Below are 68,552 nucleotides of genomic sequence, written 5' to 3' on the forward strand. Positions count from 1 at the left end.
TGGGAGGGAGAGACCTAGGGAGGGAGCAGCTGACCCAGGCATCCTGTTTACCATCCTGCAGCCTCCTGCGAACTGAGACCACACCAGCCGACCCCACCCAGGCCCTGGCTGTTCCCAAGCCCTGGTGAGGCTTAGGAGGAGGGACTGAGAGAGGAGGGGTCAGCATTGGGCACCTAGGTCAGCCACATGCCCGCTCCCCACCCACTGCCCACTTCGGGGTACAGATCTCGAGGTGCTCCCTGCATCTCCCATCCCTGCTGTGCAAGAGGGCTGCTTCTCCACTCCCGGGATCCCCGGGTCCTCCCACTTGGCACCGGGTCCTATCACTGGGTTCCATCGCTCGGTTAGGAGGGGCCGGTTTCCATCCGCCTTTCTCAATGTCTCTCAGTCAGTCTCTCCCTCCACCCGGAACACCCGCACCCCAACTTGAAACAGCAATACTTCTTACCATGCAAACACAGCCCCTGTCTGTCCTCCTCAGCTCCTGCCTTCCTGTTATTCCCTCTTACTCTCTAATGATAGTAATGGTAGAGGAATAATAATCACCGCAGAGCTCATTTATCAAGAGCTTTCTATGTGCCCGGCGCAGGACTTGAAGCCCCAGGCGGCCCTGAGAGATGGGTTTATTATTACCCCACTCAGAGACAGAGAATGTGGCTCAGAGACAGCCCGGTGAGGATGGGCAGAGCCGGCGCCAAGCCTAGGCACGCCTCACTCCTGAGACCTGGCTCCCAGCTCTGAGTCTGAGTGTCTTGCTCCCTTCCCTGCCTTTCAAAGCTTTCATTGTCTCCGCAGAGAATTGACTTGGTTCTGCCCTGGCTAGCGAGGCAGGAGGGGGGTGGGTATCACTAGCCAGTCTGCAGCCCCCAGGGTGGGTGATGGAGACCCTAGCCCCTGGGCCTGCTGTTCATACTTCCCCTGGGCAGGACCACAGGGCTGGAGCCCAGCAGGCTGACTCAAAGACGCCTTCCCACACCTCCTTCTGGGGACACCACCTTTCACATCTGTCCTCTTGTCTACTTCATATATTTTTAAAGGGGGGAGGGGAAAATACTCTTCTTTAAGCCACTTTCCTTTAAGTATTTTTTTAAAAGATTTATTTATGCATATTAGAACTGGGGTACAGGCCAGAGATGTGGGGGGGGGTGAAAGGATTCATTAGAGACAAAGTGGGGAACAGAGCAGGCAGAATGACTGAAATATACTGCTGAGGGGAGCGGTGGGCAAGACAGGAGAGGTCTGCTGTGCCATGTGGGTAGCTCTCTGGCTGGGGATCGAACTCATGCTTCAGTGGCTGCGGATAGCTTCACAGGTTACGTCTTAATCCCTGTGCCAGAGGGAGGCCCTCCTTTAAATCTATTTTAAGAAAAGAAGTATATTTAAAGAGAGTACTTTATATCACTGCTGTTAATGGAAAGCCAGGGCAACTCACCCATACATAGAAAGAACCAGAAAAACATGGTGAGCAGCAGACAATGGTTGTACATGATAGCCGCTACAGCTCCCATGCCCTTTTTGTTTAAAATGGAGGTAGCAAGTGTGCAAGAGAGGGTCAGGGCACACCAGCACGGAAGGTCACTGGGTGACTCAGAGTTATTCCAAGCCATTTTCACGCCTCCTGTAGACCATGTTCTGCCCTCTGTGAAAAACTGCCCCGGACTTCTCCGGACCTGAGGGGTGACCTCAAATCAGTCTTAAGGCATATTCATGAAATACCTGATGTTTTTACATGCATGACCTCACTGAATCCTCACTGTCTCCTTGAGAGGTAAATACCCCCATTTTACTGAGGTGGTAAGTAAAGTCCAGACGCAAGGTCCCACGCAAGGTCCTATGATGGAAAATTGGAGTGTGATCATTTTGATCGGGGCTAGGGACGGGGAGGAGACAGGGTGAGACATGGAGCTAGTATGGTAGGAAATCTGCACACACATATTGCTTATGGCCTGTCTGCTCTGAGTTAATTTTCCAGCCCAAGGACATGTCTGAGGAGTGTCCAGTGCTATCTGCAGACCGGCCTCAGCACACTGGGATGAGCCTGAGGCCAGGTGTCCAAGAGGGCAACAAGGAGCCCCAGGGGCTGGACATCGCAATCTCCTGGCAGCGGTGAAAGCCCACTAACTGCTGAACTCTCTTTGTTCAACTCACTAAAAAGTCAGCTGGAGGGCCTCCCCTGGTGGCGCAGCGGTTGAAAGCTGGGCTGCGAAGCTGCCTGCAGCCTCTGCAGTGCCGGTTCGATCCCTGGACGCCGGGCGAGGGTCCCACATGGGGCGCAAACCTCTCCTGCTGCCCGCTGCTCCCCTCAGCAGTGTATTTCCTCAGTCTGCCTGTTCTGTTCCCCGCTCTGCCTCTCGTGAATTCTCTAACCCTCCCACGCTTCTGACTGTACCCCCGTTCTTGTATAAATAAATAAATAAATCTTAAAAAAAAAAAAGCCAGCTGAAATGAAAGGTGAAGGCGGCTTCTTTACGGTGTTAAGCCCCCTCTTCCAGATTGCTGGCTGTCTGATTAAAGCGCACTTTAAATATTTAATTCCTGTCTTTACTTTATTGGCATTCAGTGGTGACATGTGGCCCGAATGCCTGTCTTCCGGTTACAGTTTCACCCTGACCTTTCTGATGCCAAACAGCTTCTTCTCCTACATCACCTTGCTGCCTTCACTCTAGCACATGGCAACATCCACAAATCTGTCATGTCCACTGGCCATGATCGATAAGAAATAGCTACTTGCTCACTCAGCTGACCAAAAGATATTTCTCACATATATTTGGTCTTCATCTACAGTTCCTGCCTCCTATCTTCCTGAGGTCCTTGGAATTTCTTAACTACCCAGAGAGACAGGTCTTTTGTGATGTGAACAAGGTGAATTTTGGAAGCGAGTAAGGATGGGGGCTGTTTGCCAAGAGAACCAAACCAGCAATGAGAGGCTAGGATTCCCAGATATTTCCAGACCACCAAATTCCCAGATATTTCCAGACCATCTTGGATTCCCAGATATTTCCAGACCACCCAGATATTTCCAGATATTTCCAGTAGGGAGGGGCTGGAGGTGTAGTTTAATTGTCAATGGGCAATGATTTAATCAATGGGGCCTAAGTAATGAAGCCTCCAAAGCAACCCAAGAGGATGGGGGTCAGAGAGCTTCCAGATTAGGACAGAAGGACACAAGGATAGACCGTCGGTTGGCCTGGGTATCTCTTCATTTGACTGTTGATTCTTGTCCTTTGGTATTCTTTGTCATAAATTAGGGATCTATTGTGTAAACAGGTTTCCTGGCTTTTGTAAGATGCTCTCACAAATTAATGCAACCTGAGGATGGGCACCTCCAATCTGTAGCTGGTTGGTGACAAGCACAGGAAATAACTGAGGCTCGAGTCTGGCTTTGAAATACAGGGTCTTCTTGTGAGACTGAGCCCTCTCCCTGTGGCTTCTTCCCAGTAGATGGTGGCAGAATTAAATTGAATCCTCAAACGCCCTGCTGGTGTCCCTACTCACCAGTGTAGGGAAGCCCCCTCTTACTCACATTGGATTCAGGTCCGGGAATCCTTTTCACTCACATCTTAGCCAAGACCCTCTGGTTTGGACCTTTCTCTCTAATTCACCACTTCATTCATTCACCAAATATTTAAGGACTTTCTACTCTGCTCTGCTGGTTCTAGGCATTGGGGTGCAACATGGAACCAGACCACCAAAAACCTCCTTTGGTGGAATTGGAACAATATCAGGCAGCGAAGAACATGAAGAAATATAAGTGGGGTGGAGAAATAAAAACAGAGAGGGTGTTTTCAGTAGGGCAGTCAGGAAAGTGCTCTATGAGAGGTGACCCATGAACTGAGGCCCAAAGGAATAGGGAGAGTGAGCCACGAGGCTGTCTGGGCTCAGGATTCCAAGCAGAGAAATCAGACATGCAAAGGCACTGAGACAGGAGCCTGCCTACTGTATTTGAAGACCATCGGGACAGGAGCCAGCAGGAAAATGAGAAGCATTAGAGTAAGGGAAGGTAACCAGGCCAGATCGTGGGGCATTGGGGACCAAAGTGAGGACTTTGTGAAGGAAGTGGAACTAGTAAGAGGCTTTGAGTGGAGGAAGGGTTTCTAGGGGTCCAGGGGGGTAAGACAGAGACCAGGGAGGAGGCTTGATTCAGTGTAGAGGGGAGATGGGTTTGGGTGGTCTCTGCTCCCTCCCACAGGGTCCCGGGCCTCACTCTGGCATTTACTGGTACACCTTGTCCACAGCTCCTGTCCTGTGGCCTAGGTTCTCAACCCAGCTGTGTGACAGTTTCCCTGACTGTGAGGGGGGTTGCGGGGTTACATCAGGTAAGCATGCAAAGAAATTAGAACAGTGCCTGGCACACAGGAGCTCTCTGTGGATGTCCTAGGTGGTGCTGGGCACCCAGGTGGTGCTGGGTTGGAATAGTTTCTGGGCTGCTATTTAATTTTGGAGACATAGACACACACTCACTCTCTCTCTCTCTCTCTCTCACACACACACACACACACACACACACACACACACACACACCCCGCAAGGGCCAAATGCAGAAGCTTATTTTGTTTTATTTAAAAACATATTATGTTGATTAAGATATGAATCACACACCACAAAATTCACCATTGTAAAGGGTACATCCCCACTCTCTAATTTCAGAACATCTTTTAATCTCAGAAAGAAACCCTTACCCATTCACAGTCACTTCCCATTTCTCTCTCCCCCTAACCCCTGGCAACTAATCTCCTTCCTGTTTCTGTAGATTTTCTACTTCTGTACATTTCATAGAAATGCAATCATACAAACGTGGCCCTTTGCGTCTGACTTCTTTCCCTGTTACTATGTGTTTGCATGATGCATTCCTGTTGCAACCTGCATTGGTATTTCATCTGTTCATATTTATGCCTAAATACTATTCCTGTTCCCTGGATAAACAGATCGCACTTAGCTGTCAACTGATAGATATTTGAGTTGTGTTCCACTCTTGGCTCTTGTGGATAATGAGGCTATGAACATTCATGTATAAGTTTTATGCAGACACATGTTTTAAATGACACAGGATACCTAGGTAGAAATAGAATTTCGGGATCACATAATTCTGTATTTGTTTTGAATGTATGAGGATTAAAGGCTTTTGTGAATGACCACTGGAGTTCAGCAAGGTTTGTGAATCAGGCTGATAAAAGTCAGGAACATGTTTAAGAGGACTTTTTTTTTTAAATTTTTTAAAAAGATTTATTTATTTATGCATACAAAAACTGGGGTACAGGCCAGAGGTGGGGGGGTGAGAGGATTCACCAGAGGCAGAATGGGGAACAGAACAGGCGGATCTACTGAAATACACTGCTGAGGGGAGCAGCGGGCGAGACAGGAGAGGTCTGCTGCACCATGTGGGTAGCTCCCTGGCTGGGGGTCAAACTCGTGCTGCAGTGGCTGCAGATAGCTTCATAGGTTGCGCCTTAACCCCTTGAGTCACCAGGGAGGCCCAAGGACTTATTTTGAAGTAGCCCCCTTCCACACCTCCTCTTCCTGGAGGGGTCCCCCAAAAGCAGGCCACCTTACAGCAAAGCTCAATGGCAGGGACACACTCCTGACTAGGGTCCCCTGAGCCAGCTGGGAGGCCTCAGTCAACTTTTTCCCTTCTGACCCTCGACTTCATCACCTGTGAGGGGCAGTCTCTGTGCCTGCTCCCTGGGGTGATTGTGAAGTGCATGAATCACGTCTGCAAGTGCTTAGCACACACATTGTGAGTTCCCAATAAAAGATGGCTGAGAGGGTGCGGCCCAGACTCCTCTCCCTGTTCTTCCACTTTGGCAGAAACCGGCACCTCCTCTCTGGGTTCCTCCCTCCCCCGGCTCCCCCTAAGGCCCTGGTGCCTCGTTCTTGCTCACACTCAATCCACAGGCCTTCCCAAGTCTCCTCACAGCCTGTCCCCTCCCTAGTTGCCCGACGTTTGTGCCTGGCCTTGACCTCCCTTCTGGAATCTCTTAGTCTAGAAAGAAAATGAAGATGAAACACACAGCAGGACAAATTGTCACAAACACGATGAAGGAAAAGATCCATGTCCCTTGAGGGAAACAGGTGTCCCTTGGCTCAGCTTGGCTGGTCGAGGTAGTGAAGACAAAGATGAAGGGCGAGGAGCCCGCATTGGGGTGAGAGGCAAGGAGATTAGTCCCATGCAGAGATCAGCACAACAGCCTTCAGGCTGGTGCCTCTTCAGCCCTCAACACCAGCAAGCTCTCCTTGCCAGAAGCTTCCCGGGTTGAGAGCTGCCAACTAGTGTACACTCATCACCTCACATCTCTCTGGCCCTTCTGGGACCTTCATCAAGCAAACCCAGTCAGGAAGGGCGCATTCAAATAAAACCATAATTTATTGCGGTTATTGCATAACGGAACACAGAATAACTCCCGGGAGCATTTCTTTTCAGAAAGGACAACTCCAGGCCCCAGGAAACTGCATCCAACACTGAATGGTAGTTGTCTGAATGAACGGTTCTGTCAGTTAAGACGCGGGGAACGCATGTCCACCTCTGACTTCGAAAGACATCAAAGATGTGCTGGGTGGATGGACATGTGATAAAGGCAGCAGAGGAGACCCTTATGGCAGAACCTATGGGCTGCAGGTATTGCCGTGAAATGCCCAAGATAAAATCTTTTTTTTTTTTAAGTCTCTTTTTTTTTTTAAGAGAGATTTATTTATTTATACAAGCACTGGGGTACAGGCCAGAGGCCCGGAAGGGTGAGAGAATTCACCAGAGACAGAGCAGGGAGCAGAACAGGCAGAAGGACCAAGGTGCACTGCTGAGGGGAGCAGCGGGCAAGACAGGAGAGGTCTGCTGCGCCATGTGGGTAGCTCCCTGGCCGGCCGGAATGGAATCCGCGCTGCCGAGGCTGCAAACATCTTCACAGTGCGGTGCTCAACCTGCTGCACCACCAGGGAGGCCCCAAGATAAAATCTTGCAGGGGGAGGGAAGGAACTCAGGGGAGGGAACTGAACTGATACTGTCCCACAAGAGCGGACCCCGTCTGCTCAGAGTGCTTCCCTGTCCTTCTCTTTATCTGTCAAGAAATCTCTTGCTTTTCTGCATAAAACAAAAAAATACCAATGAGGAAAAAACGCAGTGAATATAAAGTGTCAGGACTCAAGCAGGCTCCTCCCTCCCTGGCCTGTTTTCTAGGTTTTATTGATACCTTGCTTTGCATTTGTTTTCATACTCTGTTTTTATGTCTCCTCTCCCAGGAAGCCTGTTATTTCCCCAAGGGCAGGAACTTTCTACCATTTTTGGCCTCACCATTGATGGATTTTTGGAGCTGAAAGCCATGTTTGTAGCCCTGCAGATACCCCGCCTCCCTTTCTATAGAAGGAATATGTGGCCCCCAGAGGGGAAGTCAGCTTGCTCCAGGTACCTGGTCCTGACCCAGTACCCAGCCCCGGCTTGGCAGGTATTCTAGAGACTCCATAGGCCACTGTGGAAGGGCCTGGTCCTGACAATAGAGAGGCCTGCTGGGTTTCCATGGGTTACCCTGGCCAGGGCCTCCCCACCCCAGCTTCCCTTTTCTCATCGATCCCCACAGTGGGGATAAGGAGAGGACCTCTGCCTTTGTGGTGTGGAAGGCATGAATGGTTCAGGGTATGTCTGGTCTTCAGTAGAATCTGGAAGCTCGCAGATGCTCAGAATGCAGTCTGCCTCACTCCTGTGACCCTGTGCCTAACCCTGAGCCTTGGGTCCTCCTCCCAAGAGACCACCACCCCATGGGTCTCTCTCCTCTCCTCCTAATTCACTGATTCCCCTCACGACTTACATGAGACAGGAAAGCCCCTGTGTTCACAGAACATTCTCTGCAGCTCTGGCAGCTGTTTCTGCCCCCACTCACTGGCTCTGACCTAGCATGAGCCTCCCAGGGCTTCTCTGGAAAGTGGATCAATACCAGCACTTCTTACTTAACTGGGTGGTTGGGCCATTCGGTGAGGTCATGCATGCAAAGCGCCCTGCAGGGAGCCTGGCTGGTAGTAATTGCACAATAAACACAGTTACCATTGTTATGCCTTGGGTGCCTTGGATGCCACACCCCTTGATTGAGGATGCCTTCCTCCATGGGCTCCACCTAGGCTCAGCCATTCTCTTCCCTGGTGCTTCCATCCCATTCCTGACCTAGAATGGCTCTTTCCCGGCATACATGTCCCTCCCAGTGCCGGGATCACCTCACACCAGTGAAGCCTGGCTTGTCTCTGTCAACTGCCCTCTCACACCTGAGCAGCCTGAAATCTCCAGCTCAGCCTGTTCTGTGCCTCAGAGCCCCCAGCATCTTCTGCAAAGTGGCACGATGAGAAAAGACAAGCCACCCCCCATCCCTCCGCCCCACGGAGCCCTTCTTAGGGAGCACAGCGCACCATGGTGAGAGGGTACAGTGGTCGTTTTTATTCACAAATCTCAGTACAGCCCCTTTAGGGGACCAGATAACTATGGCTCCCGTCCCCTCCCCCACCCCCAGCTCCTCCAGTCATTTCAGCTGATAGAACCACAGGAAGGTCAGTCTGCTCAGCAAGGCCGGTGCATCAATTTAGGGAATGATGTTGGCGACGCTCTGGAAGAGAACAGGAGACGAAGTGAATGCAGGGCGCAGGGGTCCTGGAAGACCGAGACCTCTGCCCTCACTCCCTGGAGACACAGAGAGCCTGGCTGCTCGGGCCTGGGAACCTCTGTGTTCTGAGGAACATCTGGAGGAAGATGCGGGGTGGGGGCCCAGAGGTGCCGGGGATGGGGAGTGAGGGGGACCTGTAGGAACCGAGAAACCTGGTCCATTTGCCTCCAGGGCCCAGGAATAAACAAGGTTGTGCCCGTGGGCTCCGGACTGTTTCTAGGGTTGCCGCACGCCCCCACTCTTTGTCCCCCTCTCAGGCAGCTGGTGTGCTCAGTGCAAACAGGAGCTAGGACTTTGCACACCAGCAGTCCACTTGAGTAGGGGGCAGCTGAGGGGGCAGCTGAGGGGCAGACTGTCAGCCAGGGAAGGGACAGGCTCTAAGGGTTCCCACCACTGCACAGGGCTGCGGCAGGCGAGACAGCGCCACAGCGGGCAGGAGGGATGCCTGGGAGGTGATGAGGAGAGGAGGTGGGTGCAGGGAAGGGTGATTTCAGCAGCTCCCGTTTCCCAGATGCCCCAGGGCCCTTGGAGGTCCCTCCTGCCAGCTCGTGTTTGCCTTGGTGGGAACGGAAGGCATGCAAAAGATGAACACCGGATATGTCAGTAAAGACAAGGTGAAGAAAAGAGCAGGCCTAGAAGACGGGTTAGAGGGTGTCTGCCTAGGCTGAGAGTCTGTCTGGGTGCCATGGTCTGCGAACAGACAGTGAGAAGGGGGTGTGAGACTCTCCCAAGACTGAGCAGAGCATAGAATCCACGTGGGCACTTACCCGCCACAGAGCTGGAAAGTTGATGAAGGGCTTGTTGGCCGAAGCCTGGAATTCAAGGACAGGAGAGTCAGTCAGCACGACCCATCCCACCACCCCCTTAGGAGGACCCCAGCAGGGCTCCACTCCCCCTGGGACTTACTCCAGATGTTAATGTTGTGGTTGCGCCCCCTCCGTGCTGGCCGGTGTATCCGCCTTGATGACCGCCCTGTGGGTGAAGTGCAGGCCGTCATTACAACCCCTCAGTCTTTGGGGGCTCTCCCAAGTCTCCTTTTCCCCGGCTACCTGCTCCCCTCTAGGGTGAATGGGGCTGAGGTGGGAGGCAGAGGCTAACCTCTGCCCTCAACTCTGCTTGAGATGGGAAGAACCATGGGGAAAGATGTCTGCCCTCACCCCCCCACTGACCTGTCTTCCTCTATTTCCCTTTATTTCAGTTAGTGAGATCCTCCCAGTCACTGAGAAGGGGGCCTGACTGCAAAGAACCTAAAAGTAGCCACGCAGATACCAGGACCTTAGCCTTGACCTCAAATGCACCCCTCTATACATGCCACTCTCTCACTCAGGTGGATCCCTGGCCATAATCCTGTCTCCAGATACTCAGCAGGGCCTCCCCACTACTACCATAGATTTCAAATCCCATAACAAGCCACCCACTCCTGGCCTCTCACAGTCTGTCCCAGGGGCCTCTCTCCTCCCCTGCACGCTTTCTGCATGGCCGGTTCCCCACCCTAATGCCCCCCAGCCTGGCTCCCCACCCTGCAGCCTATGCAGCTTTGGGCTTTGAGGCCTGCGCCAGTCCTCAAGATGGCGTCCCAAAGACTCCTCAGGGAGATTAGAGCAGGGGCTGAGGCGGGCCAGGGTCACCCTTCTCCTGTCCCCATAATCCCCGACTTGGCGCCTGTTCTACTATGAATGTCACCGCTGGCTTCTCCCGGCTTCCCGGGTCTGTTCCTGGCACAGAAATGGGGATCCCAGATCCTCCAGGAGGTCTCCTCTGAGGAAGCAGTGAGCGAGAAGAAAAAGAACGCTGACTTGCTTTTCACCAAAGCTGTGCGCCAGCCACCTGACCTTGGCAAACCCCCTCAGACCTCACCGAGCTTCTGTTTCCTTATCTAAGAATCAAGGAGTCAGCATCCTCACCCAGACTACCTCACAGGCTTGTTATGAAGATGAAACAGACCCGGACTTATCTCCAAAAGCTAGTCCTCAACCTCATGCTGTGCTCTGGGCTTGTTCAACACCCCTCTGCGCTAGAATAGTCTTGGCCTCTGCAACCATCTCCCGTTCACCAAGAGAAGCTTCCTGTGCCTCTCTTTATTTTTTATTTTTTTTTAAAGATTTATTTATTTATTTATGCAAGCACTGGGTACAGTCAGAAGTGCAGGAGGGTGAGAGAATTCACCAGAGCCAGAGGGGAGAGCAGAGCAGGCAGAAGGACCGAAGTACACTGCTGAGGGGAGCAGCGGGTGCAGCAGGAGAGGTCTGCGCACCAAGCGGGACCCTCGCCTGGTGGCCGGGGATTGAACCGGTGCTGCAGAGGCTGCAGGCAGCTTCGCAACCCAGCACTCAACCACTGCACCACCAGGGAGACCCGTGTGCCTCTCTTTATACCTTCTCCACTAAGCGGGCAGCTGCTCAAGAATGGGACTGGGTGCCTTTCGCATTGTATGATACGGGGCTTTGCGATTAAGACAACGTAAACCTCCCCACCAGCTCCTTTGTAAGGGACATGAGGAAGAAGAAGGAGGACACAGTTACGAAGCCCTCCAAGCTTCTTTTACCGCATGAGCTCCACAAATGGCCCCCAGTGTAACCTCTCCCTCCCCCAGCCCCTTTACCCCAGTTCCCCACCCCTGTTCACCTACATTCAGCAGCTGGTTGGCCTCCTTGCCGGCTTGGTGGACCCCATTATGAAAATTCTGCTGCAACCTGTCCGCCTCCTTCCCGGCCTGGCCAGCAGCCTGGTGGACACCTTGGCCAAGTTTCTCCGCTTCCTTTCCAGCCTGGCCAGCAGCTTGGTGGACCCCTTGGCCAAGTTTCTCTGCCTCCTTCCCGGCCTGGTTGACCCCATCATGGAACCCTTGGACCATTTTGTCCGCATCCTTTCCGGCCTGTTCAACAGCATGGTGAACCCCCTGGCCAAATCGCTCCACCTCCTTCCCAGCCTGGTTGAACCCAGGATGGACCCCTTGGATCACTCTGTCCCCCTCTCTCCCAGCCTGTCCTGCAGCATAGTGCACCCCCTGACCGAACTTCTCTGCCTCCTTCCCAGCCTGGTTAACTCCTTGATGGACGCCTTGGATCACTCTGTCGCCCTCTTTCCCAGCCTGCCCTGCGGCATGCTGCACCCCCTGACCAAACTTCTCTGCCTCCTTCCCAGCCTGGTTAATCCCATGGTGCATCCCCTGGCCAAACTGCTCCACCTCCTTCCCAGCCTGGTTGAACCCAGGATGGACCCCTTGGACCACTCTGTCCCCCTCTCTCCCAGCCTGCCCTGCAGTGTATTGCACCCCCTGACCAAACTTCTCTGTCTCTTTCCAGGCCTCATTAACACCATGGTGCATCCCCTGGCCAAACTTCTCCACCTCCTTCGCAGCCTGGTTGAACCCAGGATGGACCCCTTGGATCACTCTGTCCCCCTCTTTCCCAGCCTGCCCTGCAGCATAGTGCACCTCTGAGCCAAATTGGTTCCCTACCTGGTTGAATCCAGGATGGACCCCTTGGACTACCCTGTCCCCCTCTCTCCCAGCCTGCCCTGTAGCATGGTGGATCCCATGGCCAACTTTATCTGCCTCCTCCCCAGCCTGCCCAGCGGCATAGTGGATCCCATGGCCCAACCTCCCTCCCCCGTTCCCAGCCTGCCCAGCAGCATGGTGGATCCCCTGGCCCAACTTCCCTGCTGCATCCCCAGCCTCCCCTATAGCATGGTGGACCCCCTGGCCCAACTTTCCTCCCTCATTCCCAGCCTGCCCTACAGCATGGTGGATCCCCTGGCCCAACCTTCCTGCCTCATGCCCAGCCTGCCCTATAGCATGGTGGACCCCCTGGCCCAACTTCCCTCCCTCATTTCCAGCCTGCCCAGCAGCATGGTGGATCCCCTGGCCCAACTTCCCTGCCGCATCCCCAGCCTGCCCTATACCATGGTGGACCCCCTGGCCCAACCTCCCTCCCTCGTTCCCAGCCTGCCCAGCAGCATGGTGGATCCCCTGGCCCAACCTTCCTGCCTCATGCCCAGCCTGCCCTATAGCATGGTGGACCCCCTGGCCCAACTTTCCTCCCTCATTCCCAGCCTGCCCAGCAGCATGGTGGACCCCCTGGCCCAACTTCCCTGCCGCATCCCCAGCCTGTCCTATAGCATGGTGGACCCCCTGGCCCAGCCTCCCTCCCTCGTTCCCAGCCTGCCCAGCAGCATGGTGGATCCCCTGGCCCAACCTTCCTGCCTCATGCCCAGCCTGCCCTATAGCATGGTGGACCCCCTGGCCCAACCTCCCTGCTTCACTTCCTGCCTGGTTCACCCCATGATGTACCCCCTGAATCACTTTGTCTGCCTCCTTCCCAACCTGTCCAGCGGCGCTGTTGACCCCATGGGCAAACTTCTCTGCTTCCTTTCCGGCTTGTCCAGCACCATTGTTGATCCCATGGGCTACCTTGTCCAAGCCGTGGTTGAGCCCCTGGACACCCTTGTCCAGCTCCTTGCCGCTCTGGCTCCCCACGTTGCCAAGTCCACTAAAAACTTTCTCCACTTCTCTTCCAGCTTGAGTGATTCCATTGTTGAGGCCTTCCAGGGCCCTGCCCACTTCTCTCTCTGCACTGGTCAGCCCTCGGTTGATGCCTTCAATGACCTTCTCCAGGGGGTCATCTTTGGCTGCCCATCCAGGCAGAGCCCCCAGTAGCAATAGGAGGCAGCAGGAGCTGACCACACTGGCAAGACGCATGTTGTTGGAAAGGTTGTGAGGATGCAGAGAGGAGGCAGGGAATCAAAGCTGCTATTTATCCTCCGCCTCTCTGCCTAGCCCCACCCCTCATGACTCAATTGCCCCTGTAAGGCACTGACTTGGTCCCTAGTCAGGGAGGTGTTTCCCAGAGAGATTTGGGTTGAGCAATGAAGAGGAGGAGGAAGAGAGGATGAGTCATGCATGGAGAAGACTCACATGGCACCTGTACTCCTTCTCAGCTCAGGCTCTCCACCCCAGAGCCCAGATGTCTGCCCTTCCAACCACCGCCTCTTTTCATTCCTCACCCACTAGCCGGGCCTCCTCTCTTCCAACCCCGCCTTCAATCAGCCTCCATCCCTGTGGTCCAGCCTGGTTCTTCAACATCTTCACCCTACTCAGAAGATCTCAGAATCCAACTAACCCAGCAATGAGAGCCTAGAAAGATGGGGAGGGTCATCAGGAGAAGGGAGAACTCCAAGGTTGTCATCAGGCCTTGTTCTTACCATTTTCTCTCTCTCTCTCTCTCTCTCTCTCTCTCTCTCTCTCTCACTCCCTCCCCCCTCCAGCCATAGGGATACAGGTCTTCTCCCTGGGCCTCAAACACACCGAGCTAATTCCTGCCTCCTGGCCTTTGCATTTCCTGCTCTCTCTACCTCGGATGCAGAGCTCAGTCTTCACACGATTGGCTCCTTCTATTCTTGGCTCAAATGTCACCTTCTCAAAAAATAAACAAACAAGCAAAACTACTTCCCTAGCCATTCCCTAGTTATACTTTGTGATATCACCCTTTTGTTTTATAGCTCTTCCCCCAAATTGTCTTTTGATTGTCTGTCTCACCTACTAGGTTGTAAAGTTCCAGAGGACAGGGCCCATGTCTGTGTTGGTCACTGCTATATCCCTAGCTTCTAGAACATTGCCTGGGGCTTAGTGAATATTTACAGGTTGAACCAACAGGTGGATTAGAAAAGAGAGCCCAGGCCCCAGTCTCATAGGGTGCTGGAGGGAAGGGTGTTGGGGTCGCCAGAGTAGACTAGGGACTCTCGGGGGAGGGCTGCGGCTTGTTTGGGGAGCCGAGAATCACACTCTCCTCGCACAATCCTTGCCTCCTGCCTCCCAGCCCTTGGGCAAGGGCAGGGGGCTGATTGCCATGAGCTGGGACAGACGCAGAGTCTCCTGAAAAGCCGGTTGAGGCAGCCCTGGGGAGGGGCCGAAGACCCAGGGCAGCAGGAGACTCAGTCAGAACCTGGGCTGGGGGCCAAGAGCTTACCCTCCTGCCCACCTCCCCCTGGGGCCTCTTGAGTCCGGACCTGAAGCCCCAAGCGAGGACGTACTGGCCCAGGCTGGTGGGGGAAACAATTGAGCGTGTGGCCTGGGCATGGAGAGGGCCTTGGAAGGAGGGCCGGGTGGCGGCTGGCAGGCCTGGGGTAGCAGACCTATCTGGCGCTAATTTAGAGGGAGGCTGAGAACAGAACGGGAGTCAGTGGGTGGATACATTTGGGTGCAAGGGTGAAAGATATTTGGGTTTTGGTGCCAAAGGGAGAGACAGAGAGGGGCGTGGAGGTGGGGTTGCTGGTGGGAAGGCCAGTCAGGAAGGAACGCAGTGCAGGGTGTGGGCAAGCGGGGGTGGCTAGGTATGTGTGTAGGTGTCCAGGTGTGGTGAGAATCTGCACGTGTTTTCGGGTTTTGCTCAAACAAAGGCAACAAGGCCCACTCCCCTTGGGGGGCCCAGGGTTCCACCCTCGAGCCTGGACACTTGGCTCCACCCAGGCCCCGAGACCCAGGAGCTTCTGCCTTCTCCAGTCTCTGCTTACCAAGGTGACTAAGTGGTGCCACCTCTCCAAGCTTGAGCTCATCGAATCTGTTTCCCAGTTTCATGGTCCAGGAACACGGCCAAATGCCTGGGCAACTTCAGGTGTGGCTTTTCTACCCCTGTCCAGTGCCTAAACGAGGGAGTTTCCCAGGCCAGGCGATTGCTGGGTGGAAGGGGTGAGTGGTGAGCTTCAGAATCCTAATCCTCCCTGAGATTGAGAGGTGGGGCATCTTTATCTATCTTCTCTTTTCCTCTCCGTGCTTTGCTCCAACTCCCGCCAGCCTCAGCCCCTCTCCTCGGTGCTCCATTTGCCGAGACTGATTTGGAACTTTGGCATCTAAACCCATCTAAACTTTGGCATGAGATTGGCCCAGAACTGCCTTGCTTGGCCATCTTCTGCTGGTTCGGGGAAAGAGACTGTGTTGGTTTCCCTCTGTGAGTCCAGGTAGTTTCACTAGTCCAGGCCTCAAGGCTCCCCCAAAGCACTCCCAAGAAAGAAGTGGGTGCCTTGCCAATCCCAGGACCCCAGAGCACACACCTTAACCAGAAATCGGTATACCGGGCTTCCCATCTCTGCTTGGGATCTGCAAGCTTTCCTAGAGACTGTCGAATATTTGCTCCCTGTGCATCTACAAATGTCACCCAGCAGCCACCCAGATCGGATGGGATTCAGTCCCTGGGAGGCGAGATTTTTTTTTTTTTTAAAGATTCATTTTTATTTTATTTATACAAAAACTGGGGTACAGGCCAGATGCGCAAGAGGGTGAGAGGATTCACCAGAGATAGAGCAGGGACCAGAACAGGCAGACTGACGAAATACACTGCTGAGGGGAGCAGTGGGAGAGACACGAGAGGTCTGCTCGCAACGTGGGTTGCTCCGAAACTGGCACTGCAGAGGCTGCGGACAGCTTCACAGCGCTACGCTCTACTGCCTGCGCCACCAGGGAGGCCCCTAGATTTTAACTCTTTCTGTTTCTCCACTTGTTACTGGTCTACTCAGACCTGCCATTTTTTTTTTTGGTTTTTGGTTTTGTTTGTTTTTTTTTAAAGATTTATTTATTTATACAAGTACTGGGTACAGTCAGAAACGCTGGAGGGTGAGAGAATTCACCAGAGCCAGAGCGGGGAGCAGAGCAGGCAGAAGGACCGAAGTACACTGCTGAGGGGAGCAGCGGGCAGCAGGAGAGGTCTGCGCGCCATGTGGGACCCTCACCTGGGCGGCCGGGGATCGAACCAGCGCTGCAGAGGCTTCCGGCAGCTTCACAACCCAGCGCTCAACCACTGCGCCACCGGGGAGACCCCGGCCATTTGTTTTTATCAGTTAGTTTTGTTTTCATTTCTGTTTTTGTTTTTTAAGATTTATTTATTCATGCATACAAGAACTGGGGTACAGGCCAGAGGTGTGGGAGGGTGAGAAGATTCCCCAGAGACAGAGTGGGGAACAGATCAGGTAGACTGACTGAAATACACTGCTGAGGGGAGCAGCAGGGGAGTCAGGAGAGGTCTGCTGCGCCATATAGGAATCTCCCTGGCCGTGCAGGATCGAACCCGCACTGCAGAGGCTGCGGACAGCTTCACAGCACTGTGCTCAACCACCTGTGCCACCAGGGAGGCCCTTGTTTTGTTTTTGGTTTTGTTTTAATGGTGTAGAAGCCTATTCAGGGACCTGGAAAGATGGTCGCAGAATACAGTTAGAGGGGTGGGGGCAAAGTAAAAATGGTATTTACAGGTGTATATTTACAGTATGATTTGTTTTAGTTTCTTAATCACTTAAAAATATCAAAGCATATCAGCTGATGTTTCCACATACTCAAAACATGTGCTTCAACTCAGACTAAGGCAAATATAGTCAGAGCCCCCAAATCCTGGGAAGGCTTTCTGGACCATGTAGCTTCCAAGAATCACTATCTGTAGGTAAGGCAGCAGTTTCCCTCCTGCCTTTCCTGTATTGTGTTGATAAAGCTGCAGTTCTGAGTCTGAATTTCTCCTCTTTGTTTACTCTTTTAGCTTATACAAACGCAGAAAGCAAACTCGCCTGGGTCAGTCTGTCTGTCCTCTTCCTCCCAAGAACTGGCATCATCTTATATATTGTTCCAAGCATGACATTTTATTTTTATTTTTTTTAATATTGTTACATAGCCAGCACAGTTAACTTGTTCACAACCTCTTTTTTTTTTTTAAGCTTTATTTATTTATACAAGCACTGGGTACAGTCAGAAGCACAGGAGGGTGAGAGAATTCACCAGAGCCAGAGCGGGGAGCAGAACAGGCAGAAGGACCGAAGTACACTGCTGAGGGGAGCAGCGGGCGGCAGGAGAGGTCTGAGCACCATGTGGGACCCTCACCCGGAGGCCAGGGATCGAACCGGCACTACGGAAGCTGCGGGCAGCTTTGCAGCCCAGCGCTCAACCGCTGCGCCACCAGGGGAGGCCCCCAAGCATGATGTTTTAAGGGGTAGTTACTTTGTCCTTGAAAAATTATATCTGAAATTTTTTTACCTTTTGATTTGCATCCACTGGATCCTTTATCTTTTTTTTTTTTTTTAATACAAGCACTGGGCACAGTCAGAAATGCAGAATGGTGAGAGAATTCACCAGAGCCAGAGCAGCGAGCAGACAGGCAGAAGGACTGAAGTACACTGCTGAGGGGAGCAGCGGGCGGCAGGAGAGATCTGCGTGCCATGTGGGACCCTCGCCTGGCGGCCGGGGATTGAACCGGCACTGCAGAGGCTGGGAAAGCTTCACAGCGCGGTGCTCAATCACTGCGCCACCAGGGAGACCCTTTTTTCTTTTCTTTTAAAACATTTTGTTGCCCCTAGCTTTTCCTATCTGGTGTAAAATTAGCCAGAAAACATCCTCTTGCAGCCCTGGCTTTATTGCTGTGCTCTGCCCCACCTCCCACTTCATCAAACATGTTATGTATGTCTGCTTTGTTTAACTAATGATCTAGTTTGGGGTCTTTCATGAATCATCTGGTTTGGGGGGGACTCCCATTTTTAGTCCCACCTTTCCTGGGCCATCCAGGACTGGTGCTGAGCCAACTGAATTCTCATGGGGATTTGGAGAAGGAAGCGGTTATGTCATTCTGTCTCTTCTTGCTTCCACACCTTTCTCTGGGATGGTGACTCCTTCCTGGCTCAAACCCCCACACCCCCTAAATATTGGTCACAGCTGTGTGTCAGCTGCCCCTGCGGGTGAAGGTGACTGTGAGTCACAGGTGCACCAGCAAGCCCCCACCCCCAGGGCTTTAGGCGAGGGGAGCCACCTGTCCATTTTTTCTTCCCCATTTGTTGCAAGCCTGCTGTGTGCCAGGCACAGTTCTAGGTGCTAGAGGCCCAGGGGTGAACAAAACAGATACGAATACATGACCTGTGGAGGGGTTTATAACTCAATGGAGGAAGACAAGGAGCAATTAACTGATAAGATCATAACAGACTACGTGAAAAGCCTCAAAGAAATGAGTGGGGTGCTGGGAAGACTTGGAGGGGCTTTAAGTTTGGGGGTCCGAAGAAATCTGAGGGGGTGACAATTGTTTATTCAGTCTAGTATTTTTGATTGGGCTGGTGTCTTATAAGTACCAAAAAATCTTCCAGTCTGTGGCTGTACAGATGACAACAGCAGACAGCACTAGGTCCTCCCTGAGCTTCCAGACCAGTGGGCAGAGACGACTGGCAAGAACAAATGAACCCACAGGATACTTTTTTAGAGAGAGATAGAGATTGTGGGGGAAATTAAAATACAGAGCAGTGTAACCCTGAGGGAGCTTCGCCCATCGGACCGTCCAACCAGCAGGTGAGGTCAGACCAGGTTTCCTGGATGTGGGTAGACTGAGGCACAGCTGCGATGGCAGGAGGTGGCTCAGAAAGGAGGGAACTTGAGATGGGGAGTCAGGAAGGCCTCTCTTAGGGTGGCACCTGAGGAAACCAAGGAGCAGCACAGGAAAGATGTGGGCAGGATTTTCCCAGCATAAATCTCTACAGGAGGGAGGCCAGGGATCAGCAGGGAGCCAGATGGAGAGGACTGGCGGGAATAGAGAGCAGAGGCTGGATTTCATCCTAACACCAGCACATGGCCTGGGATCCACGGTGCAGGGCTGGCGGACCTCACGCGCCTCCATCTCTCTGAGGCCCTCAGACGGGCTGCACTGTGACGTCACAGTGCCCCATGAGGTCACAGCAAGAAGCTCCGGAGCCATAGCCCACCGGTGGGCTCACTAACATCACATCACTGCGGGACCAGGGCCGCTGGGCCATAAAATCTTAGGGAGCCATGCCAAAACGGGACGTCGTGCTCACCAATGTCACCATTGTCCAGCTGCTCCGACAGCCATGCCCCGGTGAGGGGGCGGCAGGGTGACCCCGGGAGGGGGACACAGCGCGTGGAGTGAATCCGGGGAGGGGAGAAGGGTAGCCTGGGCGCACCCCACGCCCCCGCACTGGGCTCACTTTGGGTCCGAGCTCCCGTTCAGCAAAGCGCTCGCCTCCTGGAGTCGGCGCAGGCAGGAGGCGCGGGGTGGGGCCGCCACCTGCCGGCCCCGGCCCTTCCAGCCAGGAATCGCTTCGCGGCTACCCGCCCGCGCCCTCATCCACCCCCCAGGCCCGCCCGCCTGGTCCTCGGGGTTTGCTGGCGGTGGTTTCTGTGCTGGTGGCGGAAGCTCGGGTGCAAGGCCGCGGCAGGCGGGGGCCAGGGGGTCGCGAGGAGCGCGCGGCTCGCAGACATTTCTAAGGAGACCCCGCACCCCGAGGAGCTGGGTCTCCCATTCAGCGGACGCTTGTGCGGGTCTGGTCAAAGAGACCGCTTTGGGGGGGGGGGGGGACTCTGACCTCCCTGCATTGCGCAAAACGAGGACATTTGCAACGCGCAGGGGCCACGCCAGTCGCTTTACAGGCGCGCCCTCGTCCCAGCCTCATAACCGTCAGCTGAGCCCATTTAACAAGGCGACCTACAGAGATAAGGGAGCGCAAACCACTGCCCTAGGTCGCGGGGCTGGAGACCCGATTCCCCGGCCTCCGCGGCGCAGGGCTGGGGTGGGGCGGGCTGGGGGCGGGCTGGGGCGGGCTGGGGGCGGGCTGGGGGCGGGCTGGGCGGGGCGAGGGCGGGGCTTAGGTCTTGCCCCGGGGTCCCGAAGGCCTGGGAGTCCCAACAGCTCACACAGCTTAAATGACTGGGAGACTTGAACCCTTCCCTGCTCATCATCGCTGTGACCTCGGGCCTCGGTTTCCCCTCCGCAAAGTGGATTTCCAGCTCATGTGTCATGGGATTGTGTGAGCTGATGCACGTGAGGAGCTCGTCCCAGCACCCAGCCCGTGGTGGCACCCAGGAAATGGGAGTGCCGTAGTAATTGGGAGAAGGCACCTGTGCGCTTGTTTCCCCTACCAGGTGATGCTTCATCACTGAAGCGCCTCTGGGTTCCTCCTTCCTGGCCTTTGCTTTGCTCCAGCCATTGTCCTCCACCCCTAAAGTGGGGCGGAGAAGGGGGGCAGGCTGGGGTAGTTGGGAGAGCAGGACCACCTGGGCTTTCTTTGAAAGGCCCCCAAGGGGGCTCAGATACTCTTAATCCGGATGGATAAAGCTCCCCCTTTTGTGACAGTAGAAACAGAACCCCCAGGAACACAAATATCCTTAGAGTCACTGGTAACCCATAAATGCTGACTAACCTTTATGAACTTGCACTGGTACTGGAGACACCCACAGCCCAGCCTGGGGCCACGAGGTCTGTGGTGGAATGAAGAAGTCAAGGAGACAGCCAGGCCAGGGGACCCCCAGCTCCTAGCCCCTCCTCCACCGCCATGTGCCTTTGATCCTGGAGCCAAAAGCATCTCACACCTTCACCTTTCAGCTTCTCTGCAATCCTACTATCATCCTTTCTGGCAAATACTCTTCGTATTACACTTCCTCCCCTCTGTTAAAATCAGCACCCACTCATGGGCTGTGAGATCTTACTGCGTCCTCGAAGCAGCCCAAGGTGGAGGGGCAGATGAGATGCCAGGACATAAGCAGGAAGGTTTGGTCCAGCACACTCTTAATCCAGATCTTAATACATAGGTAGCAGGTGGCTAAACCAGGGTTGACACGCAGACCAGAACCCCAGCTTGAAACCTCCCCACATCTCCCTTCCACCTCCCTCCTCCTCTTCTGTCATGTAACTCAGACCCACACCTCCGAGCACTGGGGTGTTATCTGCAACCCAGGAGTGGGAGTGTGGTTCTAGACAGGTGGAAGTTGCTAGAGGTTTCCATTTATTTTCGTATTTCTGATACACCTGTATTTCCAAAACTTCTCTGGGCCTCAGTGCAGATCTAGCAAGCCAGATTCTCCTAAGAAGTGCCCCCTTCTTGAGTGATTCTTATCAGCAGAACAGTTTGGGGGACCACTGAGATCAATTACCAACAAGTTCAGAAAATGATCTTTTTTAAAAAAAAGATTTATTTATGCATACAAGAGCTGGGGTACAGGCCAGAGATGCGGGGGGTGAGAGGATTCACAGAGACAGAGTGGGGCACAGAACAGGCAGACTGACCGAAATACACGAAATACACTGGTGAGGGGAGCGGCAGGTGAGACAGGAGAGTCTGCTGTGCCGTGTGGGTAGCTCCCTGGCCAGTCGAGGATCAAACTCGTGCTGCAGAGGTTGCGGATTGCTTCATAGTGCGGTGCTTAACCCCTTGCGCCACCAGAGAGGCCCCGAGAAAATGATCTTTGAGCTACAAAGGTATCTCAAAGGTGTATAGTTTCTCAGAATCTGTATTCACACACCTTATAGGACCTCCAGTAATTCTCACGGGACTTCTCTGAGAGAAGTACTATTTTCTCCATTTTACAGAGGAGGAAACTGAGGCACAGTGAACCTCCCCCCACGCAATTGTTAAAAATGCAGACTCCCGGGCCCCTCCTGGTGGCGCAGCGGTTGAGCGCTGGGCTGCGAAGCTTCCCGTAGCCTCTGCAGCGCCGGTTCGATCCCCGGCCACCGGCGAGGGTCCCACCAAAAAAAAAATAAAAAAAAAATGCAGACTCCCTGAATGAGAATCTCCAGGGAAGGGGCCCTGGTGTTGACATGTCAAGGCAAGTCCACCCTAGGCCATTGTGTGGACCGGGCAGGGCTGGGAGACGCTGAGCTCGATGGCTGGCCGCCAGGAGCCAGCCATGGGTTCTGGGGGCAAAGACGGTTACCCGGATGAAGCAGCTCACTTCCACCCTCCCCCCACAGTCACCAGACCACCGCCACCGCCCCCACCGCCACCCCCACCACCTGAACCCAAGGTTGAGCCAACGCCTGAACCTGAACCTGAACCTGAACCCGAACCCGAGCCTGAGCCCATAGAGGAGGAAGCCCCGCCGCCACCACCACCACCACCACCACCTCCGCCTCCTCCACCTGTTAAGCCGAAACTAATTGTGGGCATCAACGGGTAAGTGGCCCCGAGTTCTTCCTAAGACTTTAGGGTGCAGCCCCTCCTCTGGGCCATCTCCATGTGTCTCCCTGGTACTGCTTTCATTCTGCCCCCGCTGGAGGAGCCAGGGCTCCACCCTCAGGGACCCCACCTTCTGGTGGGGAGAGAACAGTAACAAGTGAGGAATAAGTCAGTGTGGCGGGTGTGTGTTATGAACAGCATGGCACCCGGGGTGCAGTGAGCCTGGAGGGGGCAGTGTGAGCCAGGGCGGTGCGGAGGCCTCTGGGAAATGACACTGGAGCGGGCCTCAGTGACAGCTGTGCAGCAAGCCACGGCCCTAAAAGGAAGGAGGCAGCTCCTGTGCTGAAGTCAGCATGGGTGGGGTGGAGCAAACAAGGGGGAGAGGTGGAAGGGCGGTCGGGAGCCAGCAGGGCCTGGTGACCCATGGTAAGGGCTTTGGAGTTGGTTTTGCTGATAGTTGCGGAGCTTTCAGGCCAAGAGACACAATCAGACCCACCATTCTATGAGATCCGTTCAGCTGCAAGGTTAGGACGGGGGCAGGGGATGGATGGGCGGAGGAAGCAGGAAAGCAGTGAAGAGTCAGGCAAGGCCGTCTGGGCAAGAGACAACGGTGGCCCACACCGGGCCAGGCTGCTTCTTCCCCAAGACTGGAGGGTCCCACTCAGTCTCTTCAAGTGGGTGTCTTCCCTGCTGCCCCCTACTCTTCCATCCCCTCCCCTGCCCACCTCGAGGAGTCTGAGACCCCCTAACGCCCATGTCCCTGGACAGATTCGGACGCATCGGACGCCTGGTGCTGCGGGCCTGCTTGGAAAAGGGGGTGAAAGTAGTGGCCGTGAATGACCCATTTATCAGTCCCGAGTACATGGTGAGCAGCAGGGAGGCGGGGGCCGGGTGGAGGGAGCTCTATGGAAGGTTCCCCTCTGCAAAGTGGGGACTCCCTGGAGCTGCTCATCCCCCCATCCCTGCCCCCACAAAACTAGGAGCCCTCTGTCTCCCGCAGGTATACATGTTTAAGTACGACTCCACCCACGGCCAATACGCAGGAAAGGTAGAATGCAAGGACGGCCAGCTGCTCGTGGACAACCAGGAGATCAGTGTCTTCCAGTGGTAAGGGCCGCCGGACGTAGCAATGACTAGGGTGGACTCCTGGTGACGTGGGGTTCATAACTCCCCCAAACCGTGCGCATGTGCCTCTGGGTACTGGTTTGCAGAGAAGTTGTCAGAAAAGCTGTTCATCCCAAGTGGTCTGGAAGCACTCACCTAGAAAGATGCCCGTTGTACTGCAAGCACGTTGTACTTAACACACATTTGCATGTTTTCTCACAAGCTTGTCAACATGTCTAGACCTCAACTCGTGGTTCCCCTTCAATCTCCCCACCTATCCCTCTCCCCTCCCCGGACATGGTAAGGCGGCCTCCGATCAGTCCCAACACAGCAGTGTTTAAAAAACATCAGACGGGCCTCCCTGGTGGCACAAGGGGTTAAGCTCTGCACTATGAAGCGATCCGTAGCCTCTGCAGCACGAGTTCAATCCCCAGCCAGCCAGGGAGCAACCCACATGGCGAGGCAGACCCCTCCTGTCTCGCCCGCTGCTCCCCTCAGCAGTGTGTTTCAGTCAGTCTGCCTGCTCTGTTCCCCATTCTGTCTCTGGTGGATCCTCTCACCTCCCACTCCGCATCTCTGGCCTGTGCCCCAGCTCTTGTATGCATAAGTAAATAAATCTTAAAACAAACAAAAACAACATCAGATGAACGCGGTGGTGTAGGGTCACTGAACGGAGAAAAACCTGTGTCATGCTTCCTTTGAGTAGGCAATTTAGAGTCAATAATAGTCTTACCTTTAGCTTTGCCTTTGGAGTAATGGTGATGTAACTTTTATTGTTTATGTACTTTTCCTGTTGTTAAAGTTATCATTTATTTTAGTTTTATGATTCTATTAGAGCTACAAGCATAAGGAACTCCTACTTTCTTTTATATCTATGTAAAAGATATTTAAACAATGATAATAAAAATTATCAAGTGTATTTAAAAAAATCAGATGAACCCAGTTACTCCCCTACTTAAATCCTCCAGTGGCTTCCCATCACCCCAACAAAATCCCAGCTCCTGATTGCACCCAGCACTCCACCTCCCACCCCTGCAGGCGTTAGTCACCTCAGCCACATGCCATCCACCTCTTGAGGTGCCGAGCCAGCACCTCTCACCACCACCCCCCACAGCCCCCGGCAATGCTGACTCCTTACAACACCAATGTTCTTTTTTTTTTTTTTAAAGATTAAGATTCTTTTTTTTAAATTAATTTATTTATTTATACAAGCACTGGGTACAGTCAGAAGCACGGGAGGGTGACAGAATTCACCAGAGCCAGAGTAGGGAACAGAACAGGCAGACTGACGAAATGCACTGCTGAGGGGAGCAGTGGGCACGACAGGACAGGTCTGCGCGCAATGTGGGATCGAACCGGCGCTGCAGAGGCTGCGGGCAGCTTCACAGCCCAGCGCTCAATGGCTGCACCACCAGGGGAGGCCCACAACACCAGTGTTCTTTTTAAAAGACATGTTTAGAATCTTTAAGTCAACAACATTCGGTGTTTAATACGTTTCAAACACAAACATTTTCAAGACAGCAAAAAAAAAAAATTAAAATTGACCAAGTTGGAGCGAGTAAACCTACTTTATGTCTCAAAGTAAGTGTTCCCCACTGCTGCACCCTGGCTGCCTTAAACCTTTGCACACACTTGCACAAGCAGCCTGGTGGCGCCCGCCAGCCACGAACAACATCTGCAGCTTTCCTGGGCTCTTCCTAGCAGGTGTCCTTTGGGCCTCTGTGATAAGGGGGTCAGAGCTGGGTGCAGTGAGGGGAGGGCGAGTGGAGTCAGTGAGAATAGGAGCAACTGCTTGACCCAAGTTTGAAATCTCGTGTTCTTTCCTGCCTGCCCCGGCACCATCATTTCTGTCACTTGCAGCTTTTTTCCTGTCCCTTCCTGTCACCGCAATGTGTGCCCCCTCGCAGATGCTGCCTTCTCTGGTGACCTCAGCAGAGGTCTGCGCTCCCACATCACACTGAGGAGTGTGGACATTGTCAGGTTGTGCGTGTGTGTGTTTACCTGGCTCTACCCCTCTCCAGTCAGGTGACCTTGGGTAGTGGACTGACCTTCCCCAGCCTCAGTTTCCTCAGAATCTGATGGGGACAATATCAGACCACAGCAGGGAGCACGGCCGGAGTTAACAGGTTAATAGGGAGCACGGGGAAGGGCACTTTCCCACAAGGCCACAGCTTCCTTGCAGGGAGGGCTGTCAGTTTGTGTCACCATGTGGCATTGGCATCAGCAGGTGCAGGCCCCAGCTCTTTACTAGACTCAGTACCTCCTTAAAGAATGAAGGAATGAAGGAATGAAGGAATGAAGGAATGAATGAATGAATGAATGAATGAAATCCTCGAAACAGCTCTCTGGGAAGAAGGGTAGGCCCCATGACAGCCTAGGGGAAGAGGCTGGGGTGGGGTGTCCTGGGATGCTGACTCTTTTCCCCATACCAACTCAATAATGGCTGCAGAGGAATTTATTGAAGTGCCCCCAAACTTGGAAGGCAGGAAGTGGAGGCGGGAGGCCTCAGAGAAGGGCTAGTCAGGTCAGATGATGAAAAGTGTGATTTGACAGAGCAGATAACCAGGGAGAGAAAACCATGTGGTGGCCCAGGGAATAGAGGGAAGCCCCTCATTCATTCATTCACTCAATCATTCATTCCTGCAGCATAGCTAGAGTGCAGATCCCAGGCCAGGCACCTCTACTCCCTGCTGGCTCTGCCTTCTACCCCCTATGCCCTGACCTTGGCCCCTCTGAAAAATGCCGAAAACACTACTCAGGTTGGGAGAGTCAGATGAGTCCAATACAGATAGAGCATACAGAATACAGCATATGGTAGGTGCTCAACACATGTGTAGAATGACTAAAAAAACCCCACAAACACTGACTGAACCTCTCTGAGAGGAGCAGGTTCATGGAAAAGAAAACAGACCCGGCCCTGCTGCTGTGGTATGTTCCAGAAGAAGAGACACTAATGAATGACCCCAGATGCAAATACTGCAATGTAATGAACCCAGTGAGGGGGAAGACAGTGCATAAAATAGCTTATCCTTTTATTGTTTTGTGTAAATCCAAGCAAAACACAGCAATATTTGACATTCAGTGTTTTGAACAATGGTTGATAAAATAAAGATGTGCATTTGAAAAACAGGAAGCAAATCTCTTACAATATAAACCACTGGCCACAACAGCCCCAAGGGGACGTTAGACTCCAGTCCTGCCTGCAGGGAGCCTCTCTGGGGCTGCAGTGTCACTGGGGACCAGGCCTGCCTCTGGCAGCAGGCTCCTCATTGCAGGAGTTGGGTGGTAAAGACAAGAGGGGCAGGAGGGCTGTGGTGAGGGGCCACTGTTGGGGACTAGGAGTAATGGCCTCACCTTCAGGGGAGTAGGGAGTAATCAGGTTGCCCCCCAGGGATTGAGGCCTGAGTCAGGGAGTTGGCAACTGTGTTCAGGAGTAGCGCAGCTAGAAAAGGGTCAGCATCGGAAGCAAGGACCCAGGGTGGAGCCCATCTGGGCAGTGTGTAAGGGGAACAATGACTACAGGGCAGGCAGGCAGGCATCTGGTCAGCCTTTCAAATGGTCAAGGTCATAGACTATGGAGGGGAGGCCAAGCGGGGGAGAGACTCACAGCTGCCACCCTCCACAGCGACCAGCCCAAAGACATCCCCTGGAGGTCCGTCGGGAGCCCCTACGTGGTGGAATCCACAGGCGTGTTCCTGACCTTAGACAAAGCTTCGGTAAGTGAGGAGGGGGTGCCCAGGACCATCTGGGGTGTGACGTCAGGAGCACTTCATGACACCTGTGCTCCTTCCCTAGAAACACATCGAGGCAGGCGCCCAACGTGTGATCATCAGCGCACCTTCACCCGATGCGCCCATGTTGGTCATGGGGGTGAACGAGAAGGAATATAACCCTGGCTCCATGAGGATTGTCAGGTAACAGGCAGCCCCGTTCTGGAGTGGGTGGGTGGGTGGATGCGCCAGCATGTGGTGGGGAGGGATCCTCACCGCCACTCCTGCCTGACCCCTGGCGCCGCTTCCACAGCCATCTGCTTCTCCCCAGAGTCTTAGCGGCCTTTATGTTAATGTTACTTAAAATTTAGAAAGGCATGACTTTGGGGGAACTGCCTCCAACTGCGCCTCTGGCGCCTCCTCCTGAGGCATCCCCATTAATCCCCTTCATCCTCTGTGTGTACACCTTGAAAGAGGGGAGTTGGAGGGTACCCTGTGACCCTCTCACAATGCCCCTGCACACCCGGGCCTCTTCCAGCAATGCATCCTGCACCACCAACTGCCTGGCCCCCCTAGCCAAGGTCATCCATGAGGAATTTGGGATCGTGGAAGGGCTGATGGTGAGTTGAGGAGAGGGGCTGGAACAGGAGGGAGGGCAGGAAGAACCAACCTCTTGTTCCCAGGGCTTGTTAGCGTGTGCAGGTAATGGAGCGACCGGTTTTGGGAGGAGGAGAAAAGTCTTAAAACACTGTGGGCCCTGGCTTGTGCTGGTTCCGCCAGCCTCCACATTAGGGTCACCACCCTGGGTGTGGGGAAGTGGCCTGGGAGCTTGGGCATGGGAAGGCCTCACCTCGGCCCTCTTCTTCCCCAAGACCACGGTCCATTCCTACACTGCCACCCAGAAGACAGTGGATGGGCCATCGAAGAAGGCCTGGCGAGACGGGCGCGGAGCCCACCAGAACATCATCCCAGCCTCCACAGGGGCTGCCAAGGCGGTGGGAAAAGTCATCCCCAAACTCCAAGGGTATGAGGGCAGGAAGCTGCCACCAGGGTGGGGAGCACACCCGGGGAATGGACTGGCCCCCAAACATTAAGGTGTCTATTGAGGGGAAAGCAGTGACAAGAAGAGATAGACAGAGAAGTCCCTGGATTCTGACTCCCACCCTCATGTGCATTCTCCAGGAAGCTGACAGGAATGGCCTTCCGGGTGCCAACCCCAAATGTGTCTGTTGTGGACCTGACCTGCCGCCTGGCCCAGCCTACCCCATTCTCAACCATCAAGGAGGCTATAAAAGCAGCAGCTAAGGGGCCCCTGGCTGGCATCCTGGCCTACACAGAGGATGAGGTAGGAACAGAGGACAGGGATTCCGTGGGGAGGCAGCGTGGTTTCTACTTGTCATGGAACTGCTGGCAATGTATCAAGATAGGAATTTCAGGGCTGGGAAGGTCAGATCTCCCAGGCTCAGGGACTTTGCATTTACTGCTTCTTTGGTCTGAAAGCTTTTCCCCAGATGGCCAAATAGATCCACCTCCTCCAAGTCTCTACTTCAGCCTCCCTCCTCAGCAAGATGTTCTTTTTGTGGCCCTACATTTCAGTTACTGTAGGCCCTGCCATTGTGTGCATTTCATGAAAGCAGAGATTAGGGACTACCTTTGTACTTGTACTTGCCTAGCTCCAGGGTCTGGCACACAGCAGGTGCTTAATGAACAAGAGAAAGGCTCCCATTTTTTAATACTTGCTCCCAGCAGCCATGGCCAGGAGTCTCCCCTGTGGGAGTGTTTGTTACCATCCCTTCACTCTCAGGAGTGCCACCTCTGTGCCTCCACCCTGGCGCTGCCTCCCTGCTTTAGCTCCTGCAGGTCCACCCTTATGCAGCCGCCAGGATCTCATTTTATAATGAAATCACCCCCAGTGCTTAAAACCTTCCTGGAGCCTTCCACCACACTGGGGTCACATGCTGAGGACCTCTGTCCTGCTGCATCTTCCACCTCAGACACTGTGCCGAAGGGCCTGAGTTGGCCAGATCCTCCTTGTCCCCTGAGAGGACCCTTGCGCAGCCCAGTCCAAGCGCCCACCTTATCCCGGGAAGTGATGTTTATGGGCGGCCTCATGGTGTTGAGGTCTGTGTCCTCCGCTCAGTCCCGGCCAGCAAAGCCCCATCTGCCTTCTTCATACCCTGCCGCTGCAGGAGCAAAGCAGCGCCCCACCAGGTATGGCAGATGAACGGATGGACAGAAGGCAGAAGAGCCCGCGCCCGGGCTCCTGGAAGCCCCTGCTCTGCGGCCCACACTTAATTTTTGCAATTCTGTCGCCCAGGTGGTCTCCACGGACTTTCTCGGCGACCGCCACTCGTCCACCTTCGATGCTAAGGCCAGCATTGCGCTCAATGACCACTTCGTAAAGCTCATTTCCTGGTAAGGAGTCAACACAGAGAGTGGAGGGAGGCTAGGGGCGATCGGAAGGGATGCCCTGATCCCCAACCCCGCTCCTCCCTTCCCAGGTACGACAACGAGTATGGCTACAGTCACCGGGTGGTCGATCTCATCACCTACATGTTCAGCCGAGACAAATGAAGCAGGCTGGCCCCTGCCGCCTCCACCTCCCAGCGCTCTCGGGCCCCAACCAGTACCTCCCGTTCCCGCACTCGGCTCCTCGGGGGGAAGGAGGGCGCGCAGGGTGAAAGGCCTGCGCCGCTGGCCAACAGCGAAATAAAGAATAAAAAAAGACAGCGGCGCCCAGTCTTTCCGCGCCAGCCCCGCTCGCGAGTCCGTCTCCACCCGGAGCGCACTGCTCCGGTTCCGGCCCCGGGTCCGTGACGTCATCCGTCGGTGCCGGCGGGGGTTGCGCCCCTCGTGACGTCATCCTCCGGTGCCGGCGGGGCTGCGCCCTTCGTGACGTCATCCGCCGGCGCCGGCCGGAGCTGCGCTCCCAGAAGGCCGCGCGGGCCGCGGCGGAGGCAGGTGGGCGCCAGGCCCAGGCTCGGGCGCCAGGGCTGAGGCGGACATACACGCTGCGAGACCCCCGCCGCGCCCCTCCGCGGGCCGGGCGGCCGGCGCCATGACGCTGTTTCACTTCGGGAACTGCTTCGCCCTGGCCTACTTCCCCTACTTCATTACGTATAAGTGCAGCGGCCTGTGAGTGCGGGGCTGCCGCGGGGCGGGGAGGACGGGCCCGGGCCGACCTCTCCTCACCTTCCGCTCCTGCAGGTCCGAGTACAATGCCTTCTGGAAGTGTGTCCAGGCCGGGGTCACCTACCTCTTCGTGCAGCTGTGCAAGGTGAGGGCCGCCCGGACCCCACGCGGCTGGCCCCCAAGCTCACCAGACCCAGGGCTCCGCCCCCGCTCGGATCCCCCCCGGGTGGGACCGCCCTCGGGACTCGGCAGAAAACCCACAGAAGACGACTTTGGAAGGAATGGAACCTGAGGAGGAGAGGTCTTGAAGCCACTTTTGCATAACACTTTAGTAAAATGGAGCAAACTCAGCTGTGTGGTTAAGAGGGGTTTTGGTGCCGGCAATAGCTGTTCACTAACCCCCAAGGCCCACACAACACTAACACAGCACCTCCCCGGACCTGACCTTGATCCCCTGCGATGGCCACTTAACTCAAACTTAAGCACTCTCAGGGACGGGTCTCCTGCCCTCAGTCACCCCTGGTTCTGTTGCCTTGCCCCTGTCTGGTGGTCCCTCTCCCACATGGCCCCAGAACCCCAAGGTCCTTTCCTCCACATACACACTAACTTCTCACAACACCCACGTGGTTGATTCCTGTCACCTTGAGGTGACCTCTTCGCTTTCTCTTTTCAGATGCTGTTTCTGGCCACTTTCTTTCCCACCTGGGAAGGTGGCATTTATGACTTCATTGGGGTGAGTGGGGCCGGAGAGAGGAGGGAGGGAATGGGGTGGGCCCTCTGGCACCTGTGCTTACTCAAGCTTCACCCTGACCCACAGGAGTTCATGAAGGCCAGCGTGGATGTGGCAGACCTGATAGGCCTAAACCTTGTCATGTCCCGGAATGCCGGCAAGGGGGAGTACAAGATCATGGTTGCTGCCCTGGGCTGGGCCACAGCCGAGCTCATTATGTCCCGGTGTGTGCAGCAGCCTGGAGCCCAGATTCCTGAGATAGGACATCTGGGTTCCAGAGGGGTGCTGGCGGGAGGGGGCTCAGATTCTGAGTGCTGGGGGTATCTGGATACTAGAGAATCTCTCCCTTGCCTTCCTTAGCTGCATCCCACTCTGGGTTGGAGCCCGAGGCATTGAGTTTGACTGGAAATACATCCAGATGAGCATTGATTCCAACATCAGTCTGGTATGCAGTCCTGCTCTCTTACACATGCGCTTTTGCTGCCATGTTCTTCCCCAAGACCTGGCCCTGACGCCCTGCCTTCCTCCAGGTCCATTACATCGTTGCATCTGCCCAGGTCTGGATGATAACACGTTATGACCTGTACCACACTTTCAGACCGGCAGTCCTCCTGCTGATGTTCCTTAGTGTCTACAAAGCCTTTGTCATGGAGTAAGCTGGGTTGGGTTTGAGGTAGGGTGGATCCAAGTAGGGCTGTTTTGTTGCACTCCTTCCCTCATTGTGATGTTTCCCCCACAGGACCTTTGTCCACCTCTGTTCCCTGGGCAGCTGGACAGCACTGCTGGCCCGAGCGGTGGTGACAGGGCTGCTAGCCCTCAGCACCTTGGCCCTATATGTCGCTGTTGTCAATGTGCACTCCTAGGTGGGATATCCCAGACATCACATACCTTTTGCCTGTTTGCGGGTTTCAGTGAAGTAAACAGTATTTGGAAATTTGTTTCTGCCTCCATTTCTCACTATCTCATACCAGTACCATGCTCACCAGGGTTCCAGGGACACCCCCCACCCTCCCCCTCACCCCCGCTTTCTGGCTTTAAAGCCAGATAACAAGCTGAGAAACTAACACTGATTTGTCTTGTGTTCTGGGAACAGTGTCTTGGCTTCTTGTTTCCCCAGGGTAAACTGAGGGCTGGAAGTAGATGACCTTTGAGGGCCCTCGGGGAACAAAAGAGAGGAGCCTGAATCTAGGAAAAGGTTCTTGTGGACTTCGTATAGCCTCACTGTGACCCTCTTCTACATGGGCCCTTCTCTAGAGTTTCAGCCCCAATCTCCCCTACTAATCCACCCTTTGTGTGGCAGCTAAGGGCATCTATTTGAGACCCCCATCATACTAGTTCATGCTCCCTGCTTACAATCATCTGTGGCTCTCCATTGCACACCGAACAGCCCAACCACGTGACCCTTGGTCTTGCTCTTGGGGCAGGTCTTGGTGGTCCTGAGCTCTTCAGTGCTTTCACTCTCAGGTCAGATCCTGGCCTTAGTCTTCTCCGGGAAGCTGCAGTCAAGTGGCAGAGCATTTGCGCCCTCCAGTTTGGCATTGCCTGCGATGCCACCCTCCCTGCCTCAGCCCTTCCTCTCCGGATCCTACTGCTATCGGTGGGATCCCCTGGAGCATGGGATAATTGCCCCCTCCATCCTCTCCACCAAGCAGTTGAGCTCCTGCCATAATGTTATTTAACCCTGGGCCTAGGAAAGCACCAAGCGTACCTCTGCTCTACACTTGGTGTTTTCACCCTCAGACGGGGCAGCCTCATCTAACCCCACTCCCTTCTCCTTGCCCTGACAGGGCCCATAGGCATCAGGAGTGGAATGGAAAGGTGAGAACTTGGTCACCCTGACTTGGATGTGAAAAGGGAGCAGGTGAGGTACTCTCCTAGCCCACCTGGGTGATATGGAATGGGTTGACTTCCTCCCGCACCTCCCATCCATACCCCACATAGCCCGTGATACGTGTCAGGACAAGTGAAAGTCACAGAAATGACTATTCAACAGTTTGCTGAGCAGGGATTCTGGTCCAAGCTCCCTACTTGTGGCTGTCACGTAACGTTGGCTTTCATGGAGCTCCGGCAGATACCAGGGTAGCACAGGCCGGGGGCATCAGGTCCATGGAGGGGGACGCCTGGTTGGCATGGGACTAATGAGCTAGACTGCTGTGATCGGCGCTGTGGTGGGAAAACGAGAAGTGCCGCCTGAGCAGTCAGAATGTGGGAGCTGGCACGTAAAGGATGAGTTCATGGGACAGAGGGGAAAGGCAGTTGGCTAGGCCTTGAGGTCAGAAAAGTTTTGGCCTTTGCAGCAAAACATAACTGCAACAAGTTCCAGGGGTCTGTGAGACCGCAGCAGTCAACCCAATTGCAGAGGCTCTGAAGGCTGCGCTGGAGAATTAGCATCGGGCAGTGGGGAGTGAGGGAGGGTTCTAGGTAGGGGAAGGACTGTCAGATTCAGCTTTAAAAGATCTCCATGGAGAGACCAAGAGCAGAAGGTCGACGGGTGGGGGGAGGAGGAGAGTGGCTAGATGCAAAGAGGTGGTAGTGACCAGAGGGCAGTGCGTGTGTTTCCCAGAGAGCGGGAAGATGACAGGTGAGGAAGGAAGGAGTGGAGTGACAAGTTGGCTTGTGTCCCACAGGGAAGGAACCACCTGATGGACAGTAGATGGGAGCGAGTTTAGAGGGTGATGCAGAAGCCAGTGTGGGTCCCCTCGGACGTGCAGGTGAGGCTGGAGGCAGGCAAATGGGGGCTTCAGTGAGACCTGAGGCTGCTGGGGTGGGGTCTGGGATGGGGGGATTGTGGTGAAGACAAAAAGCCTGGGGTCCAGACTCAAACATGGGAGTAAGAAAAAGTGTGGTAGGGTAGGGAATGGAACTTTCCAGCAGCTAGAGGGTCAAGTTTTGGGGTGAGAGCTATGAGAGCCTCCAGGAGTGGACGAGGGACTAGCCAGTGACAGGGTGCCTGTTGCAGGAGCAAAGGCAGCAACAAGTGCAATCTCAAGCTAGCGGAGACGATGCTTCATATGGAAAAGACTTGATACCTGTGTCAAGGAGCCTCCAGAGGGAGAATGGGCACTTAAGGAGCCCCGAGGTGGAGGTGTGACTGGTGGAGTGCATGAAGGAAACCCACGCTGTAATCCTAGACAAGAAATGGGATTCACTCCCCAGGGAACATTGAGTACCCACCGTGTGCCGGGCTGTGTTCTAGAAACGAGTTACAGCCCCGAACAGGGACCCCCAAAGCTATAGGGTAGAGGGACCCCAGGGGCTCAAACATTCACGATGGCGCCCAACACTAAACAAAGCAGTGTCCACATGAGCTGGTTTATTACTGACATGCAAACAGGAGTGTTTTTAAGGAAGGTCCCCCAGGCGGTCCTAGGGAAAGACCTACTTTGCAGGAGCTGCTAGCTCCTGTTCCCCATCAAAGGCCCCGCCAGCCCAAAGAGAAGCCTCCCCAAGGCCAGCTCAGAGGACAGGCGGGGGACTGCTTCTCCAGGAGGGTGCACCCCTCGGGCAGGGGCAAGGGGAGAGGGGAAGGTCCCCTTGAGGTTGAGGTGCTGTGGCCTGCAGGAGCAGACGGGCTAGGACTCGACTGCGGCTGTCCTGGTGGCTGTCCAGAGGGTCCCATGAGTCCGGCCCCCTCCTGGCTGTGGTGGATGCAGGGAGGACTTAAAGGCAAGAATCCCTCTAATAGTAGAGTTCTTTATCCCACCAGCCTGCAAGAGAGAGAAAAGGGGGGCTCAGACTACCAAGGGGTGCAGGTTGGGTGGGGGCCATGGGCTGAGAGGTAATGGATCAGGGCAGGTTAGATGAGGGGCCCCAAGATCTTGGAGGCTGAGTATTGGAGATCGAAATTCAGGGCAGCTTCTTTGAAAATGTTCCAGCTGCACCCCACCCCAGACCCCCAGGGCCCACACTCACTCCCCGGGCCACAGCGAACTCCAAGTTTCCGGATCTCATCATAGACGAAGATGAGGAGGCCAAAGGGCATGGGCACCAGCCACCACTGGTATCTGAAGGCACAGGTGTGATGGCAAGGTGAAGGCTATCCCCAGGTCTGGGCTCCACATACCCATCCCTCTGCTCGCGCCTCACCAGCGCTCACCGAATGGGCATGAAGTTGAAGATGTTGGGCATCCCCGGGCAGTAGCACAGGAAGCAGCCGATGCAGACCTGGAACACGATGGCGATCACCAGGATCTTGTTCCTGCAGGAGGGGCAGGACGGGCTCAGAGCGGAGGACTAGAATAGACGGGCCAGCAGGAGTTGGAGGCCAGAGGGAAATGAGGGTACTGGGTCAGAGGAGGTTAGATGTCATCTATAGCGAGCCCTGTCCTTAGACATTTAACCCTGGAGGGCCCCGCCTCTCCAGCAGCAGATGCGGCCCTCTACTTGAGGAAGGGACGGGCCGCTGAGAGGCATGTGGCGAGAGCTGTTGGCCAATTGCTGGAAGGAAGTTAACACTTGGTACTGGCACATCTGATCCCTGGTCAGGATCTGATGGGAGTCGGGACCAGGACCCAGCAGGCAGGGCGAAGCAGGGCAGGGGCGCGCCAGGGACACCTGAAGAAGCCCTGCTGGAAGACAGAGAGGCGGCGCGTCTTGCGGATGAGGACGTCGGCGATCTGGCACATCTCGATGCTGATGAAGAACACGGTGTAGCAGGTGTACTGCTGGTACATGCGCTGCCCGAACGTCTGTGGCCAGGAGGGAACAGAAGCAGCCTGAGCCGGGCAGAGCACCTCTGCAGCCAGCCAGGCACTCGGGGCTCACGCCATGAACCCCTAAATGCTCGCCCTTGCATCAGAGGCTGAGGCGGGGGACAGGTGAGACCCAAGACCCGCCAGGTTGGCAGGATGCTGGTGGGGGGGCCTCAAGACACCTTGGTCTCACAGTGTGGATGTCAGCACCTGGGCAAGCGGAGGGCAGATCAGTGACTTATATGAAAGGGGCGATGCAGAATGGCCTAGGCACCTGAAAGGAGGGGCCTGGGAGAAGGAATCGGGATCCTGAGGCAGTCACGGCAAGGGCCTGTGACTCCAGAACCAGGTAGAAGGCAAAAAAATGAGTGCAGAGGCTCAGGGGGACAGGCACATGCCCCCTTAAGGGGGCAGCCACTGTTCAGCCTGTTTGGCCCTTAGAATTATTTTTAGTGCCAACTCTTGGAGTAGGGGACACTTAACTATGCGCCAGGTACCAAGTGTTTCGTGTGTGTTATCCTACTGAGTCCTCCCAGTAATCCTCTGGGGTAGACTCAACCTTCAGCATGCCTCAGTCACCAGAAGGCAAGTTAACACAGACTTGCAGGTCCCTCCCAGAGTTTCTGACCCCAGAGGCCCAGGATGAGGACTGAGGATTTGCATTTCAAACAAGTTCCCTGGCCAGGGGACCACACTGTGAAAGTCACGGAGATAGACAGTAGCAATCGCTCCACTGTACAGGTGGGGAAACTGAGGCACAGAGAGACAAATGAGTTCGCCCTGGTCTGCTTTGATGCAGACCATGAATCCGGGCAGTCTGGCCGCAAGGTCTGTGTTCTTAAGCCCAACAGTGAATGTTTAAGGGAAACATCCTGACCTATAACTCTACAGGACAAGCTGAACACCCTTGCTGGCCCCTCTGTGCCCAGAACCTTCTTAAAAGTCAGTCACGTGTGCAAGTGCTGTGTATAAGCGATGTTACAGGGAGATAACAGTATAGGGGCTGGTTCCACAGCTGAGATGATGTGTCAGGGTCAGGACAGGGACAGGACCCATCTGCAGGGTTTGGGAGCTCGAGATGATGGTAGGGAAGGCCCCTCACACCAGACCTGGCAGAGTCTGGGTGTCCAGGATGCTTTGGCTGAGCTCTGACTCACCCAATGGCTGAGTAGAGCGTCAGAGGGTAGGTGACATTGAAACCAAGGGGGCATGGGGGCGGGGGGAGGCGGGGGCGGGTGGCGTGCTCACCCACTCCTGGCCATAGCTGTCCTGCAGATCTTGTAGGTGGGTGTCCTCCCACTGTGGCCGCAGCCCCACACACAGCAGTGGGAACCAGCCCTCCTGGGCCATGGCCGTGAAGTAGTCCGTGAAGCCAGCAAATGATTGGATGACACCTGCGGGAGAGACGACGAGACATAGGGAGAGTTGGAGACACAGAAACAGGGACACAAAAGCAGTGACGTGGAGACAGTAGCAGACATGGAGAGCAGAGACACAGAAACCAGGACCCCAAGAAAGACTGATAGTGATGTAAGTGACAGGGCACAGAGAGACAGGGGGCAGAGATACAACCACAGAACATAAAAACAGAAGGAGGCGGGCCTCCCTGGTGGCGCAAGGGGTTAAGCACCGCACTGTGAAGCAATCCGCAGCCTCTGCAGCATGAGTTTGATCCCCGGCCTGCCAGGGAGCAACCCACATGGCACAGCAGACCTCTCCTGTCTCTCCCGCTGCTCCCCTCAGCAGTGTATTTCAGTCAGTCTGCCTGTTCTGTTCCCCACTCTGTCTCTGATGAATCCTCTCACCCCCCACACTTCTGGCCTGTACCCCAAGCTCTTGTATGCATAAATAAATCTTAAAAAAAAAAAAAAAAAAAACCAGAAGGAGGCAACAACCCAGAGCTAGGCACGAACAGACCAGAGACAGCCCAGACACAGGACTCAAGTCATCGTGTGCAGAAAGAGACTCAGAGAACGAGAGAGACACGGGATCAAATGCAGGCACAGAGACCCAGAACAGGCCTGAGGTGCGGTCCCGGCAGGAGTCTGCCTGCCGGAGAGCCTGGCTGCCGCCACCGCAGGCACTCACCAATCTGGAAGTAGGAGTAGGCAGCCAGGGGCTCGTTCACCAGCCGGTCCCGCTTCGGGTTCCGTGGGCGCAGGTGCATGATGTCACTCTCCGCCTTCTCATATGCCAGGGACACAGATGGAAACTGGCCAGAAGCAGAGACCCAGGGTTAAGGGTTTGCCTGGGCCCTGCTCCCAGCTCTCTGAGTTCCCCTCCCACACCCTCCAGCACGCAGGCAGAGGACGGAGGCAGGACCTGCCCATACCACACGGCTGCACCTGCCTGGACAGTCCAGGTCAGCCTGGTCCCTGTCAGGAGTGTTGGCATGTCCATGTCCAGTCTACATTTGTGTCCACATCTGTCCTGGGGTTCATCCCCATGAAAGCATCTGCATTTAGCTCCGATATTCTCTCCTCCTTTCTCCTGTTCTGTGTGTCTCCCTCCCGCCCTCCTGCCCTCCCTTCCTCTGCATCTGGAAGAGTCCATGGGGTCTCTGTCGTCATGTCTGCCCCTAGGCACGCCTAGGGCACTGCGGGGGTGGGGCGAGGGCTGTGGACTCACAATGTCGGTGCAGAGCTCTATGAAGAGGATGGTGATGCACCCGAGGGGCAGGGGCACGCTGACAGTGATGTAAATGAGGTATGGAGTCAGCTCGGGGATGTTCTTGGTCAGTGTGTAGGCAATGGACTTCTTCAGGTTGTCAAAGATCAGACGGCCTGTGAGGTATAGGGGGCAGCTCAGACTCTCGCAGCCTACCTCCTCCTGCGCCCGTGTGTCCGCCCCAGCCTCTGACCCGGCCCCGACCCTGCTCCACGCCCGTGACGATGGAGGCAAAGTTGTCATCCAGCAGGATCATGTCGGCTGCATTCTTGGCAGCATCAGAGCCGGCAATGCCCATGGCCACGCCAATATCTGCCTTCTTCAGGGCTGGGGAGTCATTCACACCATCCCCTGTCACCGCCACAATTGCTCCCTGCAGGGAGTGGGGGCAGGCGGGCAGAAGGTCAGCGAGGGCCTGGCCCAGGGCCAGCCCGGCCCACCTGCCTGCCCTCCTCCGCAGGGGCGCACCAGTTTCTGGCAGCTCTCCACAATCACCAGCTTCTGCTGGGGGCTGGTGCGCGCGAACACCATCTCAGGGTGAGTACGCAGAGCCTCCACCAGCTCGGAGGGGTCCATGTCCTTCAGCTGCATGCCGTTAATCACGCAGGCGCGGGCGTCCCTGAGGAGTAGTAGGGGGGAGGCCATTGCTGGGGTCTCGGTCTACTTGGGGTGTGGGAAGGACTGAGGAGGGCTGAGGGGGCTTACTTCCGATTAACTTGGTCTACGGGCACGCGGAGTCGGGCAGCGATGTCCTCCACTGTCTCGCTGCCTTCCGAGATGATGCCCACGCTGGCCGCAATGGCCTTGGCCGTGATGGGGTGGTCCCCTGTCACCATGATCACCTGGGGGTGGGGGGAAACCAACAGATCTTGACCTCCCAAGATCAGCTCAATCTCCCTACCCTCTCGGGTGAACTCTGCTAATCCTCATTCATTGGTTCAACAATCATGAGCACCTGCGATGTGCCTGGGACATAGGAGACAAAACAGACAAAAATCCCTGCATCCCCCAGAATGTGTCAGTTTCATGAGCCAATATGTTCCTTTTGGGGTTCAAGCCATTTTCTGGTGGGTTTCTGTCACAAGTTCCTCAACCCCAAAGACTGCCATGGTCCTCTCCCCTTGGCTCACCCGGATGCCTGCCGTGCGGCACTTGAGCACGGCGTCAGGGACAGTGGCCCGGGGCGGGTCGATCATGGATACAAGTCCGGCAAAGCACAATTCGCTCGTTGGAAAGTTCATGGCCTCCACGTCGAAGCTAAAGCCAGGCGGGAAATCCTTCTCATTCAGGTAGAGCTGGCAGAAGCCTGACCAGAAAACAGGGAAATCAGCGAAATTAGTAAAATAACCAGGCCCTTTGCATCAAGGACCTGTGGATGCCCGACCTGGGCTGAAACCTGCATTCACAGGAGGGTTTCACAATCGTCCCAAGACTGCTGGCCTCCTCTTCCAGCAAATGAGGCTCAGAAAGGGAACAACTCTTACCAGAGGTGACACAGCAAGTCAAGGGAAAGATCCAGAGTTGGACCACAGGTCTGTGTCTTCCAAAGTTGAAGCAAGGATGAGGGAAATTTAAGGAGTCGGGACAAAAATTGGCGGAGGTGCAAGGTCAGGACAAGGATTGGGGTAAGGCTGGGGCTGGGGAAGATCAAAGAGTGAAGAGGAGGAGGCTGAAAGGCAGAGGTGACAGCAAGGACAGGCCATCCGTGGGGGCAAGAGCTGGGGGAAAGCAAGGGCTCACAGGTGGAGTCAAGATGGGGAAGTCTGGGGTAGACAGGTGGGAGGGGGACGGATCAAGGCAGAAATAGGACATAGACAAGGGTCAGGAGTGAGACAGGGAGTCCAAAGGGTGTGGACCAGGGCAGGGCAGCTGTCGGCGGGGATGGGAGAGGTCGGGGTCACGGCTGGCCAGGCGGGTCGGGTAGGGTCTGTTAGCCTGTCCCGGTCTCCGGGCCGTGGGGGTCTCACCCAGCACGCGCTCGCCCAGGCCTCCCAGGCTCATATAGGCCGTCTGGAAGGCCTCGCGCCATTGCTCGTCCAGCGGCAGCTCCTGGCCCTTGATGAGGATGGAGCTGCAGCGCTCCAGCACGCGCTCCGGGGCGCCCTTCATCACCAGGACGTGGCGCTGGTCCCGCGGGTCGTCCAGGGTGTGGATGGACAACTGTGGGCCGGTGAGGAGAAGGGGTCATGGACTCCAACCCCTGGGAGGGGCGGGCGTGGGCGAAGGGCGGGGCTGAGCGCCTGCAGACCCCAGGCCTGAGTTGAGGGGCTGGCGCCCGCCAGGACTTTGGCAGAGACTAAGGGTTAGGGCGCGGCGAGGGCACTGGCTAGCGTCCCGGGGCCGGCGTCGGACAGGAGGCTGGAGTTGGAGTGGGGTCGAATTTGGGACGCAAGTTACTCCCCGGGTAAGGGCTACTAGTTGAGAACTGGAGAAGCGTGAGCCCGGGGACGCAGGGGCTGTGGGTGGCCGGGCCGAGGGTGAGCTTTGGCTGTGGCAGGACAGTAGTGGGGGTGACTTTAGGCTCTGGAAAGGTGGGAGCCCGAGAGCAAAGCGCCGCCGAAGGCCAGCCCTGAAAGTGGGTGCGGCCTAAGGCTGGCGGGACCCTGTGTGGGAGGGGCTGTCCCTGCCAGGGCGTGGCGCTGCGCACCTGGAACTTGTTGGTGGAGTTGAAGGGGATCTCGCAGACTTTGGGGAAGCGCTCGCGGTAGCCCATGGCGTTGCCCAGCGTCAGCTCTGAGAACTTGAGCAGCGCGGTCTCGGAGGCGTCCCCGATCACGATGCGCTGGGAACCACGGGGCTGAGTGTCAGGAGCGACCCCGACAGCCTCAGGCTCCCGGGGATCCCCCGAATCGCCCCCTCTCCCCTCACCTTGGGCACCGGCACCGAGTCCTGGCCCGACTTGAAGGCAGCTCGGTTGCACAGGGTGAGCACGCGGCTCAGCGCGCGCCAGGTCTCCGAGGACTGGTCAAATGTCTGCCCTGCAGGGCAGGTGTCGGTTGGAGTGGCCAAGGGACTCTGTGTTGGGCTCAGCCCCCAAGCCCTGGCTTTCCCATACCAGAACGGTGCCCCAGACCCGAGTGGGACCCAAACGCCTTCTCATGCCCAGCAGATCCTTCTCTGCAGACCCAGTATCCAGTCTCCTGCCAGACGGGGCGCCAAACCCCTTCACAGACCTAGGGCTTAGACGGTCCCTGGACCCAGGACCCCACCTCAGACCGAGGGATGGAGTCCCTCTCCATTACAGCAAAGCCCCCCCAGCTTCCTCAGCAACCTCGGCTGCCGTCTGTCTCCATCCCCCCAGCCCCCACCTGACTGGTCTTCCGTGGTGTCAGCCGTGTGGATGTGGTTGTCGAACCACAGGTGGGACACAGTCATGCGGTTCTGGGTGAGGGTCCCTGTCTTGTCGGAGCAGATCACGGATGTGGAGCCCAGCGTCTCCACTGCTTCCAGGTTCTTGACCACACAGTTCTTGCTGGCCAGCCGCTTGGCTGTCAGGGACAGGCAGACCTGGGGGACAGGGTGGAAAACGCAGGCATTGGGACCAGCCCTGGCTTCCCGCCGCTCCCCTCCTCTCGCTCTGTTCTGGGGGTCCAGGGCAGCCATGGCATTATGCGCACAGGATTCCTTGGCAAAAATCAGGCTTTTCCTCGCCTCCACACTTCTGTCCAGCCTCTGCCTTCCACTTGGGATGTGTCCGCACTCTGCCCAGATGCATAGCCAGGCCTCTCTGCAAGCTGCCGGCTGAAGTTCTTTCTCTCTCTCTCTTTTTAAGATTTATTTATTTATGCATATAAGAACTGGGGTATAGGTCAGAGGTGTGGGGGTGAGAGGATTCACCAGAGACAGAGTGGGGAGCAGAACAGGCAGACTGACTGAAACACACTGCTGAGGGGAGCAGCGGGCGAGACAGGAGAGGTCTGCTGTGCCATGTGGGTTGCTCCCTGGCCGGGGATCAAACTCGTGCTGCAGTGGCTGGCTTCATAGTGGATAGCTTCATAGTGCTGCATGTTAACTCCTTGTGCCACTAGGGAGGCCCCCTGAAGTTCTCTTAAGTTCTCTTATCAACAGAATCAAAATGGCAAACGAACATTCCCTAGGCTTCTCTGGGAGGGATCGTGGGCTAGGTATTGATTGTCGAAGGCCATTTAAACTCAGCTTCCACCGGCCAAGCCCGGCCTGGTCCTCTCTGAGTCCCCAGTAAAAGCTGAGTAGATGGGGATGGGGGCAGCAGTGGGGGATGGACGATGGGAAGGGGGTGGGTGTGAGTGGATAGATAGAGAGGGAGGTGATGGAAGGACACCTGGATGAATGGACAGAGGGACAGGCCTATCAGCTCAGCCCTCTGCACCCCTCTTCTGCCTCCCCAACTCACCGTGACAGTGGCCAGCAGCCCCTCGGGCACATAGGCGACCACAATGGCCATGAAGAAGACCATGGCCCGCAGGAAGGTGTAGCCGATGAACATGGCCACCACAAAGAAGGTAGCACCGAAAAGGATGGCCAGGCCCGCGATGATGTCCACGAAGTGCTCGATCTCGATGGCAATGGGTGTCTTCTCGTTTTCCACGCCTGAGGCCAGTGAAGCGATGCGCCCGATGATGGTCCGGTCGCCCGTGCTCACCACCAGGCCCAGGGCTGTGCCTGCAGGGGGCGGGAGGGCGGCTCAGGGCCCACTGGGCAGCCATGTGGGGCACGCAGGGTAGGTACTAAAGGAGGAGCAGCGACGGAAGGCGGCGTGACCTGGGAAGGCAATCATGGGGGCTAGGGAGGTGACGTGACCCAGAGAGGCGGCAGCCACAAGGGGGGAGTCAGCAGGGGGCAGATGCAGCAGAAGGGGGCAGGGAGGCAGCGCAGGAGGCTGTGGAGGCATGTGGGTCCCTGGGCGGGCGGGCGGGGGTCTCACCGACCCTCAAGGCACATGGTAGAAAAGAAGGCGATGTTGCGGGTCTCCAGCGGGCTCTCGTGCGTGCACTCGGGTGAGCGGGTCTGCGGCTCAGACTCTCCGGTGAGCGAGGAGTTGTCCACCTTGCAGCCCTGGGCCTGGAGGATGCGGATGTCGGCCGGCACCCGGTCCCCGCCTTTCATCTCCACTAGGTCGCCCACCACAAGCTGATCCGCGTTGATCTGGAACTTGTCCCCGTCGCGGATGACTGTGGCTTGCTGTGGGGCGGGGGCACCAGAGGTGAGGTGGGCAGTCAGGGGCCGGGAGTGGCTGCCATGCTCCACAATGGGAATGGGGGGCGGGGTGGGGGAGGGTGGACCTCTGGGAAGAGATGGAGGCCGCAGGCAAGAGCGTGTTGGGTCTGATGGGAGGGGAGCTGTCTGGGTGGGGGTGGAGTCTCTGGCACCTGAAGTGGCTTGGGGCTGGGGACCCACCTGGGGCACGAGGTTCTTGAAGCTGGCGATGATGTTGGTGCTTTTAAACTCCTGGTAGTAGCCGAAGCAGCCCGTGACGACAACCACGGCGATGAGGGCCAGTGCCAGGTACAGCTGGGGGGCGGGAGGGCGGCAGCTGGCATTACCACCAGGATGGGCGCTCCCTGCACAAGGCCGCTGCCTGCTCCCTGGCCCTCTGGAGTTCTTGGGGTCACCTCTGTGGTTTCCCACTAGGAAACCTCATGCACTGTCCACCGTGCCTGCGGCCCCTCTCCCAAGTCCCTCGCACCCAGCCTTGCCTGCCGTGCCTTCTGAGTGTCTTGTGTCCCTCTGGCATATTCTTGGTCCCTGTGTCCTCCTATCCTAAGTCCCCATGTACTGGGGCTGGCATCCCATGTCACCATGCACGCTGGCCAAAATGCTCCCTTTTCCTGTGCCCCCCCAAGCCTTGCATTCCATGTTTGCCAGTCCCTCGTGTCCAGTGTCTCCCCACATCTCCCCAGCCTGTGTCCTATGGCTTTTCAAACCCATGTCCAATGTCACATGTCCCTAAGCCCCATGTCCCTCATCCTGACCCCTTAGCGTCTGGTCTTGCGTCTGGCTGTCCCCTCTGTCTCTGTGCTTCCATGCCAAGTGGCATGTCTCTGCAGCACGGCCCTAGTCTCGTGTCCCATGTTGAGTCCCAGTGTCCGCTGTGCCCTCTGTCATTGGCCTGATTGTGTGCTCGTGCCCTTGTGTGCCAAGGTTAAGCTTGCATGTCTTTGCCTTTTTATCCTCACTCATGTCCTCCACCTCCGAGACAAATTCTCCAGTGTCCCCTGGGACCTATGCCCTTGGGCCTGTCCCAGTGTCCTTCATCCTCCATGACTCACACCTCAGAATTCATTTCCATGTCTGTGTGGTCATTCCATGCTCCTCACATCCTGTGTCTCCTGCTCAATGCCCTCTGTCCCCCAGGTAGGTCCCTGTGCCCCTCTGCCCCCCAGCACCCACCACTCACATTGTCGTCATTGGTAAGGTCACCCTCGCTGGCCTGAATGGCAAAGGCAATGAGGCAGATGGCGGCAGCCACCCACATGAGGCACTGCAGCCCTCCTGCCAGCTGCCGCGCAAACTTGACATACTCCGGGGTGCCCTTCGGTGGCCTCAGCGCGTTGGGACCATCCCGCAGCAGCAGCTCTGCTGCCAGGCTGGCAGACAGGCCCTGCGGACAAGACGGGGGCGGGCGTGGGTGTCTGCTGGGAGGGCTCCTTCTCACCAGCACCCCTCGATGGGGGCAGGTTTTCGGTGTCTGTCTTCCCTTTTTTCCCAGTGGCTTCCCCCTCCCCCTTCCCTCCTCCATCTCTCTCCACTTTCTCTCTGCCTCTTCCTGTTGTCTCTGGCCTGTTTCTCTTATCTCTTCTTTTTTTTTAAAGATTTATTTATGCATGCAGGAACTGGGGTACAGGCCAGATGTGTGGGGGTGTGAGAGGATTCACCAGAGACAGAGTGGGGAGCAGAACAGGCAGATTGTGAAATACACTGCTGAGGGGAGCAGCGGGCGAGCCAGGAGAGGTCTACTGCGCCATGTGGGTCACCTCCCTGGCTGGGGATCGAACTTGTGCTACAGTGGCTGCAGGTAGCTTCATAGTGTTGTTCTTGCGCCACCAGGGAGGCCCTCTCTTATCTCTTTTTCTCTGCTCCTCTTTGTCTCTCTTTCAACTCTTTCTCTCTATTGCTTTTTCCCTTTTTTCTCTCTCCCTCTCCCCTCTCCCCTCTCTAAACCCACCCCCCACACCCCCACCCCTGCTCACCTTAGTGGCACTGGTCCTGTATTTCTGTTCCAGCTCCGCCACTGACAGCTGGTGGTCATTCTGCGTGGTGGGGACAGGACACTCACTGTCCCCGTTGGGCTCTCACCAGCCCCCACTCTGGCCTTCACACCCCTCCCCACCGCCTTCGCCGCCACTGGCCGGCGCTCACCATCTCCATCTCCTTCTTCATATTTTCCAGCTTGTCCTTCCTCTTGCCCCCGCCATTCTTCTTCTTGTTCCCACCAGGGCCAGAGCCCAGTTCGTAATTCTCCTGGGGAGGTGGGGAGAGGGGAAGCATCAGATTCCACTGGAACCCCTGCCTCTAGCTGCTAACCTCTGACGCACCCCCAACCCAACCCTGGGCTCCACTCACGGTCTTCCCCATGGCGCCTGGTGCAGACAGCTGCTCTCCTGGGCCAAGACAGAGCCCGGGGTCTGGACCAGCCCTAATATACCCAGGAGGGAGGAGGTACAGCAGGACTGGCCTGATTACAGCTGATTATGGGTCTCCTTGTGGTTTGGAGTGGGGGTGGAGTCCACAAAGCTTGTATGGAATTAGCTCAGGACATCCTTTCCCCCTAACACTTGGGGTGACCTCCAGGCCCGGGCATTCCTGCCTGGACTGCCCCTACCTGCCCTGACCCACTGAGATCAGTCCCCACTGGGAATACCCAGAGAAACGACAAGAACAGCACGCATGGGCACGCATGTGCTGGGCGCGGGGCTGGGGGCTCCATGTATTACCTTATCTAACCTCATGACAGCCCTTCCAGGTGTCTTACAGGTGGGGAGCTAGGTCCCTAGGGGTAAGGTGAGTTGCCCATGGTGCCCAGGCGGGAACACAGAAGACTCGATCTCAGATGCTGGCACATCGGCAGCAGTGTCCTGTTCTGGCCTCGGCACATGCTGGCCCCAGCAGGGGCAGCTGCTCATGGCAGCTGCAGGGAGGCCTGTGGTCCGGGGAGAGTGTACCCACGTGCTGGGTTGCCCCTGTGTGCTTGGCTCCAGTGTCGCAGTCCTGCAGATGAGGAGGCCTAAGGCACAGAGTGGCTGAAGACGTTGTGTTAGGTTTTGATGACTAAGTGTTGGGGATAGGATCCCAGCTCGGAGGGGGACCCCAGAGCCTGGCTCTTAGACCACACACTAGTGAAAACTTCACAGCACAAAGGTGACCTCATAAGTCCTTGAATCAATGCCCCGTGGAGGAGGCTCTAGAATGCCCATTGTGCAGAGGGGGAAACTGAGGCTCGGAGAGGCTCTCGGAGACACTCCACACCAGCTACCTAGCAGCAGCCATCACAGCTCTCAGCATCCCCCTGGCCCACCTGGACATGCCAGATGGGGAACCCAAGGTGCTAAGTGGGGAAAGGTGCTAAGTGCTTCAGAGTCCTGGCTGGAGCCTGGTGCTTGTGCTGGATTTGAGGCCTAGAGGCACCCATTAAATCCTCCAGACAGGGCCCTCTGTGAGCAGCAGGGAGAGGCTGGGGGAATGCTTGGGCCTGCAGGGCAGCCATGTCTCCAGGGGCAGGTCTGAGCATATCTGATAAGATAATTGCCTTGGCCAAGTCCTCCAGGGAAGGTCACCTGGGAAAATAGAAGGTGTCGAGCTCCTCCCCATACCCACCCTGCTGGTCATCCTGAGAGGAGCAGAGGTCCCCAGTTGCATTGCCTGCCTTGCAGCCAGCCCACTAGCTCACTGGAAGGCTTCATCTCTCCAAGTCACACTGGGAAACATCTCGTGTCAGTCCTCTGCTTACAACCCTCCAAGGGCTTCCCTTATCTCAGAATAAACTCCACAGTTGGTCCTGCAAGAGCCAGGCTGGCTCACCTCTCCTGGCTCAGACTCTATTATGGCTCCACTGGCACTCACCTCCCTGCTGTGCTTTGTACAAGCCAAGGTCATGCCTGCCCCAGGGCCTTTGCACCAGGCAGCTCCTGCTGCCAGGTACTTTCTTCCTTAGATATCTGTATGTCTCTTCTCGCCTCCTTCAGGTCTCAGATCCACCTCTTCAGAGGACCCTCACTTGAAATCCTGCCCCCCTCATCAATCAGGCTCCAGCCCCTTACCCTGCTTCACTCACGCCCTTTCTCCTAACCTGAGCTTGTATTTTGTTTTTTGTTTTTTCTTTTAAGATTTATTTATTTATGCATTCAAGAACTGGGGTACAGGCCAGAGGTGTGTGGGGTGAGAGGATTCACCAGAGACAGAGTAGGGAGCAGAACAGGCAAACTGACTGAAATACACTGCTGAGGGGAGCAGTGGGCGAGTCAGGAGAGGTCTGCTGCGCCATGTGGGATCGAACCAGGGATTGAACTCGTGCTGCAGAGGCTGCAGACAGCTTCATAGGTTCATCTTAACCCCTTGCACCACCAGGGAGGTCCCTGAGCTTGTATTTAGTTTGGTGTCATTCTTGCTGCACTAGGCCTTGGGCCTTGGTTGTGTTTGCTACTGTGTGCACCTCACCTAGAATATTGTCCTCAAAGACATAGCAGACACCCAACAAACACCGTCCAATGTTGAACAGGATTTGTCTCCCTCACTAATATTCTGGATATTAGCCTGGCACGCTGGGCGGCCTTCAGGAAGTCTGTCAGTAGGAGCTCCTCAGGCTCTCCTTGCGGTCCCCAGACCTTCCTCCTGGGCCTCCCAGCTCACTCCTCCTGTGTCCAGGTCTTGAGACAAATATGGAGCTGAGTCTGAACAGGTTAGGGAACCAATCAACTGTAAAACTGAGGTACCATCCCTGGTTGCACATGGCTGACCTGCCCTATTGTACAGACCTCAAATTGGCCTTCTCTGTGTTTTCTTATTTCTCACTTCTTAGTTTTATTGTTTTAATCTTCTACCTTTTTATGTTGATACTTTATATTCTATACTTCACACCTGCAAGTTCCTGGGATAGTTAAATGGACATCTGCCTACCCTCTACCTGAATGTTAGGATTTGTCCACACCTGACCAATCTAGGTAGAAGATTGATAGATGACAGGAGAGAGAGAGAGAGAATGGATACATAAATAATAGGTATGTGGATAGATTTTTGAGTTTTGAATAAATCATTTTAGAGTAAGAGTAAGTTGGAAACAAGATGCTTGCTAATCCATCCACACTTAGGCATAAACCCTTAGGCGTCCATAAACACTCAGGCGTGAGCACACACTCTCCCACAACCCAGCCAATGATCCAATCAAGAAATTGACTTTGACGTGAAGCTCATCTAGAGAATGTCTCCGACTTCCCCACTATTCCCACTCACGTCCTTTGCCCCAGTCCAGGATCACACTTGTGTTTAGCTTCACATTTGCTGTGACATTTCATGAACCTCTCCTTGGCTTTCATGACCTTGACATTTGGAAGCGTATCCGTCAGTGGTCTCGGGGAAGTCCCCTCGGCCCTGGCTTGCCCACGCTTCCTGTGCCTGGCCCATATCATGAAGGAAGATCGGGGTGATGCTGCCTGCTCAGCACATCACATCAGGACAGGCCTCATTTTTGATCTAATCAGATGGGGTGGACATTTAGGGGGATACCGAGAGGTGTAGGGGATGACCAGAGGGCAACTCTGTCATCTCTTTATTTTCTGGGTGAGCACTCAGCTGCACTGCGATTGTAGTCATGGAGAAACATGAGCCCCCCTGACCCCTCCGCCCACCAGCTGCAGGGGCTGCCGACCCCTTGGGCCCGCCCCAGCCTATGGCCTTCGGCTCTGAAAGCTAAGTGCCCCGCAGTGTAGACAGGGAAATATTTTCACCAGCCTTTTTATACAACCTTTAGATAGGACTCAAGTCTGCCTCTTGGTAGGACTGACACAGCCTTTAGATAGGACTCAAGTCTGCCTCTTCGGAGGGCGGTGTCTTGGTTTGTGCTTTTATTCTTTCATTGAGTGTCCAAGCAGTCCTAGCCCTGTTTGTGGGGCTCGGATCTGGATTTAGCAGGATCTGGATAAAGCAGGAGGAATGCTGATATCTTTTGCACCCTGATGTGGAGCCGGGTGCGCTGGGTGATGTGGGTGCAGGCTGAGGCGATGTGGGTGCAGGCTGAGGTGGCACCTGGCACCGCATAGGGGCAAAGACTTCTCTCAAGAACGCTGCAGGCTGGTAGCCCGTTCACCAGGCGGGCCAGGTGTCTCTGAGCCTGGGACACGTGCATCATTGGAGACTCTTTTGAGAACAATTAATAGAATTGGGGGAATAAAAATTTCTGAGAAATGGCAAAGGACAAATAATGGAATAGGAGGCGGACATTGAGTGACTTTAAGGGAATCTGAACCACAGTCTACAGAAAATGTGGTGATACACACTCTAGGGACTCGGCAGCCTACAGAGCCAGGTGGGATCAGGCCCCAGGGGGGCCCTTTTTCCCATGTGCCCACTTCCCCTTCCTTTGGTGCTTCCGAGTCAGCCGAGCCAGGTCACCAAGCCAGCTTCTGTTTCTCAAATGTATCACTTCAACTCCTGATACCTGCAATCCCTCTGCCTGAAACACCCACCTGCCTCCTCACACTGTTCCATGCCTCATCTTTCACGCAGATGTCCCTTCCTCCAGGAAGCCTTCTCGGACCACCCTCCAGGCTGAGTCAGGTACTTCCTAGGGCTCCCACGGGGCAGGGAGAGGAGACCCTAGACTTCCCCCTCCCAGCCCTGACACGGACCCATAATCCCTCCATCACAGGCCTGTCACTATTTGGCAATTATTCATCTCCCCCTGGACTCGTAAAACCAGGATCCAGGGTTTCCCAGTCACCCCAGTGCACCCTCTGTCCCCCAGCCCAGGCTGGCCCGAGCTGCCGAGGGAGTGTTTGCTGAGTGAAAGAACCCGCTGTGACTGTGACCTTCAGTACATGTTGGTCTTCTGATAAGATAGTGGACTCAGCAATGTCCTTCGCCTCCCGGGCAGGTCACCCCCAACCCCCATGCAGACCCTGGGAAGATGGACAGTCAGGGGCCTGCCTTCTTCCTCTTCAAGCTGGCATAGGAGCAGGCAGTGGGTCAACAAGAGGGGCAAGGCCTTACCCCCCTCCCCAGCCTGGCCACTCTGGCAGCCGGGTTTCCTGTATTCCATTCCTCTCCCACCTTTGTCCAGACGTGGAAAGCGTAACCGTACTCAGGAAGTCAGGTCGTTTTCTAGGATTTTTTTTTTTAAGATTTATTTTATTTATTTATGCATACAAGAACTGCTGGGGTGTAGGCCAGAGGTGCAAGGGATGAGGGGAGGGGGAGGTGAGAGGATTCACCAGAGACAGAGTGGGGAGCAGAACAGGCAGACTGACGAAATACACTGCCAAGAGAGCAGCGGGAGAGATGAGAGGTCTGCCGTGCTATGTGGGTAGCTCCCTGGCTGGGGATTGAACTCGTGCTGCAGTGGCTGGCGATAGCTTGATAGTTAGCGCTGAGACTTAACCCCTTGCGCCACCAGGGAGGCCCATTATCCAGGATCTTAGAGTCACACTCACTGTACAATCATTTCTCTCGTCTCCTCTGTTTCCGCCTGGATCCAACCTCCACCCTATCCTGCCTGGACCATTTCTACAGCCCCCTCCCTGGTCTCCCTGCTCCTGTCCTTACTGCACAGTTGCTCCCCACATGCAGCCAGAGGAAACCTGTGAACCCCTGACTTCCCCTGGCTGCTGCTCACTCACTCCAACTAAAAGCACCTCACCTTGGTGCCCAGGCCCCTAGTGACCTGACCTGAGCTTCCCTCACCTGAGCTCCTTCTACCACCCCCCTCGCCCCAGATATGCACCTCATGCCTCCTGGTCTTGGCATTTGCTGTTTCCTGGAATGTGCTCCCCCAGATATCGACAAGGGCTCCCTCTCTCCCTCCATCAGGTCTTTAAGCAAATGCCTTCTCCCTGGTGACTAGCCTACTTTAGACTGTGAACCCCAGGCTCCTCCAGCCCTCTCCACCTCCGTTGGAAATTTCTCCACCTTTCTTCCCATCACTCTTTTCACCTCCTAACATACTACATATTTTTTTTCTTATTTATTGGGTTTTGTGTGTATTTTCTGAACCCCCCTGATAGAATGTGAGTTCTGTGAGAGCAGAGACTTTCAAACAGGGTTTTTTGTTTTCTTTTGTTTTGTTTAAAGCCTTATTTATTTATGCATACAAGAACTGGGGTACAGGCCAGAGGTGCCGGGGGTGGGGGTGGGTGAGAGGATTCACCAGAGACAAAGAGGGTAGCAGAACAGGCAGATCCACTGAAATACACTGCTGAGGGGAGCAGCCGGCGAGTCACGAAAGGTCTGACGCGCTGTGTGAGTTGCTCCCTGGCGGGGGATCGAACCCGTGCTGCAGTGGCTGCGGACAGCTTCATAGGTTGCGTCTAAACCCCTTATGCCACAAAGGAGGCCCTGTTTTGTTCTGTTTTGTTTTGTCTTTTAATCTCTGGTGCCTGGAACAGTAAATGGTAGGCACACTTTTGTTAAATGACCACACCTCAAGGTCCCTGAACACTCAACAGCGCGCAGCCACAAAGGCTGACATGGGCATCTGGTCCTGCACTGGAATTATGTTCTTTTTCCAGCCAAGACACATGACCTCAACATAAACAGAGCGACCGACACAGGACCAGGGCCGAATGGGAGTCGGGCGGCCGGTAGAGGGAGCTCTGGCGCGCGTCCTCGCCACCTGGTGCGCGTCAGCCTTCACCGCAAACCCTGACCTGAGGGCGCTAACCCCTGGGCTTCCACACTGCAGAAGTCTGCTTTATTTTCCATCTACAAAAGTGAGCCTCCCTCCTTCACTCCTTGGCTTTGTCTATGGTTCTGCCACAGCCTGCATTTCCCAAAGTGCGGTTGCTTTGCTATTCCCAAATAAATCATTTTGCTGGAAATCTGTGGTAACAGCCGACATTGAGAATTTAGCTCAGCCTTGTCTTAAGTGTTTTCCACGTGTGAACCAGTTTCATCCTCACAATAAACTTATGAGGAAGTTACTGCTTTTATTCGTATTTGACTAAAGAATTGATGTGCAGAGAGGTTCCTTGACATTTCCAAGGTCACACAGCTGGTCAATGGCAGAGCCAGGATTTGAACCTAGGTGGTGGGGACTGAAGAGTCTTCACAGATACACAGAACCACACCATTTGGAAAAGAAGCCTCACATGAAAACTTCACTCAATTAGCTTCTGAATGTTTATTGAGCATCTACTATAAGCAAATCTTTGAGCGCTGGGATTAGCAGTGAACAAAAAGGTCATGGCCTCTGCCCATGGTGCCGGTACTGTTGGGGGACTGGGGATGGGCAGACATTCCTGAGTAATCAGGAGTATTTTATTTATTTACTTACTTGCTTATTTATTTGTTTTGAGTGTGATTTTTTTTTAATTTATTTTATTTAGTTATGCATACAAGAACTGGAGTGTAGGCCAGAGGTGCTGGGGGCAAGAGGATTCATCAGAGACAGAGTAGGGAAACAGAACAGGCAGACTGACTGAAATACACTGCTGAAGGGAGCAGTGGGCAAGAGAGGAGAGGTCTGCTGGGCCAAGTGGGTAGCTCCCTAGCTGGCTGGGGATCAAACTCGTGCCGCAGAGGCTGCAGATAGCTTCATAGTGGTGACACTTAACCCTTTGCGCCACCAGGGAGGCCCCTGACCTAGAACTATTTTGCTGCTTTATATATTGCTGTTTTTCCAGTGTCGTCTGGATATACTGTTACATTTTATGGTGGTAAATGCCTCACATCTGAATCAGCGCTGAATCACTAAGGCCTAAGTGTGCTCAACACTTGCAGTGGCCGCCCTATTTATCACCACTGAATAGATGAACAAGCCCCATGTGCTTGGCAAAGGAGGCCCACAGGGCACGTGTACGTGCAGGTAGAGCAGAGAAGGGGGAGCAAAACCTCCTTGTAAACTTTATTGCTCTTAAAAACACTGATGGAGGGGAGACTTCCTCCAGTATAGGTAGGTCATTGACATCCAAGTTCAAAGGTCACAGGAAGGCCCAGAAGATCCAGTCCATGATCCTTTGAGGGAGAGGAACTTTTTCAAACCATCTTTTTCATGATAGTGAATGCGGTGGAGCAAAGGACAATAAGGCAGCCCACCACGAGGCTTGCGATGCTGAAGCCCAAGGCCAGTCGGGAACTTCTCCGGCCTCGCTTCTGATCCCCATAGAAGTTGGCCTCCCGTGTCTGAAAGCAAGTGGGGGGAGTGTATCAGGGTTAAAAGGAAATGGGGGGGGGTGGAGGAACATCTCCGTGGATGAGGTGGGGAGTTAAGATGGGTGGCCTAGGGAGGTAAGGGGAGGATTCAGTCCCCCAGTGAAAAAGGAAAAAGTGGGGGGGGGTGAGCAGTATGAAGGATCTGGCCTGGGGGGAACACAGGGGCCTGCGCAGAGAGGAGCAAAGACAGCGAAATGGTGAAGAGGGAGGGAGTGAATCCTCAAGGAGGTCCCAGGGAGGCGCAGGGAGGTGGGATGGGAAAGCCAGATGTGGGGTCAAAGGGAGTTCGTATTCGCTGTGTGGTGCCCACCTTGAGGGAGAATACGAAAGCCGGTATTGCCAGTGGAATGAAGAAGCAGAAGGCAACGATGGCGAGAAACAAATAATCACTTTGTGGGGGATTCAAGGACCTCAGGTACACCGGCATCACTGTGGAGTATGGCTTCGTGGGCTGGACCTGCTGCTGCGTCAGCTGGGACTGCTGCTGCATGGGCTGGAACTGCTGCTGCATGGGCTGGAACTGCTGCTGCATGGGCTGGAACTGCTGCTGCATGGGCTGAAACTGCGGCTCCGTTGGCTGGAACTGCGGCTCCGTGGGCTGGAACTGCGGCTCCGTGGGCTGGAACTGCACCTGGGTTGGCTGGGCCGGAGGCTGCTTTGGCGGGACCGGCGACAGCTTTGGCGGCGGAGGCTTTGGAGGGGGCGGCGGAGGCTTTGGAGGGGGCGGCGGCAGCTTTGGCGGCGGAGGCTTTGGCGGGGGCGGCGGCGGCTTTGGCGGGTCCGGCGGCGGCTTTGGCTGGATGGGCGGCTGCGGGGAATCCGGTTCTGGCGACCAGTCTTCACTGCCGGACTCAGTCGCCATGGCCCGCGAGGAGACGCTGAGCTAGCGATCTTCTGCAGAAGGAAAACTGGACCTAAGGGAAGCCCCAAGAAGTGAGAACCGGCTGAGCCTTCACTGCGTCTGAAACTGACACCACCACCCCCCCCCCCGAGCCCGGGGACAGTACCCCAAGCCAGAACCTACCGCAACCCCACGTTCCTACATGACAGTCCTGCAGGTCCCCAGATCCACCTTGAACCTTCCTCTGAACTTTCTTAAATCCTCTCTGGAAACTCCCTCCATTTTCCCCTATGTGTTGCCCCCCAAATTACTTCACTTTCCTCCTCTAGACCCTCCGCACCCCACTCCACAAGCACAGACTTGAACTCCCCCACTTTTTTCCCGAGGACCCATCACAAACCTAGATAAGGCTGACAGTGATGTCCCTAAGGACTCGCCGACTGCTCGGTCCCTAGGGGGTCTCTGGATTTGGACAAGGGGCGTGGTTTCGCCATTGTCCACCCCTTCGTTCTGATTGGCTGTTCTGGTGTAGGTGAGTTCAGACACGGCTTCTGATTGGTTCGCTGAAGGCAGCGGGTATTACCTGGTCCCTCCCTCTTCTTCCTGCGCTCATAATTGCTTCGGTGAGCGAGGAGACTGGTTGACACTCGTCCTTTTTGTTGTCATTGTTCCCAGCTTCAACTCCTGGTCGGTCCCATATATAATGTGGGGGTCACCCGTCCAGATTGAAAGGGAATGCAAAGGACAGCTTTGTGCGATTCCTACCAGGAGCCTTCTGCACCCTGAGCGCAAGCTGGGCCTTGAGGGGCCTGTGGTGACCAAGGGAGATATGCAAGACCACAGCTCTCCTGGAATTCCCAGCCCTTGGGAGAGAAACAGGGAGGAAAAATAATTAAATGATTTAATGGGGGGATAAAAGCACGTAAACCCACTATTTCGTGGTACTCCCCTTTGAGTGAACAGTGACTGAGTGGCTTAACAATCTGTGGGACCTTTGCCTGAGGGGACCCAATGGGGCCGTCACTTGATGTGACCCTTGACTACAAAGGTTCTTGGTTGGTGGTCTCTGCTGCCCCCTTGGGTTTGCAAGATCAGCAGAGAAAACTTTAACGTGGTGAGGAAAGTTCTCCACAGTCCATGGCTTCTCCACCTTTTTGGCTCACACAGAAAAATGCTCAGCTGTAGCCCAGTTGCTCTTCTGCCATTTTGCTGGTCAGCGTGGCAGGATGGGAGATGTGGTTTTATGAGGTCAGATTCGGTGGGGATGGCAGAAAAGACAGAACCAGAGCTGAAGACCACAAGCCCCACCATAAACCTCTCATATTAGGACAGAAACAATGCAGGAAACAGGACTTCGGAAAGGGATTGGGTGAGTGTAGAGATTGGGTGCATGTAGGGATTGGGTGAGGCAATGACCTATCTTCAGAGAGATGAGGACGACTCTCCAGGTCAGCCTCAAGTGGTCTTAGCTGACCAAGCATCACAAGGACCCTCTCAAATTGTCTCCTCTCAAAGATGGAAGGAATCCAGGCTTTTTTCTTGAATTTTATTTTTTTAAAGATTTATTTATTTATGCATACAAGAACTGGGGCACAGGCCAGAGGTGCGGGGAGTGAGAGGATCCACCTGAGATAGAGTAGGGAATAGAACAGGCAGACTGACTGGAATACACTGCTGAGGGGAGCAGTGGGCAAGACAGGAGAGGTCTGCTGCTCCATGTGGGTAGCTTCCTGGCCGGGGATTGAACTCATGCTGCAGTGGCTGCAGGTAGCTTCATTGTGTTGCGTCTTAACCCCTTGCGCCACCAGAGAGGCCCCCTTTTTTTGAATTTTATTTCCTGATTGGCTCATTGATAATCCTTGAGTGGGCCTTAGCGTATTTCCTTTTTTTTTTTTAAAAGACTTATTTATTTATGCATACAAAAACTGGGGTGTTTTGGTGGGCCAGAGATGCAGGGGGTGAGAGGACTCACTAGAGAGAGTGGAGAGCAGAACAGGCAGATCTACTGAAATACACTGCTGAGGGGAGCAGCGGGCCAGCCAGGAGAGGTCTGCTGTGCCATGTGGGTAGCTTCCTGGCCAGGGCTAGAACTCGTGCTGCAGAGGCTGCAGATAGCTTCATAGTGCTGTGCTTAACCCCTTGCATCACTAGGGAGGCCCAGCACATATTTACCTTAGAACTGGAAGTTTGTACCTTTTGGTCACCTTCCTCAGCACCTGGCCACTGTCCTCTCTCCAAGCTTATCTCCTCAGGCTTCCTCATAGCTACACCGCAGAGCACCTTTGCACCTGCTTTCCATCTAGATCTTCAATGTAGAGACTCCTTCCCATCCCACAAATCTCAGTGAGGCCCTAACTTCATGGCACCTGCCAGTTACTGTTACATCGCTCTATTTCCTTTGTCGCTCTTATCTTTCTTGACTTATGTCCTGTTCAGTTTCTCCTGTGGGGTGACAAGTTCTGTGAGGCAGGAATCTATTCTGTCATTTTCAATGTAGTATTTCTGAGGCTAGCTCGGAACTTGACACACAGCAGGCACTCTATAGATGTTTACTGAATAAATTAATTCAATACATTTATTGGATAATGAGCACTCAGGGAACTCAAAAAGAGAGAAAAAGAAGGATCACCCAGAAGGCAGAAATCTCCTCATAGGATTTATTATCCCCCAAAGTGTCGGGGAGGAGGGGAGACTTTGTCCAGAGAACAGAGTCGGGGAATGGACATCTGAATATCTGAGTCCAAGGGTCTTCAGGGAGCAAGGAGAGCCCTCCGACTCTGGCCTTCCACCTCTGGACAGAAGAGGGACATAATGGACAGAGGAGATGGGACTAGACCATTCTCAGGGCCTCTTGGATAGTTCAGAGATCATGAAAAGGCGGAGGGCGGCAGTGAAGAACATGGCTATCAGTCCCAGGATGATACTCGTGATGCCCAGGGTGAAGGCAGTCTTGGAATTCTTCTCTGCCTTGACTCTGTCTCCATAGTTGTTGGCGGACTGGGTCTGGGGGGGGGGCGGGGGGATGCAGGTTGGTGGGAGAGTCCTCAGGAGAGGGTTATAGATGGAGGAGTCCAGTCAGGGAAGAGGGGTTCCTTGGTTGAACGAGGGCTGAGTGGAAGCCTGAAGAGGCCTCCTCAGGAAGAAACCTGTGGCCAGAGTAGGGGTGAAGCTCAGGAAAGGATCAAGAAGGGGGAGTAGAGAGACCCAGAAGAGGACAGAGGACATAATGAAATAAAAAGTGTTCCCAGGGAAGGGCCTCCCCTCATGGCACAGGCGGTTGAGCGCCGCGCTGTGAAGCTGTCCGCAGCCTCTGTGGTGTTGTTTCGATCCCGGCCGGCAGGCGAGGGTCCCACATGGCCTGGCAGACCTCTCCTGTCTCACCTGCTGCTCCTCTCAGCTGTGTATTTCGTCAGTCTGCCTGTTCTGCTCCCCACTCTGTCTCTGGTGAATCCTCTCACCCTCCCACGCATCTGGCCTGTACCCTGGTTCTTGTATAAATAAATATATTTTTTAAAAAGTCTTCCCGGGGAAGAAGCAAAGTGGTGGATTGTGCATGGGGGAAGGGAGGTTTCTGGAGAAAAAAGGGTAACAAATGGGAGCCCCCCCTCCCTCACCAAGAGATTGAGAACCTAAGACAGCTAAGGGGCAAGGTGGTTCTCGGGGAGAAGACTGGGATCCTGGGAAAAGGGTGAAGGGTAAAGAAATGGGTTAGGGGGTAAGAAGGCTATGCCTGGGATGGGTGACAGAGTAGAGGTGTCCGTGCCTGGGAAGGGAGGGGAGTGGGGCCAGGGGTTGTGTCTCACCCTGATCGTGAAGATGAGGGCAATGATCCCCAATGGCAAGCAGCAGAAGAGGGACACGATGGACAGCGGCAGGAAGTCCTCTACAGGATGGTTGGGGGGAGACTGCTCAGGCATCACCGTTCAGCCCAGTGAGGCCTAGCTAGCCCAGGACCTGAAGCCGCCCACCTCGGCCAGCCGCGGAGAGACCAGCAGATTCAAGGTCTGCAGACAGCAAGAGAGAGAAGGGACAAGCGAGGCCCTGAGGAAGGCAGATGGCCTGACCTGACCCCACCAGTCAAGACAGACCCGGAAGCTGATCTTGGCCCACTGACCCTGAGGATGATGCACCACAGTGTCCGCCAAACCCTTGGCACCCCATGACCTTTCCCCGCCTCTACCACTTAACTCTCCCCAGTCACCTATAATATCCCACTGCCTTTCTATAGGTCGCTCACCACAGCCAATAAACTTAACCTTGTATACACCCACCTTCCAGCTCCTAGCACCCTGTATGGCCACATAACCCCCACCTCATAAATCCATCCCTGTCCACACATCACCCCTTCCCTGTCCCTTAAACCCCCTTGCTATCCACCATTACCTCCTCCCCATGTCACCCCCATAGACTTCTGTTCCCAGAAGCTCCTCCCTTTCCTGGCAACTTCCTCATCATCCCCATAACTCCATCAGACTACCCCCTAAACCCTTCCGGTCTCCCCACAGCATTCTTGCTATACCCCAACTGTCTCCTCATGCCTTTGAGCTCTCCTGGTGTCTGCAACCGCCTATTAGCCTCCTCCTTCCCACTGCCCGGGGTCCACGCCCATACCCAAGTATCATCCTTGCTCCATAGTCCATCCACCACGGTCCCGTCCTCCCCCGCGCTCCTCTCTCCATCTGTAACTCCCCGACGTCTTATGAGCCTCAGTTGTGCCTTCCTAAGCATCACCTGGACCTGCTAGAAGCCTCTGCCCACCCCCCTTCCACACCCTCGCGATCTGCGGTTAGCCAACAGACTCGTTTAAGGCGAGAAGCGCCCTTCCAGGCTGCCAGGGCGCCGACCGCACCACGGCATGGCTCCGCTCCCGTCCACGCTGGGAGTGCCCCCCGGGCGCTGTGATTGGCTTCTGTCCTATAAGGGGGAGGAGGTCCCGTCTTTTTTTTTTCCCCATCTGGGCTTCTGATTGGTTCAATGAACATAGAATTTGTTTTTCTGGGCCCTCCCCCTTCTTCTGATTGGCTCGGTGGATAAAGGAGGTCGGAATTCAGATGTTTGGTTTTCCCTTAGAGACTGAACTCCGCCAGGTGGTTTTGGTGAAAAAAAACGATACAAGTCGGGGCCTCCCCTGGTGGCGTAGGCGGTTGAGCGACCTGCTGTGAAGCTGTCCCCAGCCACTGCAGTGCAGGTTCGATCCCGCCCACCTTGGAGCAACCCACATGGTGCGGCAGACCTCTCTTGTCTTACCCACTGCTCCCCTCAGCAGTGTATTTCGTCAGTCTGCCTGTTCTGCTCCCCACTCTGTCTCTGGTGAATCCTCTCAGAGACAGGTTCCTCATCCCTCCTCCCTCAGAGAGTCTGAAATACTCAACGCTGCGGGTATGTGTGAGGACTGTTGACTTAAGCAGAGCCTAGGAGCACACACTGACACTGAAATAGGGAAAGCTATTCCCAAACAGGCTGTAAGCCCTGCATAAGCTGTGTAAGCTCTCTAACTCTTGGTAAGGAAGTGTTCCAGGCCCAAGGGTCAAGTATATTCTTATGTAGCAAGAGGAGGTTGAAAGACCACAGGCAATGCTTTTTTTTTTTTTAAAGATTTATTTATTTATACAAGTACCGGGTACAGTCAGAAGCACAGGAGGGTGAGAGAATTCACCAGAGCCAGAGCAGGGAGGGAGCAGAACAGGCAGACTGAGGAAGTACACTGCTGAGGGGAGCAGCGGGTGGCAGGAGAGGTCTGTGCGCGATGTGGGACTCTCATCCGGTGTTCAGGGATCGAACCCACGCTGCAGAGGCTGCAGGTAGCTTCGCAACCCAGCGCTCAACCACTGCACCACCAGGGGAGGTCCACACAGGCAATGCTTTCTTCCCACCATACTCCGTGAAGAATTATTCCTGACTTCCAGTTGATATGTATGTATTTTCTTTTTCGTGTATGTATTTTCTTTTTCAATCCTGGACCACGCCTCAATATACTTCTGTCTTTGGGCCTCTGTGGTGGCCTAGGGGTTAAGTCTCAGCACTACCACTGCGCCAGCCCACTAGGGCCTTTCAATCCCCAGCCAGGGAGCCACATGGTGCAGCACACCTCTCCCGTCTCGCCCGCTGCTCCCCTCAGCAGTGTATTTCAGTCAGTCTGCCTGTTCTGCTCCCCACCCTGTCTCTTGTGAATCCTCTCACCGTCCCCCACACCTCTGGCCTACACCCAAGTTCTTCTACACAAAAATTAAATAAAATCTTAAAAATACACTTCCATCTTAGACTAATTGGAGTCTACACCGTGGACTTTATGTGTCAAGCACTTTACGGCAAGCAAATCAGCTCCTCACACCCTCCATTCCCCTAAAACCACTAAGGGAACCATCAGCTAGATCCCAGTGGTATTAGCACCCATCTGATAGTTACCTGTGTCAGCAAGTACTGTGGTGTTTGAAATAGCTGTTTTCTAAAGATGCACATTCAGTTTTTTTTTTCAAAATTTATTTATTTATGCATACAAGAGCTGGGGTATAGGCCAGAGGTTCAGGGGGTGAGAGGATTCACCAAAGACAGAATGGAGGGCAGAACAGGCAGATTGACCGAGAGCAGCTGGCAAGACAGGAGAGGTCTGCTGCACCATGTGGGTAGCTCCCTGGCTGGGAATCGAACTCGGGCTGCAGTGGCTGTGGCCAGCTTCACAGTGCTGAGACTTAACCCCTTGCGCCACCAGGGAGGCCCTACACATTGAGTTGTTAACTCACAGTTGGATAGGTGAGAACAGCTGGGCTCTATGCTCAGGAGTTCAGAAGGTCTAAAGTCAAGGTGTTGGTCAGACTCTTTTCTCAACTGGAGCTAGGATCCTCTTCCAAACAAGTGGGATTGTGACAGAATCCAGATCCTTACTGCTGCAGGACTGATGTCCTTACTGATGGTCAGCTGGAAGCCACTCTGCTGGAGGTGGCCTGCATTCCTTGCCAGGCAGCCCCTCCATCTTCAAGCTAGCCATGGGGAATCTCCCTTGCCTCCGATAAGTGCCACACTCTGAATCTCTCTTTATTTTTTCTGGTAAGATCCTGATTTAAAGCATTCACGTGATTATGTTAGGCCCATATCTATTAGGTTAGGTATCCTCCCTAACAGACAGATGACTAGGGACCTTAACTTCCGCTGTAAAAACCCTTCCCAGCATCCCTTAGTATTTGAATGACTAATTGAGGGAGCCTTTCAGCTGGAACCACCACCTTCCAGTCAGTGGCCAAAACCACCAACACGAAGGAAGGGGAGAGGCCCCACCTTGTGTTCTCCAGGCCTTTCGGGAGACATGAAGGTGTTCCCTTGCCACAAACAGGAGTCTACAAGGAAGGTGATATGGTAGCCATCAAGGGGGCGGGCCCTGTTCAAAGGGAATGCCCCAAGTGTTACTATGGCAGTGCTGGAAGAGTCTGTCATGGTACCCAGCATGCAGTGGGCACTGCTGTAAACAATCAAGGGCAAGGTTCTCACCAAGAGAATTCATGTCCTATTGAGCGCATTAAGCTAAGCACTGAGGCAGCTTCTTGAGACCTGAGAGAAAATGATCAGGAAAAAAGGAAGCCGAAGAGAAAAGCACTTGGGTCCTGCTGAGGCTCCGGCTGCTTCAGGCAGAGTAGCACACTCTGTGAGGCCCCATGGACAGGAGCCCGAGCTGCTGGAGCCCACTCCCCAGGGACTCCTGGCAGGGCGGGTGTGAATAAATAAAGGACGTCTGGACTATAAAAATGTTTCTCTTAACCTCATAAAAGTGTGGTGTCCCCTTGCCAAAAAATATTTAAAACAAAAAGTAGTAACTGAGAGTAGTAACCCGGAAGTCAGAATCTTGGGGTCAGCTGAGAATTCTGGCCACCACAATGGTGACGTCCATTTCCGTCATTCCATCCACTTTTACTAGAAGACATTCTTTCTGCTTTAAAAAAGACCTGCCCCCTCTTCACCTTCTCTCTCTCCGCTTTCTTCCTTCCTGTCAGTATGGACTAAAGAATTCTAGTTTAATTCAGCAGTTTATAATCTATTACTGACATTATTCATTTTCCTCCTTTCTGTTTGTAAATCTCTGTTTTTCTTTTTTAATGTCCTGGTTTTCTTTTAATATTTATTTATTTATACAAGCACTGGGTACAGTCAGAAGCACGGGAGGGTGAGAGAATTCACCAGAGCCAGAGCAGGGAACAGAACAGGCAGACTGACGAAATACACTGCTGAGGGGAGCAGCTGGCGGCAGGAGAGATCTGGGCGCCATGTGGGACCCTCGCCCGGCGGCCTGGGATTGAACCGGTGCTGCAGAGGCTGCGGGCAGCTTCGCAACCCAGCTCTCAGATGCTGTGCCACCAGGGGAGGCCCCCAATGTCCTGGTTTTCTTACCAGGTGTAATTATCTACTTCCTCTCCCCCACTTGTTCTTGGCAGGCGTGCCTGATACAGGCACCCCAGCCTTCTCTGCACGCAGGGGTCTGCGCTGAGAAGAGCCAGGATCCGACCTGATGGCTCCCCATGCGTCTCCATCAGGATGGGCGGAGCCAACAGTGGCCGCTGAGCCGCAGGAGGTCCAGGGGCAGCAGAGAACCACGCCCCTTTACACAGGCAGCCAATCAGGACTTGAGGTGCTGCTCCTGCCATTGTGCATGTTTTCACCATTATGAAGAACTGGCCTTTGACGGTTTAAGTTTTGGGGTTCCAGTTGGAACAAAAGGAGGCGCAGTGGGTTTGGCTCTCTGTTTTCAACACACTTTGGGCCTGTCTTGGTCTCACTGGAAAGATCATGGCCGGCAAAGGAAAGATTCCCGACGACCAGCCAGATGACAAAGCTGCACCAGGCCCTGAGGCCCCACCAGGCGCCAAGGCCCCGCCAGGCGCCAAGGCCCCGCCAGGCGCCAAGGCCCCGCCAGGCGCCAAGGCCCGGCCAGGCGCCAAGGCCCGGCCAGGCGCCAAGGCCCGGCCAGGAGCCAAGGCCCCGCCAGGCCCTGAGGCCCCACCAGGCCCTGAGGCCCCACCAGGCCCTGAGGCCCCACCAGGCCCTGAGGTCCCACAGAAGTGGACACAGACCCCTGAAGAACTGGCATTTTACGCCCCGAATTATGTGTGTTTGACACTCATCGCTGTAGTGTTTTTCCCTCCCCTGGGACTAATAGCTGTCATCTTCTGCATAAAGGTAAAAACAATTTGTAAGTTATGCCCCATCCTGTCCTTTTCCTGCCCCTCACATCTGCTCCTCTCCTGGGGCCTGGGACGGGGTTTCCCCTCAGTGACCGCAAGTGTCCAGCCCTGCCCCATGGGTGTCACAAGGCTGGACTATGAAACCCACATCTAAAGCTCCCCTCCTTACAGACCTGGAGAGCCAACAGGAAGAGCGAATGGGAGAAAGCTTACGTCAACTCAGGCCGAACTGGTTGGCTGGATGTATTCGCCATACTCATTGGTTTAGGCCTCATTTATTACTATGCCCTATTTATGTGAGGGCCAGTAGCTCAGTGGTCCACCCCCAGCAGGACCCAAACACCGAGTCGCTATCCAGCCAAATCAGCCACCATTTGAGAAACCAACAGTCGATCCATCCCCTGGCCAGCAAATCCACCAGCCAAGGAACTCAACAACAACCAAACAACCCATTAGCCCAGGACCTACATCCACCACTTGACCTCTGTGTTCTTCCACCTTGGAGATCTGCACTGTCACACCCTAGGGTCCCCATAGCTCCTTGATACTGGGCTGCTCCATCAAAGAAATATTTATTTAAATGAATAAAACTGAAGGGAATGTTCTGGCCTCTCACGCGTGCACGTGTGTTACTGATCAGTGTCTGTTTTGCTAGGTGTTTCCATTAGTGGGCAGAACAAGGGGTACCCCAGGATTCCCAAACCTGCCTGCTCTAAATAGTTTCTGCCATCTGCCACATCAGGACAAGACATACTCTAGTGCATAAGACTGTCAATGAAAAGAACTTTGATACAATTTGTGCATAATAGAGAAAGAATACAGTTAAAATATGGGTCTCTCTGGTAGCACAGGGGTTAAAGTCTTGGCGCTATCAAGTTATCAGCAGCCACTGCTGCATGAGTTCCGTACCCGGCCAGGGAGCTGACCCACATGGCACAGCAGATCTCTCCTGTCTCACCGCTGCTCCCCTCAGCAGTGTGTTTCAGTAGATCCACCTGTTCTGCTCCCCAATTCTATCTCTGGTGAATCCTCTCACCCCCCACCCCTCTGGCCTATACCCCAGTTATTGTACACATAAATAATAACATATATATATATATATATATATATAGTTAAAATAGTTTCTAGTTAAACACCCAAAAGTTACCTATCCCCTCGTGGGTAAATGCCCAGCCAAACAAGGGGGGCCCAAAGCAGGGCCACTGAGGCCTGAAAGCCTGCCACAAGTCTAAGGCACCTCCTGGTGGGGACCCAAAGGAAAGGGGCAGAAGGGGCCAGGTAAGTCTGAAAGGAAAAAAGCAAAATCAAAATCCATGTCAAGATGAAGGCTGCCGTTGTCAGCTTCTCCACGGGTCTCTCACCCACGTCTCTGTCTCTTTCAAGTGTCTCCTTCTATGTCCCCCAAGTCCCTGGTACAAGTACAGGACTGAGAAGCAAGTGTGCCTCCTTCACATGTCTTGTTCCATGTACCTCCTCCAGTCTTCATCTCTCTCTTTCTAATCTTCTAGTCTTTTTTAGTTTCCCATCACTGCTCTGTTCCACCCTTCCTTAGGGTGGGGCAAAGAACCTGGAACCTCCACTTTCTATGGATATCACAGTTACATTTCCAAGTGAAAATCAGAATGTCCTGATGATGAATCACAGGGACAAAGAAATAAGGCAGTTCCATGGGTCTATATCCCACCCCAGATACTTAAGAACAGTATGGCCTTGGGCAAGATAATTTTCTTAAGCCTGATTCCTTTATCTGTAAAATGGATGTAATAACTGCCAGTGTGGGATGATATTCAGTAATTTGAATCAATATTCTGTAGGTATTTCCCCATTCAAGTTGGAATTCGAGGCTTCTAGTCTCAGAGCAGGGATAGGAAAATAGAAACCTCCAGAATTTGAGATCCTATGACCTTAGGGGAAGAATGGAAAGACCGAGAAATGAATGTCAGATTTGGCAGAGGAGTTGATGAAGCCTACCTCACCTGTAATACTGAAAGGCAGATAGTTCCGGTACATGGAATAATGGGAAGTATAAAGAGATGAAATCCAGGGGCCTCCCTGGTGGCGCAAGGGGTTAAGACTCAGCACTATGAAGCTATCCGCAGCCTCTGCAGCACAAGTTCGCTCCCCGGCCAGGGAGCTACCCACATGGCTCAGCAGACCTTGCCTGACTGCCCACTGCTCCCCTCAGCAGTGTATTTCAGTCAATCCGCCTGTTCTGTTCCCCACTCCGTCTCTGGTGAATCCTCTCACCACCACCACCACCACCCCTCCCCCCCCCCACCTCTGTCCTGTGCTCCAGCTCTTATATACATAAATAAACAAATCTTTTTTTTTTTTTTTAGAGGCATGCTTTATTTATTTGTTTGCTGGTTTGTTTTGTTTGTTTTGTTTATACAAGCACTGGGTACAGTCAGAAGTGCGGGAGGGTGAGAGAATTCACCAGAGCCAGAGCGGGGAGCAGAGCAGGCAGAAGGACCGAAGTACACTGCTGAGGGGAGCAGCGGGCGGCAGGAGAGGTCTGCGCGCCATGTGGGACCCTCCTCCGGTGGCCGGGGAGCAGCCGGGGATCGAACCGGCGCCACAGAGGCCGCGCGCAGTTTCGCAACCCAGCGCTCAACTGCTGCGCCACCGGGGAGGCCCAAAAATAAACAAATCTTTAAAAAGAGATGAAATCCAGCATATCTGTCAGGAGCTCCCTGCATCTTGTATCTCAGGAAGTGGGGGCGGGGGCTCAAAGACCCCAGATAAAACCTGTCTTCCTTCTTCATAGATAAATCTAAAGAGGCTCCAAGATCTCAAAGAAAATGTGCTACATAGCGTGGAAGTCTAGGAGAAATGGTCTCAGACCTCAGTCGACCAGGATAGATATCCCAAGTCCCAAGGTGGTAAAAGGAGTGAGGATCTTAGGAACACCAAATGCCAGGCCGAGACCAGTGATGACAACACCAGAGCCGGCCAGGACGAATGAAAACAAAGATCTAGCTGATACTGAGTTGGGCTGGGGTCAGCGAGCTAGACCCCAAAAGCTCAGTCTTTTTCCTTGTCTCGGCAAGGAAAGAATTCAGTGTCGAGACCTTAGTTAGGCAGAAAAGCAAGAGGTTCATCATCATGCAAGGAGAACAACAGGACAGTTCTCTGAGCAGAGAGAGGTCCTGAGTGGATAGCTGCTGAGGGGCAGGAAACAGGGGCTTATATGTTTTATTCAAAAATGGGGGCAGGGTGACTCTGGTTGTGTCTTTTGAGTTGGCAGGGCTCTGTGTCTGGTTCCTCTCTGTTTGGTTTTTGGTTTTTTTTTTATTTATTTATGCATACAGGAACTGGGGTACAGGCCAGAGGTGCAGGGGGTGAGAAGATTCACTAGAGACAGAGTGGGGAACAGAACAGGCACACTGACTGAAATACACTGCTGAGGGGAGCAGTGGGCCAGAAAGGAGAGGTCTGCTGTGCCATGTGGGTAGCTCCCTGGTCAGGGATTGAACTCGTGCTGCAGTGGCTGCAGATAGCTTCATAGTGCTGAGTCTTAACCCCTTGTGCCAGCAGGGAGGCCTTCTCTGGTTGGTTTTAAACATTCATCATCAATTGGGGCCAGGGTCTCCTTGACCGGATGATGTCCAGTTCTTGGAAGGTGCTAACCTTGCTCAACACAGGTGTTTGCTCCTGGGGTGGGCCAGCCTGTGGATTTTCCTATTTTCCAGGGTGTTCTCAAGACTGACCCCCCCTTCCACCCCCGCCATAGCACTAACTGCCTACATTCCCAACTTATTTCCTCTTTCAATCCCATGGACACCAAACCCCAGAGGCTACTTCTAGTGGTCTAGCTTCATGGACAACCCCAAATTCAGATCCAGAAGCCCCAGACTTAGCAGAACTAAGTTTCTATAACCAAGGAGAATGGAGGTTATCCATAAACATTTCATTGAGGGCCTGAGCAAAAGGCTGCACTTTACCAAAACTCATCTCCTTTTCTTCCAGGGAGCACTACTCAGCCCCATTTCCTAGATTCCCCTTTGTCCAAAAACACTGTCTTTGGCTCTGTGAAAAGTGATGAGGAGGTGGGCCTCCCCGGTGGCACAGCGGTTGAGCGCTGGGTTGCGAAGCTGCCCGCAGAGCCTCTGCAGCACTGGTTCGATCCCCGGCTGCTCCCCAGCCACCGGAGGAGGGTCCCGCATGGTGCGCAGACCTCTCCTGCCGCCCGCTGCTCCCCTCAGCAGTGTACTTCGGTCCTTCTGCCTGCTCTGCTCCCCGCTCTGGCTCTGGTGAATTCTCTCACCCTCCCGCACTTCTGACTGTACCCAGTGCTTGTATAAATAAATAAATAAATAAATAAATAAATAAATAAATAAATAAATAAATAAATCTTTAAAAAAAAAAAGAATTTAAAATAAAAAAAAATAAAATAAAAGACAAGTGATAAGGAGTGATGTTTGCCACAAACTGGCCGTGGTCCTTAGAAATCGGCCTAGTCACACCCTAAAAGTAATTCATTTCCACAAAGGAATGAGCCCCTCCCCAAAGAAGAACACTATCACTACAATTTCTACACTGGCAAAAGGCATCTTTTTCTGCCTGCTTGCGTCTTTGCTAGTGTCTTCTCCGTTCCTTTCCTCTAATCACCCTAAACCTA

The 68,552-nt window shown here is 54.5% G+C and overlaps 4 protein-coding genes across 5 annotated transcripts; 2 read left to right on the top strand and 2 right to left on the bottom strand.

The window, feature by feature from the left end:
* Positions 1-8,552: 8,552 nt before the first annotated feature.
* Positions 8,553-13,332, bottom strand: SBSN (suprabasin; the record flags this gene model as incomplete). 2 transcript variants are annotated; one of them, XM_084257152.1, is made up of 5 exons in its annotated part: positions 8,553-8,576; positions 9,401-9,445; positions 9,540-9,605; positions 11,263-11,508; positions 12,958-13,332. In XM_084257152.1, 5 exons carry the CDS (start codon positions 13,330-13,332, stop codon positions 8,553-8,555), a joined length of 756 nt encoding a protein of 251 aa, XP_084113278.1. The 2 variants fall into 2 exon arrangements, with proteins under 2 accessions (XP_084113278.1, XP_084113277.1); XM_084257151.1 differs by having other exon boundaries at positions 11,263-13,332.
* A 6,078-nt stretch (positions 13,333-19,410) lies between these two features.
* GAPDHS (glyceraldehyde-3-phosphate dehydrogenase, spermatogenic) lies at positions 19,411-29,941 on the top strand (the record flags this gene model as incomplete). Its single annotated transcript, XM_084257912.1, has 11 exons — positions 19,411-19,477; positions 22,349-22,550; positions 23,322-23,418; positions 23,554-23,660; positions 27,283-27,373; positions 27,453-27,571; positions 27,906-27,987; positions 28,240-28,391; positions 28,550-28,712; positions 29,685-29,782; positions 29,869-29,941. 11 exons carry the CDS (start codon positions 19,411-19,413, stop codon positions 29,939-29,941), a joined length of 1,251 nt encoding a protein of 416 aa, XP_084114038.1.
* A 484-nt stretch (positions 29,942-30,425) lies between these two features.
* On the top strand, positions 30,426-32,104 carry TMEM147 (transmembrane protein 147; the record flags this gene model as incomplete). Its single annotated transcript, XM_084256666.1, has 7 exons — positions 30,426-30,502; positions 30,575-30,644; positions 31,173-31,232; positions 31,317-31,453; positions 31,590-31,674; positions 31,760-31,881; positions 31,969-32,104. The coding sequence occupies 7 exons, from the start codon at positions 30,426-30,428 to the stop codon at positions 32,090-32,092; spliced, it is 675 nt and encodes a 224-aa protein (XP_084112792.1). The 3' UTR covers positions 32,093-32,104.
* A 2,803-nt stretch (positions 32,105-34,907) lies between these two features.
* On the bottom strand, positions 34,908-54,785 carry ATP4A (ATPase H+/K+ transporting subunit alpha; the record flags this gene model as incomplete). Its single annotated transcript, XM_084256888.1, has 23 exons — positions 34,908-34,936; positions 35,142-35,233; positions 35,326-35,427; positions 35,784-35,917; positions 37,169-37,314; positions 38,009-38,132; positions 38,549-38,703; positions 38,792-38,960; positions 39,056-39,206; positions 39,293-39,429; positions 39,718-39,893; positions 40,555-40,747; positions 41,235-41,369; positions 41,456-41,565; positions 41,896-42,094; positions 42,960-43,228; positions 43,495-43,747; positions 43,964-44,077; positions 44,964-45,167; positions 45,757-45,816; positions 45,926-46,027; positions 53,807-53,893; positions 54,234-54,785. 23 exons carry the CDS (start codon positions 54,783-54,785, stop codon positions 34,908-34,910), a joined length of 3,693 nt encoding a protein of 1,230 aa, XP_084113014.1.
* Between the last annotated feature and the right edge of the window lie 13,767 nt (positions 54,786-68,552).

The sequence above is a fragment of the Talpa europaea genome (assembly GCF_964194135.1).
Source record: "Talpa europaea genome assembly, chromosome: 16".
NCBI lineage: Eukaryota > Metazoa > Chordata > Mammalia > Eulipotyphla > Talpidae > Talpa > Talpa europaea.